We start from the raw sequence: 71,523 nt of genomic DNA, 5'->3' as shown, positions 1-71,523 counted from the left end.
GCAATATGGACACCAGATATACAAGATACATGTAATTGTCACATGTGCCAGATGGCACAGTGGAATGAAATTCCCATACAGCCATACAATAAAAAATAAAGAACACAACACTATAGAATTTAACATAAAACATCCCCACACAGCAGAATCAAAGTTTCCCACTGTGTGGGAAGGCACCAAAGTCAGTCTCTTCCTCCACTGTTCCTCGTGGTCAGGGCCTCCCCGTGCCCTCCGCAGTTGCAGCTACGGGCGGCCCGATGTCCAGGACCGCTCGCCGGGGTGATACAAGTCAGACGTCGGGGCTGCGGGACGTCCTCAGCGGCGTGGACACCAGAGTCGGCCCCCTCCTACCGGAGTCGGTGGCTTCCAAAGTCCGCAGGCCACGCCGGGTGGATACTGCTGCTGGCGACCCTCTGCAAGGCGCCCCAGGACTCCACGATGTTGTTCAGTGCCGCCCGCGTTGGAAGCTCCCCGCACCAGAGCTCCACGATGTTGGAGCAGCGGCCCAGTGCTCCGGTGCTCCCAGCGGTGACCCAGGTAGGCATCGCCCGCTCCGCGGTGACTCCAGCACTGCACCGCCGCTGTAGCAGCCCCGGTCCGGTTCCCGGTCCCCGGCAGGAAGGGCCGCTCCGATCCAGCTGGTAGGCCGCGAGGTGGGGGGCGAGGACGCGACTCGGAGAAATAGTCGCGTCCCCGCCAGGAAGAGACTGGGAGACGATTTCCCCCTTACCCTCCCCCACATAGAAAAGTAGAAGTTCCCCCCCAAAACAGACTTTGGACTAACTGAAAATTAAAAAAAAATGGAAATGACAGACAGACTAGGCAGAGGCTGCTGCCAGTGCAGCGCCCCTAGAGGATTACCTTATATTCCAATTGAATCGCCACATACCAATGTATGTCGAATGAAACCAACTCAAGGCAGCGGCATGGATACATTTCCGCGTATCGAGGTGGGGGGGGGGGGAAACTAATCTTGATGTTCTCCCTTTCTTTCTACCTCATCAATAGGTACTACGGTCTCATCAGTCGGGTACTACGCAAAATACAGTGGACTAAACCCACAGCCATGGTCCCCAATGGTCCTCGACATGGTCATCAAAACCCTATGATTCCCAATAGCCTAGACTTATCAACCCACCCAGTTCAGGCATAAACCATCCATGCCACGATAAACTACTAGGTTGCAGAAAGAAAGGGCCTGGATTACAGAATTGGGAAGACCACTGCTGGGCCTGGATCAGACAGCACTATCAACATGATGACAGCATTCTGTCACATATCCACTAGGGAACATACCTGGGAAGAAACTGCTCAAACTCAGGAACTGCACATTCAACTACAACAAAACCTGTACTGGAGTTCCTGGCAGGCCTTCACCACAATGAAGGACTCAGCTACTGCGCCATCAATATAGCCAGAAGTACTGACAGCCTACTCAACTCAGGCACCACGACAACAGGGCAAGGGTACCACCCCCTGGTGATCAAATTCAGGAGAGGTATATTCAAATTCCCATTCCCCAGAACTAGGTACACCCAAATTGGGAAGTCAGTGAGATCCTGACGTACCTTAGGGGATGATCACCAGCCAGGTCCCTCACCCTGGAACAGCCTACCCTGAAGATGGATATGCTGACGGCCTTACCTCAGCACAAAGACCCAGTTCTTCCATCTACTGCGATTGGACAACATGGTGATAACACCAGATAGTGTCACATTTTCCATTCAGTGGCTGGCCAAACAGAGCAGACCAGGAACATCAGGTCCAGTCATGGAATTCCGGGCATACCCACCTGAACCATGGTTATGTGTCATAACCCACTTAATGAACTACATTGACACAATAAGAAATACCCGAGGGAGAGGAAAAAGCCTTATGGGTCAGCCACAAGAAACCTCATGGTCGGGTGATGAGCTAAACTATCTCTAGTGGCTCAAGCAGGTACAGGGAGTTGCTGGAGTAAATGCTAACGTGTATAAATCTTATTCCACCAGGGCAGCTTCCACGTCAGTGACTAAGAGGATAGACGTGCCTATGGACCACATCCTGGCTACAGCGGGGTGGTCTAGGGAGTATACGTTCCAAACTTTGTAACAAGCCGCTGGCAGAACCTGTATCGGTTGCAGAAATAACATTAGAATCTGCAAATATATAATTTAAGCCCGGGGGAGCATTTTGGTCTTGTTATTGTTGATAACACCATTTTTGTTTTACAAACAGATTCATGGTTGACTACGATAACATACTTCCTCCCTCGAATGACTTCGGCAGCGAGTGAAGTATGAACTGTTACACGGTTTGAAATCACAGAGCTTTAAAATCTTCACGTAGTCACTCATGTGACGCCGAAGTAAAATAGTAAGATTAAACGAGAACTACCAGTTTGAAGTTTGATCTGTATTTTATGAGGAGTTACGATGAGCGATTACGTGCCCTCCGCTCCCACCCTCAATAATAGAGATCAAACTGGTAACTAAGCTCTCCTTTTCTTTACTATATTTATTTCAATTACTGTGTCTGTCTGTGATTCCACACCGCTGCTTTGAAGTATGTCGCGCATGCGTGCTGAGCGGGCTCTTCACGTAATCCCTCATTGTAACTCCCCATAAAATACAGATCAAACTTCAAACTGGTAAATTCTCGTTTAATCTTACTATTTTATATGAGTGAATAAGGTGACCCCTCATTCTTCTAAACTCCAGGGTGGAAAGAGTGCAGAGATTTATGAAGATGCTGCCTGGACATGAATGCCTGGGCTACAGGGAGAGGTTGGTCAGGCTAGGGCTTTATTCCTTGGAGCGTAGGAGGGGTAATTTTACAGAGGTTTATTAAATGATGCGAGATGTAGATGAAGTGGATGGTCAGTCTTTGTCACAATGGCACATGTCCCATTTTTGTGTAAACTGGCAGTTCCTGCTCAAGGGGAGTCGGTGAGGGGAGTTTTTTCCAGAGGGTAGGTTGTCCAGATCGAATCCGGGTTGTGGTGTTCTGCCAGAAAGAAAAAGAAGATTGGGGTCATGGCCTTAAAAGGGACCCAATGAGTGCATTCCATGAGGTGAGTACATCCGTGGTTGGGTCCGGTTTGTGGCGTCAGGTTCTCTGAAAGATTGGGGTCATGGCCTGTTCGGGACCTGACGTGGGATATTCCATGAGGTAAGGCCCTTTGCTTAATTGGGCCTGGGGGCAAGTTGTGAGATAGGCATCTGCCGAGTGCTGTTGTTATTTGGGATAGGCCATTGTAAATCCGGTGAGTGGCTGGTGTCTGCTGTCGCCGTGGACCAAGATAAGATAAGATAAGATAAGATAAGATAAGATAAGATAAGATACATTTATTGTCATTTGGACCCCTTGAGGTCCAAACGAAATGCCGTTTCTGCAGCCATACATACAAACACATAGAACCAAGACACAACATAATTTACATAAACATCCATCACATTGCTGTGATGGAAGGCCAAATAAACTTATCTCTCCACTGCACTCCCCCCCCCCCCGATGTCAGAGTCAAAGTCAAAGGCCCCTTCGGGCGATTCCGATTGGGTCCCATCCGTCCATTGGGTCCGGCCGGGTGGTGCGAGGGTCGCAAGATTGGGGTCATGGTGTTAGAGACCTGACGTGGTGCGCTCGCATGAGGTCCGCGGCCCTTTCCAAGCCGCTGGGGGCAAGTTGTGAGATAGGCATCTGCCGAGTGCTATTGTTATTTGGGACAGGCCATTGTAAATCCAGTGAGTAGCTGGTGTCGTGGACCAAGATCCCAGCATCGGCGGTCAAGACTCACCAGGTCTCACTGTCGAGCGAGCGGTCATGGCCAGACCTCAGTCGGGCCTGGTGGTCGGGTTGACAGCCATGTCCAAAGGCATGCTGACTGTCCCTCATTAACCCATTCTCCTCCAAAATTCTATAAGAATCCTATCTCGAAGTATCCTCTCCAATAAGTTCCCTACCACCGATGTGTGGCTCACTGGCCTATAATTCCCTGGATTCTCTCTACTTCTCTTCTTAAATAAAGGAACAACACTGCCTACTCTCCAGTCCATCGGGATTCCTGTGTCACACCACTTATTACAGGCCTCAAGCCTGTACCTCGACCTTCACCTTCTGAATCCCCCAAGCCAATTGTGTGTCTGAGCTCACCCAGGATTCCATATGATCTATCCTTTCAGACCAACCTGCCATGTGATACCTTGACAAAGGGTCTTGCAGACAATGTCTACTGCATTGCCCCCATCCTTCTTGGTCACTACTTCAAACAACTCGGTCAAATTGGTGAGATATGATTTCCCACGCATGAAGCCATACTGACTATCGCCAATCATTTCCAAATCCATGTAGGTTCTGTCTCTCAGAATCCCTTCCAAAGCAATAGCATATATCGTAAGTTGCATCAATCAGTTGTTCTCAGGTTTAGTAGTAGCCTTTCGTAACTAGAGGCACAGCATTAACCACCCTCCAGTCTACCCACACCTCACCCGCAGTTATACAAATATCTCCACCAGTGCCCTGCAATTTCTTCCCTAGCTTTCCATAATGTCTTAGGATAAACTTGATTAGATCATGTCTTACAGCACAGAAACAGGCCCTTCAGAGCAACTTGTCCATACCGACCAAGATGCCCCATCTAAGCTAATCCCATTTGGCCCATATCTCAGGCGGATAATCCAAAGACCACCAGCACCACCTCTTCAAGCCCAAAGCTGAGCTGCCAGGATAAACCTGGGATTGTGAGGGTAAACCTGTGGAGGCAAGGGTAAATTGGAGGGAGAAGCCCGAGGGAGAGGCATCACCATTCCTCCTCCTCCTTCGAAGACCAGGACTGAGCTGCAGGGATAAGCCCGAGATCACCACATGTGCGCCTTGATGGCGAGGGACAGCGCCCCCATGTGGTCCTGGACTATCATACCACTGTAATTAAAACGTTCACTCTAATATGAGTGTTGGTGTGGTCACTGCTGCACCTGGCATCATCCCCAACGCCACAATACATAGAATCTTTTTGGATTCTCCTTTACCTTATTTGCCAAAGCTATCTCGTGCCCTCCTGATTTCTCTCTTAAGTGTCTAAACATTGATCTTCCAATTTTTATTTCTATTTACTTGTTGTTATTTGTACTGCACACTGATTGGACACTGGTTGAGCAACGTTTTTTTGTTTCCTCTGGGTATGCGAGTACTCAGGAAATGACAATAAAGATATACTGATACTGACTGATACTGATGTTGAAATTACCACAGCCAATTGGAACAAATGTACAATGTCACTGCCTAAAGAGAGACATTAAAACCGGAAACTATTATCAGTAGATGTCCATGAAAAGCTAAAACCCAGTTCTCAGGGCAAGGTAGCATAGAACATGGAAACCTCTACCATGACTGGGTAGAGTCATAGAACAGTATGGCCTACAATGTCCGTGCCCAACATAATGCCAAGACCATCACCTTATCTATCTATACAGAACTCATATTCCCTGCATGTTCATATGCTTACTAAAATGTCCTTAAAATACTACTAACGTATCTACTGCAACTACCAACCCCCACAATGCATTCCAGGCACTCACCACCTTCTGCGTAAAAAAACTTGCCCCACACGTCTTTAAACTTTGCCACTCTCACTTCAAAGCTATGCCCTCAAGTATTTGATTTTTTTTCATCCTGGGAAAAAGATTCTGACTGTCAATGAGTCCCGGTCTGAAATGTGACCTATCCATGTTCTCCAGCGATCCTGCCTGAACCGTTGTGTTCCTCCAGCATTTTATGTCATTTCTATGAGTCGATGTGGTTTTACCAAAATTCCACCTGCCAGAGTTTTTCGGTGAGCGTAATTGGCAGGGTAAGCAGGAGGAACATGTCAACAAGTGAATGTGATACATATGAATTTTCTGAAGGAATATCTCAACACCAACACGGGATCAGATGGTATAGGAGGTTCTGGGGCTTGGATCAGTGGACTCGGGGCTCTTGGAACTGCTCTTGCTTCTTCCTATTTTACTCCCTCCCCAGTGGCTGCATCTACAAAATGCACAGCACTTACTTATCCTGGCTGATTGCACTGCACCGCCCAGAGCAAGGCAGCAGCCACACAGCAGCACCACCACCACGCACACATTCCTTCAACCTTCCTGACTTGGATATATATCGCCAGTCTTCCATCATCAGTGCCTCTAAATCCCGGAACTCCTTCCCCAACTCTAGCGGCACCTTCACCAAAAGGACTACAGCGGTTTCCGCAGAGACCGCTCCCTCCGTAACTCCCTGGTCAATTTGTCTCTTTCCCACCCAAACCACCCCCTCCCCTAGTAGTACTTTCCCTTGCAACCGCAGGAAATGCTACACTTGTCGCTTTACCTCCCCCCTTGACTCCAGCCAAAGGACCCAAGCAGTCTTTCCAGGTGCGGCAGATCAGGAAAAAGGAGGCTTGGGACAGGTACAGGCAGTTTGGATCAAGTGTATCCTTGGAGGAGATCCGAGAGCATATTTAGGAGGGAAATCAGGTCAAAATGGGGGCAGGAGGTAACAGATAATATTAAAGGAAATCTAAAAATATTTTATGTACTTTAAGAGAAAGAAGGCGACTGGAAAGATAATGGGGCCCGTGGCATCGGAGACAACGCCGGGTTCAGCAAGGACTATATCGACGACATGCTTTATTTACACAGGCAATGAAGTCCAGGGGCACTGGGGCTCTGTCCCTCGTCATCAGAGCGCATGTGCAGTGGTGCTGGCGATCTCGGTATTGTCCGGGCAGCTCCATCCTGATTTTCGAAGTAGGCGTGGTAATCTCAGGCTTCTCCCTGCAGTTAACCCTTGCCTCGAGAGGAGGCGTTGCCAATCCCACACTTATCCTGGCACCTCAGCTTTGGGGCTTGAAGAGGTGGAAGTCTCTGGATTATCCTGGCAGCTCAGTGTTTGCCTCTCTGTGTGCGAGCAGTCTGTGGGCAGGAAGAGCCAATTCCCATTTCCCTCCCACCCATTCATCCTTCCTTCCTTCCATCCTTCCGAGGCTGATACTATAACAGCATTTAAAATACATTTGGACAGGTACATGGATAGGAGAGGGATATGGTGTGCAGCAGATTGTGTGGCCCCTTACTGAATATCTTCTTGAAATCTAGCAACTCTACCGCCGAACCACCGTGCCGCTCATATTTTCTAGAAATCCAAATATCCAACGCCCACCTGTTCACCTCGTCCATCCCTTCTGTTTTGAAATGTGAATTTCAGAGATTTGAAAGGAGTTGAAATGGGTGAAGGAATAGTTGAACGAACACCAGCGGGAAAGCTTGGGTTGGGGTGGCTGGGGATGGAGAGGGGTGGCAGGATTCGGGTAAGAAGTTAATGAGCAGCCCAGCGAGGGGCCTTGTGCAACACCGTTCCTCTGAGTAACTATGATTCCAACAGGTCTCTGATTTTATACACAATAAGTTACAAAAGCGGAGAATGAGCAGGTGGGGGGGGGAGGGGCACCGTGGATGATCCACAGAGCTGGTCTGTGGCACAGGTAACAGGACCTCCGTCCTGCCTTCCTTTCTCTCCTGTGTCTTCTCTCATCCTCATCCTTCTCCCCTCTGGCTGGGCTGCTTGGGTTTTATAGAGAGTGGCTGACGAGGTTCAGGTGAACAATCTGGTGTCAGCTACTCGGACCCAGCTTTTACCAATGATGCTGGGGTTCGGCCTCTCCCGGCCTGCCAGCCAGTGATAGGGCTCCAAGCGGCATCCCAGGGAAGGCACGCTATCACAGGCCACATAGAAACCAAAGTGGGTCATCTCTGTATGGAGCCATAGGAGATGGGCAAAGTCGTGGAGATAGACATGAATACTGATGAACTTGGGACAGTTAATGGAAGCGTCTAGAGAACATTCCATATCATGGTTGGCAAGGACGTCCTCAATGTCTGAATGTAGACAAATATCCTGGGCAGGGATCAGATATATCCCAGGACACTGGTGGGAAGCTGGAGAAGAAGTTGCATGTGCCTTGGCTGAGATGTATGGATCATCATTAAATTGGGGTTGAGGTACCGGAACACTGGAGGGTGGCTAATGTTTTGCCTCTATTTAAGAAGGGCTGCAAGGAAAACCCTGAGCCCTATAGACCAGTGACCCTAACATATGTTGCAGGCAAATTACTGGAGAATGTTCCAAGTTCCTTGAAAGTGGCGTCACAGGTATATACGGTGGTCAAGAAAGCTTTCATCACATTGGCCTTCATTAGTTTGAGTATTAAATATGAAAGTTGGGAAGCTATGTTATGGCTGTACAAGACATTTGTAAGACCATGTTTGGGGTATTGTACAGTCTTGATCACCCTGTTATAGACGTTGTTAAGCTGGAAAGGATGCAGAGAGGATTTACAAGGATGTTGCCAGGGCTCGTGGGCCTGAGCTATAGGAAGAGGTCGAGCAGGCTAGGTGTTTATTCTTTGGAGCTCAGGTGGATGAGGGATGATCTTACAGAGGTGCATAAGGTCATGAGAGGAATAGACGGGGTAAATGCACAGAATATTTAACCCAGAGTACGAGAATTAAGAACCAGAGGACATAGGTTTACGGTGAGGAGGGAAAGATTGAATAGGAGGCTGAGGGGCACTTTTTTTCATACACAGTATATGGAATGAGCTGCTAGAGAGGGAAGTTGAGGCTGATACTATTACATTTAAAATACATTTGGACAGGTACATGGTTAGGAGGGATATGGTGTGGAGCAGATTGTGTGGTGCTTTAGTTTAGTTTAGATTTGTTTAAAGATACAGCATGGAAACAGGCCCTTCGGCCCACGCCGACTAGTAATCAGCCGTTCACACTAGTTCTATGTTATCCCACTTTCCCATCCACTCCCTACACACCAGGGGTGATTTTACAGAGGGCCAATTAAACTACAAACTGTATGTCTTTGGAGTGTGGGAGGAAATCTGAGCACCCGGAGAAACCCTACGCGGTCACGGGGAGAACGTACAACTCTGTACAGACGGCGGCAGTAGTCAGGGTCAAATCTGGGTCTCTGGTGCTGTAAGGCAGCAACTCTACCGCTGCACCACCGTGTTTAAATATTTAAATATCCAACACCTGCCTGTTCCCCTCGTTCATCTCCTCCGTTTTGAAATGTGAATTTCAGAGATTTGAAAGGAGAGGTTGGGATGGGTGAAGGGATAGCTGCATACTAGCGGGAGGGAGAGAGGGAGTGAAGGAAGGAGAGGTGGGGGGTGACTAGGGATGGAGAGGGGTGGCAGGTGTCAGGTAAGAAGTTAATGAGCAGCCCAGAGAGGGGCCTAGTGCAACATCTTACACACACCGTTCCTGTGGGGAACAATGAATCCAGTCATGTTCACAGGTCTCTGATTTTATACACGATAACTTACAAAAGCGGAGAATGAGCGGCGGGGGGGGGGGGGCACAGTGGATGATCCATCGAGCCGGTCAGTGGTGCAGGTAACACGAGCTGTGCGAGCACTGTCCCACCACAGTCCAGTCCAGTCCAGTCTGCCGCAGCCTCACCGCGCTCTCCTCCCAGGCAACTTCTGCCGATCCTTCGTGGCATTCCGCTTCCGCTTCCTCCCCAGGAAGCTCTCGAGTTTGCCGTCACGCTTCAGTGCTTGGTATCTGTCTGCAAGCTCCATCGTTTTTAGCTCAGCTGGGGGGGGGGGGGGGGGGGGGGGGGGGGAAGGGGAAGGGGAAGGAAGGAGAGAGATCCATCAGTGTGCTGTGGGTCCCCAACACTGCACGCACAGGAATCCATGCACGCCCATCCCATGAGGGTCACTGTGTGTAGGAACTGTCCCCCCAGCAGGGTTGTGTGTGCGCCCGTGATCCATCCCTAGTGTAGGGTGTGTGTGTGTGTGTGTGTGTGACCCCCTTTCCCCAGATAGTGTGTGTAGTCCCTGTCTCGGTGTGTATGTGTGTGTGTGTGTGTGGGGGCCACGTCCCCCAATGTGCCTGTGTGTGTGTGTGGGACCCATCTTCCAGCGTGTGAACACATGTTCCCCAATGTGTGCACGAATGAGTGTGGGTCGTCTTCCCACAGAGAGTATGTGTGCGAGTGTGGAGCCCGTCCTCCAGTATGAGCGTGTCTTGTACCCCAGTGTATGAGTCGGATCGTGCAATGCGTCCTCCCATTTAAGTGCGTGCGTGTTCCCTGTCCCCGTGTGTGTGTGTGTGTGTGTGTGTGTGTGTGTGTGTGACACGTCCTCAGTGAGGACCAGTGTGTGAGGGTCGGTGCAGTACAGTACATGGCCCTGTCCACCAGTGAGAGCCTGTTTGTGAGGGTTGGTGCAGTACAGTACATGGCCCTGTCCACCAGTGAGGGTCAGTGTGTGTGTGACATGTCCCCAGTGAGGGCTAGTGTGTGTGGGACCCATCCCTGAAGGAGGGTCAGTGCAGTACAGTACATGACTCTGTTCACCAGTGAGAGCCTGTGTGTGAGGGTCGGTGCAGTACAGTACATGGCCCTGTCCACCAGTGAGGGTCAGTGTGTGTGTGACATGTCCCCAGTGAGGGCTAGTGTGTGTGGGACCCATCCCTGAAGGAGGGTCAGTGCAGTACAGTACATGACTCTGTTCACCAGTGAGAGCCTGTGTGTGAGGGTCGGTGCAGTACAGTACATGGCCCTGTCCACCAGTGAGGGCCAGTGTGTGAGGGTCGGTGCAGTACAGTACATGACCCTGTCCACCAGTGAAGGCCAGTGTGTGGGGGTCGGTGCAGTACAGTACATGGCCCTGTCTGTGTTTTGACACAGCCTTGCATCTCTCCACCTTTTCCCCAACGGACTTACATTTCTTGAGGAAGTAGGGCTTGCTCCCTTGCTGAACCCTCTGCCTCTGCTCCTGCTTGAACTGGTTGAGCCTCTCTCGCTGCTGTCGCTTGTGGTCCTGGGCCTTGTCTTGTTCTGTCTGGGAGGGGAAGGTGAGGGACAGTCATTCCGCACCACATCAAACATCCTGCTGGGCCACCCAGGCTGCTGCTAATCGCCACCCTCAGCCTGTCCTGACTCAGGCTCAATGTGGCCAGTCTCACAGGGAAACTACTGGAGAGATTTCTTATGGACATGGATTCTACTCCCATTTGGAAGAGAATGGATTAATTAGGAACAGTTAGCATGGATTTGTCCATGGCAGGTCGTGTGTTAATTACTTGTTCTGTTCCGTTCTATGTTCTGCTTGGACAACAGGTCTTTGCCAGGGCAATGGCCAACCGTAATCGGCTGCCTGCCGTATTCCAGGCCCACGTCCGTGCCGGCGTGTCCCTGGTGAGGGAACACGCGGTGTCCACGGGGACTCTGGAGGCCTTCCGTGAGCGTTGGTCACGGCGGGAGGCCGAGTGTATTGTTGACGAAGTTGATGATATTGTAATTTGACGATTTGTGTTTTGTAAGCTGCCAAGATAGGCAGTCGTTGACCGTGATACTATGTATGTTTGTTGGGTTGCTTGAATAAAAGCATATTGTATATTTTTAAAAAAGGGCATAGGTAGACACAGAGAGAAGCCTCTACACTTGCCTGTCACACATTCGAGGGAGAGACCAGAATTTTATGTGACCCAACTGTGAACCAGTGGTGGACAGAAGCAAGTTGGAAGGGACTCGAATAATTTCTTACTGGATCTGAAGAGCAAAATCCTGGTTCTCTCGCGGTGATGGCTCGAAGGGCCGAATGGCCTCCTCCTGCACCTATTTTCTATGTTTCTCAGCTGTGTGGCGAAAGGCCAGCGCTGCCCCTTGTCAGCTTTAACCAAGCACCCCACGCCTTCACCTACCATCCTCCGTAGCACATACTCCAGCTGCTGCTTGCTCTTCGGCTTCTTCACCTTCCGCAGCTTCCGTTTAATGAGCTGCAGGGGGGGGGGTAGAGAGGAAGTGAGGGAGGCCATCAGAAAAAGGTTTCCTCGTGGAAGTCTTCCCAGCCCCACACACACAAGATGGATTCAACCCCCCCCCCCTTCCCCCCCCCCCCCCCCCCCCCACACCCAGGAAGATCATTGACATCCACCAGTGAAGAGGAACAGGGGAGAATCTGGGTATAACCCTACATGGTGGCTCTTCTTCCCCCCACCCCCCACACTAGGGACCCTCACCGTACACCCTCGTACGGCCATCAGAGGATATGAGGAGAAGGCAGGAGAATTTGGGTTAGGAAAGAGAGATGTATCAACCATGATTGAATGGCAGAGTAGGCGATGGGCCAAATGGCCTAATTCTGCTCCTATCACTTATGAATCTCTCCCCACCTCGGTAAAGCACTGTGGTGCAGCTAATAGAGCCTTTCATCACACAGCCCCAGAGACCGGGTTCGACCCTGACCTCCAGCACTGACTGTGGAGTTTGCATGTTCTCCGTGACCATATGCAGGAATCCTCCGGGTGATCGGGTCTCCACCCGCATCCTAATGGGCTAAATGGCCACAATAAATTGCTCCCAGACTGTGGGTGAAATTCGGAACAAGAAAGGAGGCAATCACTTTGGTGGGGGTAGCAGGAGCTTCAGGAGCAGATGTGCAGACAAATAAGGTTTCAATGGGAGTGGCTTTTAATTTCTCTCATGTAACAAGGTTTGCTTTATGGTGCAGGTTAGAAGGGATGGAATTTTCAAAGGTGCCCAGGTGAGTTTTTAAGGATGGTCTGTAAAGTTCTGAATTGGGGGAAAATTGACTATCTACACTAACCACAGGTAGGCATAAAAAGCTGGAGTAACTCAGCGGGACAGGCAGCATCGCTGGAGAGAAGGAATGGGTGATGTTTCTGGTCGAGACCCTTCTTCAGACTGAAAATGTCACCTATTCCTTCTCTCCAGAGATGCTGCCTGTCCCGCTGAGTTACAACAGCTTCTTGTGTCTATCTTCAGTTTAAACCAGCATCTGCAGTTCCTTCCTACACACTACTCTAACCACCTCTGGTTATTAGACAGGGTCCAACAAAAGTACACTGGGTGCAGCTAGTTACGGGCAGGTCCACATCGGACGGGTGGGAGTCATTCAAAGGTGAAGTCACCAGAGATCAGGAACAATGTTTTCCCTCATGGGGAAAAGGTACAGACTATTTGAGCTACTTCCTTACCGTACTGCTGGATGCCACCTATCTGGGGAGCGCACAGATATTAAGTACAGGAACCCTAGATGTCAATAGACAATACAGTAGACAATAGGTGTAGGAGTAGGCCATTCGGCCCTTTGAGCCAGCACCGCCATTCACTGTGATCATGGCAGATCATCCACAATCAGTACCTCGTTCCTGCCTTCTCCCCTTATCCCTTGAATCTGCTATCCTTATGAGCTCTATCTAACTCTCTCTTGAAAGCATCTAGAGAATTTGCCTCCTGAGGCAGATAATTCCATAGATTCACAACTCTCTGGGTGAAAACGTTTTTCCTCATCTCCGTTCTAAATGACCCACCGCTTATTCTGGGCCCCTGGGACAGTGATCTCAAACGGTGATCAGAAGTTGGGAGCTTGAAGGAACCAATTGTCTCTTTCTGCCTTTGCTGCAGTGTCTGGGATATGCAGTCATCACTCACTTGAGACGTGGACAGACGAAGGAAACATCCTGCACTGAGAAATCAAGTTAAGAGATAAGTGAAGAGAAAATTAAAGACCCTGGGCTGAAGCAACTCTGGATGATGGGACAGCTGTGATGTGATCCGAATGAACCTAAAGTTTGATTGATTGCGAAGAGCCAGACAGCAGGGATATCAAGGGCTACATCGAAAAAATACGTTTAAAAAAATTCCAGTTATAGGCTGCTGGATCAAGCAAACCCTTAAAGTGTGAGTTATGTTGGAGAAAGTGAGGAGAGCACAAAAAGGCCACAAGTTAGCCTTGGCAGATAAGGATGATAAAAGATTATATCATTAGAGGGTGACTAGAGAGAGAATAGGTCCCCAAAGGATCACTGTGTTCATTTAAAACAGGAAGGCATTTATTCTAGTGAAGGTTAAACATTCAAAGACTTCACCTTTTTCTCTCTTTCTTTTATCTCTTTTACTTCTCTCCCTCACTCTCTCTTCGTTTTTTTTTTGTCTTTCTTTACACACACTACACGTTTTTCTACTCTCTATTATCTCGTCTCTTTTTCTCTCTCTCTCATTTCTATAAAAAAATTAAAAATGAAGTTGTACATAGAATGGAACTTGCCAACATATATTTGGCACTTGAAAAAAGGTACCACTGTATTGTACTTACTTCTAATAAATTAAAATAAACAAATAAATAAATCAATTAATTAAGATTAAAGGAAATAAAAAAAGCCTTTCCTTTCTCATGAGAGGAAAATATAGACAACATTCAAAGGGCACCCATGGGGCAGCTTGTTGGTGGGTTGTGGAATGAACTGGCAGAGGTGAAGTGGTAGAGGCTGGCAAAATTACAATATTTAAAGAGACATTTAGACAAATACATGGATAGCAAAGGTTTCAAGCAATATGGGCCAATGACAGGCAAGTGGGGCTGGCTCAGGGAGGCAATATCATCAGCATCGAGGAGTTGAGCCGAAGGGCCGCTAGGATCAAAGTAAATAGTGGGACAGCCATGAGGAGACAAGGTGCCCACTCCTATCTCCTTGCCCACAGTTATGGTCATCCTGCTTGCACTGGAGAAGAGGTAGAGGGGACATCAGCAGGATGAAACATTTGTTACTAGGAGGTTTGTTGGTGGGGTTTGTTTTCCTTGAAGCTAAAGGAGGACAAGCCAAGTGTAAACATCTGTGAGAGGCACAGAGAGTAGATAGAACAGAAGGGTTGGTGGAGACAGAGACCCTCATGCAATTATCTGCACATCAGTTGCCAGGGCATAGAAGGCATCACACTGAGTGATGGTGAATGGGACTACGATGAATAGATATTTGGTAGATAGCATCCACAAGATGGGCTGAAGGGCCCGTTTCCATACATGGACCCCCAATATCCACGCACTTCCAGTAGGACCACCTCTGGACACATAATATATGAACCTCCACCCCACCTCCCCGAGTTGCAGACCCCCCCCACCCCCACTTCCCTCTGGCCCCCGGCTAACCTCTTTCTCCTTGTGCCGGATGTCGTCGAGGAAGGCGTAGGTTTTGTCGAAGATCTCAGGGTTGTAGTCACCGGACAGATCATCAAACCGCGGATCCCGCAACATCTGCCAACAGAAAGAGGCTTGGCATAAAGACCCCGTCCCCAGACCTCCGACAGTCCACTCCCGCTCCTCTGCTGGGCAGCCGAGAGACACAGCAGCCAGATTCACCCAGGGAGGGGGTCTCAACACCACACAGCCGAGGGGGGATGGAGGGAGGGGGGGGAGAGAGTGCGGGCAACAAGGGATCCTGACGGCCGGCCCCTTCCCTGCCAACCGACAGCTCCTCTCTAAGACCTGACTCCGCGCTACCTCACGCAACCCTCATCATCCCACCACACGCCGACATCCTTAGTGCCCCGTTCCACTGACACCCAGCGGCTGCTGTCACGGCACTACCTTCAGGGGGACGTTGACACGAGCCCACCCGTGGCGGTGGGCCGGGTCCCACCAGCCCCAAGGTCCCACTGACTCACCCCCTTCTTCACGGCGACTGGCCTCCGCAGGAACGGCACTGGCTGCTTTGACGACATTTCCATGGGCCTGGCGAAGAGACAGTGGTCAGATGTGGGCAGAGTGAAGGGATGGGTCTGAGTTGTCCAGCACAGAACCAGGTCATGTGGCCCACCATCGCAACGCTGACCACCAATATCCATTTATACCAATTCCAGTTACCACCTTGTGTTGGAAGGATCTGCAGATGCTGGCTTATACTAAAGAGACAAAAAAATGCTGGAGTAACTCAGCGGGTCAGGCAGCATCTCAGGAGCAAAATAATAGATGACTTTTTGCGTGAGAAGAAGGGTTCTCACCCGTAACGTCACCGCTTCTATTTCTCCAGAGATGCTGCCTGACCGGCTGAGTTACTCCAGCATTTTGTGTCCATCTCCAGTTACCACCACCTCTACCCTATATTAGTGCTCATCAATACTGTATAAACGTAGTGAGTCCCCTTAGCTCCCATTAGTCCTCACCTTAAATCTCAGGTCATAAATACCTCTTTCGTGGGGAAATCCTTCTTACTATGCCCCAATTTTGCACACCTCAATCAGTTTCTCTTCTCTCCCCCCCCCCCCCCCAACCCCCCCCCCCCCCCCCCCCCCCCCCCCCCCCCCCCCCCACAGATTGAAGCACACGGGGTCACCCACCTGTCCTTCTTCAGCGACTGGCGTCGCTCCTTGCGTTGTTCTTTCCCAGAGTCACACACCATCCGGTTGTAGGCTTTGAGCCCGACTTTACTCTGCAGCTCCTGCAGCTCCTCGAAGGAGAGGTTGGATAGCTCTGTAGGGGACGGGAGCAACAGAAGAATGAGACCGACCTGGCTGGTCCGAGTTCCGGTCTGCTCCTTGCCATGGCCCAGACTGTGGGGCGGATGGTGGTGAGGGTGACACTGGCTGGAGACAAACAAGGGAGAAGCGTTCCAATGCCACCACTCGCTGGCACCGGGATATCTGCCACAGTGCTGCTACTGTCGAAGGATAAAGAACAGGGTGGCACGGTGGCTGCCTGACAGAGTTGCTGCCTTACAGAGTTAGGCGACAGATAGCACAATGGGCTAAGTGTTCGGCTGGCGACCGGAAGGTAGCCGGTTCAAATCCCGCTTGGAGTGCATACTGTCGTTGTGTCCTTGGGCAAGACACTTCACCCACCTTTGCCTGTGTGCAATGGAATGTAATTACGGCGGCAGGCGCGGGCGGGCACACCTCGACGCCCTGTGTCTCCCTTTCAAGGGAGATGCTAAAAATGCATTTCGTTGTCTCTGTACTGTACACTGACAATGACAATAAATTGAATCATTTCATTTCATTTTTTTTTTTTTTTCATTTCATTTTTATTGCCTAAAAGAGTTGCTGCCTTACAGCGTCAGTAACCCGGGTTCCATCCTGACTACGGGTGCTTTAAATATTTACAGTGTTTGGACATTCTCCCTGTGACCCTTACCCAACTGCTCCGGTTTCCTCCCACACAACAAAGGCGTACACGTTTGCAGGTTAATTGGCTTTGGTGAAGATTATAAATTGTCCGTAGTGAGTAGGATGGTGGTAGTGTACGGGGTGATCGCTGGTCGGCACGGACCCAGTGGGCTGAGGGGCCTGTTTCTGTGCTGTATCTCGAAACTAAACAAAACACTCGAACTAGAAGGAATCGACCAGCTAACAGCAAGTCAGCTCCACCAACAAGATCATGGCTCATCACCTATTCCATTTTCCAGTACTATTCCTCGCCTCCATTCATTCCCAGAGATCTATCCGTCTGATCTGAATGCCTTCCATGACTGAGCCTGGCCAACCACCCATCATTTCTTCAACACTATATATCGTGACGACTACGGGATACCCAATTGTCTTGAATCTTTCCAGGTGTCCTGCTATAAAACATCATCATTATTCGAATATTTTCCCCTTGGTAAATGTCCAGGAAACTGGTAGGTGGTTTTCATCTTTACGTTTCTTTGAGTTACATTTGCTTTTTTCCTTTCCAATGGAATCTTCACGAATCTCTGGGTATTTTTGAAAATTGAAACCAATTAACCAACAGTCTCATGAGCCACTTCTTTCCAGACGTTGGGGTGAAGTCCATGAAAACCCAGACACTGGCCAATTCATAGATCCAACAGTCTGCTCAGGGAGACGCAGGAGGCGTGTCCTGTACGGGCTCCTCCTCCACACCCTGCATTTCCTCGCCCTGATTCACCGCCCGGACACCAAGTGGCGGTCGGTGTTGCCTTCCAGTTGCGAGGGGTACCCCCCTGGTTTACGTCCCTCTACGCAGGGATTCTCCCCCTCTACATCGGGGACCTGGGGTGGAAGTACTGCACCGAGGTGTCCCCTGCAACCTGTTTCTCTCACGGTTCATACTCGCTAGCCTCCTGCCACTGTTGCGGGCTGGAAGTCTGTGTTCCATGTGTACATGGAGTGCATGAGGCTGCAGCCACTGTTTAAACACCCAAAGGGGCTACTCCTTGCCTTCTGGCTGCACTTCTCACCCACCATCCTCATCTTTGGACACCCTGTGCGTAGGTTGGGGAGAGGGGGAGAGGGTAGGGCTGAAGATGTCCTGGTTGTGTTACTCCTGGGCCTGGCCAGGCTGGCCATCCGTGAGTCACGGCACCGGGCGGAAGGGGGCTCTGCCCGAGTCGGCTGCCTGTCCCTTTTCCGGGGTTACGTCCACGCCCGGATGGTACTAGAGAGGGACTCCGCGCTGTCCACGGGCGCCCTGGGTGATTTCCGGGACTGCTGGGCACCGCGGGGGGGGGGGGGGGGGGGGGGGGGGGGGGGGGGGGGGAATGCATCATTGGCAAGGAGTGTAAGATAGTTGTATAATGGTTTATTGTTTCTCGTATATTATGGAGGTGGGTTCTGTTTTTTTTTACTGTACTGTATATATAATTTTAATAATTGAATATATATTTTTGATTATAAAAAAAGTCTGCTCAGTGCTATTGTCCAGGTGACTGGAATGTATCTCCAAATTGTCCACTCCCTTCCAAATCCTGATCAACAGTAGTTCAGGGATGCCATATCCCCTCATGAAGGCTGATACAAAATACCCATTTAGCACACAGAAAATGGCCCTTCAGCCCAACTCGGCCATGCCAACTACCTTAGCTAATACCATTGCCAGCCTTTGACCTATATAGACTTTTTGAATTGAGTCATACAGCACAGAAACATACCCTTTGGCCCATCGAGTGCGTGCTAACCAATGATCACCCCATACATCAGCATAATCCGACATATTAGAAACAATTTACAAGTTTTTACGAAAGCCAATTAACCAACAAACCTGTACGTCTTTGGAGTGTGGGAGGAAACCAGAGCACCCAGAGAAGACACAAGGAGAATGTGTGTGGCTGCCTCTCAGGTCCCCTATACACCATCCCCTCTCACCTGAAATCTGTGCTCTCTAGTTTTAGACATCCCTATCCTAGGGAAAAAGCTGTGACTATCCATCTTATTTATGGCCTTGTGATTTTGTCTAGCTTTTATACAAAGTCTCTCTTCAACCTCTCCTGAAAGCTCAAACCCTCCAGCCTGCCGTGACATTAGTCAAACTTTCTCTGGGAGAAATTCACCTTGTAAAACCAACAAACTCCTGTCAGATTTTATATCCATGCGTCGAGTTCTCGCCTTGTTTGACTTCTTATAACTTTCAGTTAATCATTGCTGCGTTTAATATTCCCCTCAACTCGACCCACTTCTATTATACTCCATTGTAATCATGTTTTGAGCCCCCCCTTACCCTCCCTGTCCCATCTTGTGGAGCCCGCCCTAGGGTGCTCCTTGCCAGATGAGCTTCCCCGGCCCCACCCTAGGGTGCTCAGTGCCAGGGCAGCTTCCCCACCCTCACCCTAGGGTGCTCAGCACCAGGAACTTCCTAAACATAGAAACATAGAAAGTAGGTGCGAGAGTAGACCACCAGGTCCGTCGAGCCCGCACCGCCATTCGCTCATGGCTGAACACTAAACAGACACACTTACCCACAAACAGTAGACACAAGACACAGAACACAAGACACTACCCTCCCTCTTATACCGCTATCTCATTACCACCCTAGGGTGCTTCCTGCCGAGGGAACTTTCCCACCTCCACCCTTGGGTGCTCAACGCCAGCGGAGCTTCCACTCACCCAGCCGAGAGCTCCCCCACCTCCACCCTAGGGTGCTCCCTATTAGGCGCTCCCACACCCTAGGGTGCTCTCTGCCAGAGGAGCCTCCCCATTTACAACCCCAATGTCCACAGACTACAGCGGGCGGCGGTACCGCGGCTCCAGGCCGGGCCTGTCCAGGAGGAGGCGGCGGCGGCTCGATGCGTGAAGGCAAGTGGCCCGGCCCGGCCCTGTCCCCGCGGTACCGCCGCCCGTTGTTGTCGCCGCCTCCCCGGGCAGGACAGGCCCGGCCAGGAGCCGCGGTATCGCCGCCCGCTGTAGTCTGTGGACATTGGGGGTGTAAATGGGGAGGCTCCTCTGGCCCTGTACCGCGGCTCCTGGCCCTGTCCTGTCCTGTCCTGCCCGGGGAGGCGGCAGCAACAGCGGGCGGCAGTACCGCGGGGACAGGACAGGGCCGGGGCTGCGGTGCCGAGTCGGGTCCCACCGGGTCCGGGCCACTTGCCTTCACGCATCGAGCCGCCGCCGCCTCCTCCTCCTCCATCGCTGCTGCTGCCGCCGGCGGCCCCGGCCCCGACCTCGGCCTCCCGTCCCGCCGCCGCCGCCATCACCGCCAGACCCGACCAGGGCCGCAGGAAGCGGATACACGGCGTGAACCCGTTAATGAAGCGGACACCACATGTTGGGGTCACTCACTCCGCGGGACCGGGCAGCATCTGTGGAGAGAAGCAATGGGCGACCATTCCCCTCCACACCCTCCTCACGCCCAGAGTCACAGAGACAAGGAAGGGGAAGGTGTGAAAATGAGGCATCAAAGGGGATGCAGCGGACAGAATCAAGTCAAGTCAAGTTTATTTGTCACATACACATAAGAGATGTGCAGTGAAATGAAAGTGGCAATGCTCGTGGAACAACAAAACAACCAAACAAATTATAAACACAATCATAATAGTGAAAGGCTTGGATGGAGTGGATGTGGAGAGGATGTTTACACCAGTGGGAGAGTCTAGGACTAGAGGGCACAGCCTCAGAATTAAAGTACGTTCCTTTAGGAAGGAGATGAGGAGGAATTTATTTAATCAGCGGGTGGTGAATCTGTGGAATTCTTTGCCACAGAAGACTGTGGAGGCCAAGTCAGTGGATGTTTTTAAGGCAGAGATGGATAGATTCTTGATTAGTGCGGGTGTCAGTGGTTATGGGGAGAAGGCAAGAGAATGGGGTTAGGTCAATACGTGCAGTAGGCCATTCAGCCCTTCGAGCCAGCACCGCCATTCAATGTGATCATGGCTGATCATCCCCAATCATTACCCCGTTCCTGCCTTCTCCCCATATCCCCTGACTCCGCTATCTTTAAGAGCCCTATCTAGCTCTCTCTTGAAAGCATCCAGGGAACCGGCCTCCACCGCCCTCTGAGGCAAAGAATTCCAGACTCACCACTCTCTGTGAGAAAAAGTGTTTCCTCATCTCTGCTCTAAATGGCTTACTCCTCACTCCTGAAGAGGGAGAGATAGATCAGCCATGATTGAATGACAGAGTGGACTTGATGGGCCGAATGGCCTAATTCTGCTCCTCTCATTTATGATCTTATGATGATCTTACTCCCTGAATGCCTTTCCATAGCAGCCATTTTAGCTTATTTGTCCCTTCACCTTGAATGAAATGTTAAAAGTTAGATCAGCCATGATGGGTCGAATGGCCTAATTCTACTCTGATCACTTATGATGCAGTTCAAGGAAAATGTAGAATAGATCATTGTTAGCTATAAGGTGAGAAGGTAACATTGTTAGCTAGGAGAAGCAAACAGATGAAATGTAATCATGAGGACAGTCAGACTGGTCGGAGAACTGGGATGGGGAGAGACATGGAGAGAAAGAGAGGGAAAGCAGGGGTTACTTGAAGTTAGAGAAGTCAATATTCATACATATGCGGTGCTGTATATTTTGCGTGTCTCCTTTTCACACCTTACCCTTTCTTATCTCTGTCTCCCTCACCCCTCAGTCTGAAGAAGGGTATCAACCTGAAACGTCACCCATTCTATATATCTAGAGATGTGTTACTCCAGCATTTTGTGTCTATCTTTGTTATAAACCAGCATCTGCAGTTCCTTTTACACATTTGCATTAATCCAATGTTAGGTGGCTTCTACAAACACCTCCCCTCCATGTTTATCACAGACCTCGTGGGCCAATGGGCTTGTTGTGCAGTTCAGTTCCAGTTTAGAGATAGTTTCGAGCCGACGAGCGATCATGCTGTATGCTAGCACTATCCTACACACTCGGGACAATTTACAATCTTTACCGAAGCCAATTACCTGACCTGCTGAGTTACTGCAACATTTTGTGCCCATCCTCGGTGTAAACCAACATCTGCCATTCCTTGCTACTCAATTCATAGAAACATAGAAATTAGGTGCAGAAGTAGGCCATTCGGCCCTTCGAGCCTGCACCGCCATTCAATATGATCATGGCTGATCATCCAACTCAGTATCCTGTACCTGCCTTCTCTCCATACCCCCTGATCCCTTTAGCCACAAGGGCCACATCTAACTCCCTCTTAAATATAGCCAATGAACTGGCCTCAACTACCTTCTGTGGCAGAGAATTCCAGAGATTCACCACTCTCTGTGTGAAAAATGTATTTCTCATCTCGGTCCTAAAAGATTTCCCCCTTATCCTTAAACTGTGACCCCTTGTTCTGGACTTCCCCAACATCGGGAACAATCTTCCTATATCTGTCCAACCCCTTAAGAATTTTTTAAGTTTCTATAAGATCCCCCCCCAATCTTCTAAATTCTAGCGAGTACAAGCTGAGTCTATCCAGTCTTTCTTCATATGAAAGTCCTGACATTCCAGGAATCAGTCTGGTGAACCATCTCTGTACATGGCAAGAATGGCAAGAATGTATTTTCTATGATTAGGAGACCAAAACTGTACGCAATACTCCAGGTGTGGTCTCACCAAGACCCTGTACAACTGCAGTAGAACCTCCCTGCTCCTATACTCAAATCCTTTTGCTATGAATGCTAACATACCATTCGCCTTCTTCACTGCCTGCTGCACCTGCATGCCTACTTTCAATGACTGGTGTACCATGACAGCCAGGTCTCGTTGCATCTCCCTTTTTCCTAATCGGCCACCATTCAGATAATAGTCTACTTTCCTGTTTTTGCCACCAAAGTGGATAACCTCACATTTATCCACATTATACTGCATCTGCCATGCATTTGCCCACTCAACCAGCCTATCCAAGTCACCTTGCAGCTTCCTAGCATCCTCCTCACAGCTAACGCTGCCCCCCAGCTTCGTGTCATCTGCAAACTTGGAGATGTTGCATTCAATTCCCTTGTCCAAATCATTAATATATATTGTAAGTAGCTGGGGTCCCAGCACTGAGCCTTGTGGTACCCCACTAGTCACTGCCTACCATTGTGAAAATGATCCATTTACTCCTACTCTTTGCTTCCTGTCTGCCAGCCAGTTCTCTATCCACATCAATACTGAACCCCCAATACCGTGTGCTTTAAGTTTCTATACTACTCTTATGCGGGACCTTGTTGAAAGCCTTCTGAAAGTCCAGATCTAACACATCCACTGGTTCTTCCTTATCCACTCTACTAGTTACATCCTCGAAAAATGCTATAAAATTCGTCAGACATGATTTACCTTTCGTAAATCCATGCTGACTTTGTCCAATGATTTCACCACTTTCCAAACTTGTCCCTTCACCTTGAATGAAATGTTAAAGGATAGATCAGCCATGATGGGTCGAATGGCCTAATTCTACTCTGATCACTTCTGACCTTACGATGCAGTTCAAGGAGAATGTAGAATAGATCATTGTTAGCTAGGAGAAGCAAACAGATGAATGTAATCATGGGAACAGTCAGACTGGTCGGAGAACTGGGATGGGGAGAGACATGGAGATAAAGAGAGGGAATGCAGGGGTTACTTGAAGTTAGAGAAGTCAATATTCATACATATGCAGTGCTGTATATTTTGCGTGTCTCTTTTTCACACCTTACCCTTTCTTAATTCTATCTCCCTCTTTGATCTGTCGTTTTCACACCTCATCTTTCCATATCTGTAGCCTCCCTTCCTGTCCCCTGACTCAGTCTGAAGAAGGGTCTCGACCTGAAATGTCACCCATTCCAGAGATGCTGCCTGTCCCACTGAGTTACTCTAGCATTTTGTATATATCTTTGGTGCGAACCAGTATCTGCAGTAACTTCCTAAACCTACGAATCTGTACGTTTCAGGGGTGTGCGCAGAAACTGGAGCACCCAGAGGAAACCCACGCGGTCACCGGGAGAATGCACAAACTCCGTACAGCAGTTACCCGTGGTCGGGATCGAACCCGGGTCTCAGGCGCTGTCAGGCAGCATCCCTACTGCTGCTCCACCGTGCCATGTACTGCTCTATTTTCTGTATACTTTACCAGGGACAAAGAAACAATCTGTTGGATGAACTCAGCAGGTTGAGCAGGGTTTGTCAAATGTGCAAAACACTGAAATTATTTTCGAGTCGCCAGATTTGACAAAATTCCAAAGTCTGGTCAGCACACTAGGTCTTATGGAGCGGCTCCTGATCCAGGTGAGCATTTAGGGTACTAAGGATATCCGTGTATATAGTTTTAGTGAAAGAGTGCGATGGACTTGTACGTGTACAATAAACTTGTGTGTGTGAGTGTATAGTTTAGACTGTGTGTGGGTGTACCATAGATGTGTGTGTGTGGGTGTACCATAGATGTGTATGTGTGTGTACCATAGACTTGTACGCGTACGTGCACCATAGATTTGTATGTGCACCATAGACCTGTGTGTGTGCATGTACGTGTGTGTGCTTGTGTATTATCGACCGATGTGTGTGTACCATAGACATATGTCTACGTTTACTACAGACCTGTATGTATCTATCATAAACCAACGTATGTATGTGCGTGTATGTGCGTACTGTGTGCGCACCACTCTCTTCTTACTTACGACTGTTGGAGGCCTCACACTGTGAGTCCCCTGCCCCTCGGGCCTTTATTACCCCCCCCCCCCCCCCAGCTGGGGGGAATGGGTTGTCGCCAAGGGTCTGAATTTGTTGCTGCTGTCCCCGCATGTCAGGCTCTCAAAGGGAAGAACAGCCTTGGCGGGCTGGCCTCGGTAATTGTAAACCGAGTCTGTCCCGAGTGGAGGAGATGGTCCCGTCGCTGATGACCCAGCCATGGCCGGGCGGACAGGATACCAGGCCCCGCCAGTGACCTACGCACCATTGCTGGGACCACAGGCCGCTCACTGCGAGACTGCTCACTGTACACTCCAACGCACTGGCTCAGAAAATGCCGGTTTTATATTTTTTATACAAGTGCATTGAAATCCGTCCTTACAAAAAGATGAGAAAATAAACAAACTTGCTCACACCCGCGCTGACGTGCAGAGATTACAATGGTCATTCCCAAGAGTGGGCAGAGACCCAATGTCCATGGCCACTCCTACAGTGGGCAATGGCCCGGTGTCCATGGACTGATCATGCCGTTCCAGGACAGGGTGTCATGTCCAGAGTTACATGGCCACTGGTCACTGCAGTCAAGGGCAGGAATTTGGTGTCTAAAGTTTATAGGCAGTGGTCATTCCAATCTTGGGCACTCGTCACTCGACCCAGGGCAGGGCTCCACAGTTCATGGATACTGGTCACTCCAGTCACGGGCAGGGGTCCACAGTTCCTGGTCACTGCAGCCGTGGGTTCATGGACATTGACAGCGGGTCCTTGCTGTGCTCTGAGACAACCTGGCTGAGGGGGCTTCACTGAGCTGGGACGGTGTGTGGGTTTGTGTGGGCCAGTTACCTGCGGCAGATCTGCAGCCCCCAACAGAAGCTTTGGGTAGTGGACCTGGATCGTTTGGGCAGGATAATGGATGACAAGCAGGGTTAATGGCTCTGACCCACCCCAGCACCCACCTCCAGTGCTGGGACCACTGATTCCAACTGGAGGTGCAGAGTATGGGGAACATTCCCTCCTCCCCCCGCACAAAACACTGACAACATAGTCATCTTGCAATTTATCCCAAGTCCGTCCCCCAAAAATAAACAGGCTTGCTTCAATAAAAACTCAACTGGCTCGTGGCCCTCCGTGTGGGAGAGTCCAGGCAGGTCAGCCAGCCGCCGTGAGGTATATCTTGCATCAAGCACCTTTTGGTAAAAACGTCCTGCGTGGCTGCGCAGAGTGGGCTGGGGGGGGGGGGGGGGCAGGAGGGGAGAACGGGCCCGGTGCCACCGAGCGATCTCGCCGTCCCTGTCGCTCCATGGCGACCTCCAGCTTCACGCCCCGTTGACAGGCGTGGCCGCTCCCTCCTCCTTGCCCCTCCGCCCTCTCTCCCACAAAAACAAGGCACCACGCGTCCAGGGGAGGCCACTGTCACCGGACCGTGGAGAGGCGGCTTAGCCGTGGGACGAGAAGATCGGCCGACTGATGTTGCTGTTGGTCGTCATCGCTGTCAGCTCCCACCTGTAGATGGCGGACACGCAGGTACACACGCATTTAGACACGCCCGCACACAAACACACACACACGCAGACACATGCATGTCATCACAACAAATCCCTCATCCACCCATCATCATTGAGGCTGGTTTAAGGTGAGGGGGGTAAAAAATTTAATGGGAACCCGAGTAGCAAATTTTTTTTTTTTTTACACAAAGTGTGATGGGTTTATGGAACAAGGTGCCGGAGGAGGGAGTTGAGGCAGGGACTATCACAATGTTTAAAGAACATTTGGACAGGTACATGGATGGGACAGGTTTAGAGGGATATGGGCCAAACTGAGGCAGGTAGGGCTGGTGCAGATGGAACATGCTGTTCGAGGTGGTCAAGTTGCGACAAATAATAATAATAAATTTTATTTTCGGGCGCCTTTCAAAAGTCTCAAGGACACCTTACAGAATTTAACAAGAGTAAAAAACATATAATCGGAGTAAAATAAATAATAAAGACATCACCAATACACAAATTAAAGACAGAATTCGATCCAAAGACAAAAAAAAATCAAAAACACAATGTGAAGAGAGAGCAGCGGCAGCTAAACCGCGCTAGCGACCACTCTCCCTTCCGACAGCCATCTTGGACACAAACTAAAATAATCACTTACACACAAAAATCATCCCCCCACAATGGTTACCACTGTGGGGGAAGGCACAATGTCCAGTCCCCATCCCCAGTTCTCCCAAAGGGCCTGTTTCCACACTGTAGGACTCTATGGCACTATAATCATTTCCTACCCTAAGGGTTTATGCTAGAAGCATCTGAATCACTCAAATTATTCAGAAAACATTTTTTGACCAACTTTTCTTTTCCTCGGTAATTGTAATTTGAAACCTGTAATTTAGGTTGGCTCAGTGGCTCAGCTGGCTTACAGCTCCAGAGACCCAGGTTCGATTTTGACTACAGGTGCTGTCTATACATAGTTTGTACATTCACCCTGTGTTTTCCCTGGGTGCTCTGGTTTTCTCCCATGACCTAAAGACGTACAGGTTTGTAGGTTACTTGGCTTCTGTAAAAATTGTAAATTGTCCCTATTGTGTAGAATAAACATATATATGGGTGACTATTGTTCACTGGTCACTGAGAATTCAGAAATTGGAGGTACAAAGGGACTTGGGAGTGCTGGTGCAGGATTCCCGAAATGTTAATCTGCAAATCAAATCAATGGTAAAAAAAAGCAAACTCAATGCTAGCATTTATTTCAAGAGGGTTTGTATACAAAAACAGGGATGTAATGCTGAGGCCCTATAAGGCGCTGATAAGGCCGTATTTGGAATATTGTGAGCAATTTTGGGCACCGTATTGGAGGAAGGATGTGTAGGCTCTGGAGAGGGTCCAGAGGAGGTTTACAAGAATGATGAAGGGGACCTCATTGAAACGTACAGAATCGTGAAAGGCCTGGATAGAGTGGATGTGCAGAGGATGTTTCCACTAGTGGGAGAGTCCAGGACTAGACATCATAGCCTTAGAAATAAAGAGCATTCCTTTAGGAAGGAGATGAGGAGAAATTTATTTAGTCAGAGGGTGGTGAATCTGTGGAATTCTTTGCCACGGAAGGCTGTAGAGGCCAAGTCAGTGGATATTTTTAAGGCAGAGATAGATAGATTCTTGATTAGTACAGGTGTCAGAGGTTATGGGAAGAAAGCAGGAGAATGGGGTTCAGAGGGAGAGATAGATCAGCCATAAAGTAGACATGATGGGCCTAATTCTACTCCTATCACATGACATTGTGAGCACAGACTGAGTGGGCGAAGGGCCTGTTTTTATGAAGTATGTCTAAAGTCTATACTCCAAAGAACCTCAGAATAACCACATTAAATTAATTTACAGTCAAGTGAAAATTAAAAAACTACTGCAGGTGCTGGGAGTCTGAGATCAAAACAAAATGCTGGAAACACTCAGCAGGTCAGTCAGCGTCTGTGGAAAGAGCGACAAAGTTAATGTTTTAGGCCCACAGATGCTGCCTGAGCTGAGAAGAGCTCTGGGGAGAGGGGGGGGGGGGGGGGGGGGGGGGGGGAGAAATTGAAAAGACCCAGGAGGGAGAGGGAAGAGATGGTGAAAGAGGGATTCATTCGGCAGAAATTAGGGAGGGAGGAATGCTCTGTCGGATGCAGATCCTGACAGGATGGGTGGGTGGGTGGTCACCTCATGCCCCTGGCACTGATCTCCCGGCTCCCTGAAGCCCCGTCACCTTGCCAGTCCCGAGATCCCCCCCCCCCCCTCTCCCTGCTAGCCAGGGCCCTGCACCCTTGTGGTGGACAACAGTCCTCCTCCCAGCCCACCACCCAGAGTCCAGTGGGCACCAGATGCCCAGTTGGACTGAGACCACCCTGCATAGTGTGAACTTGCCTGATGTCGTGAGGGAGTACGGACTGATCCAAGCTGTACTGAATCACGGCCAGCTTGCACAAGGTCTTCAGACTGGGACCTGTCAGGACATCAAACAAACCATTCACACTGTGTGAGAGAGAGTGAGTGAGTGTGAGAGAGAGTGAGTGAGTGAGATAGAGTGAGAGTGAGCGAGTGAGATAGAGTGAGAGTGAGCGAGTGAGAGAGTCAGTGAGAGTGAGTGAGAGAGTGAGTGTGTGTGAGTGAGTGTGAGTGTGAGGGAGTGTGTGTGAGGGAGTGTGTGGGAGTGAGTGTGAGGGAGTATGTGAATGAGTGCATGATGGAGTGAGTGTGAGAGGGAGTGAGTTAGTGTGAGAGAGTTAGAGTATGAGAGTGCGAGAGCACATGCATGTCTGCGCGTCCCAGCCTATGACGACTGCACAGGGGACTGAGTCTCCTCACACCCCTCACCCCAACCCCAACATCACCCTGCCCCGCTGTGGCTGCTGTGTGCACCATCTACAAATTGCAATGCAGTAACGTGCCCAGGCCACTGCCCAGCGCCTCCCAAGCACACACAAGGGCAGCAGGGGCATTAATCTCCACCACATGCTGGTTCCCCTCTCAGACAAGGCACTAGGAAATCTGACACCGTCCCTTCAAGGTCACTGTGTCTACACCCTGGACCTCCCTCCCTCACTCCCTTCCCTCCCAGCACCGCGGGAGGCCCTTCAATGGAAGGACAGCAGCATCTCCTGCAGTCACCGTCTCACAGACGGCCACTGCATGCTGACCTCACCCAGGATGCCCAAGATGCCCAGCTTGTGTAGGATGGAAGTTCATTCATTAATTCGGCCAACTGGGCCGTTCCCTGGTGCAGTGGGAGGGAAGCTGAGGGGAGGGCCCCTGATTGAGACGGCTGGAAAGTTGTGGCTGAGGTGCAGGTACTCTCCTCGGTCCACAGTGTAGACCCAGAGTGCTGGCCACCGATCTCCGCCCCAGCAATCACACCAGGCATGTCCCCACGTGGGGCTCTCTGGCACAGCCACCGACAGACAGCAGAGAGGCGCAGACAGACTGGCAAAGGAACCGCAGTCAGTGACTGCAAAATGACTCCCCCACAGTCAGTAACTGGGGTAATAGACCCTCCCCCCCCGCACCGTCAGTAACTGGGGTAATAGACCCAACCCCCCTCCCCCCCAGAGTGCATTGCAGCAGACCAAAGTGTCTGTCAGGCAGGACGTGGTGAGGGGGCGTCTGTGACACGGTGAGGCAGCCATACTCACAAAAGTCCAGGATATAGAGGTCAGAGTGATCCATCAGGTTGAACTCATCACCCATTCCTTGCTCCGGGCACGGACTAGAGGACAAAGAGGGAGGAGTCAGGCTGATGGGCACTGCAGAGGGAGGTGCTGTCAAATATGTCCTTGCTGTTGTTTCCCCAACCCAGGCCCCTGGTTACCCTCACAGGACCGAACACAAGCTGCACCGCCAGCCAGGGGCAGCACAGCAGGCTTGCCACGAGGGCCGAAAGGCCAACCCTTGCTCCTATTTCTGTTCTTATTGGTTACCCCGCTGGTTTAGAACATCGCGGCACGCCTCAGAATGCCGGAGACCCAAGTTCGATCCCGACTGCGGGTGCTGTCTGTACGGAGTTTGGACGTTCTCCCAGTGACCACGTGGGTTTTCCCCGGGTGCTCCGGTTTCCTCCCACACTCCAAAGACATGCAGGTTTGTAAGTTAATTGGCTTCCGTAAATTGTCCCTTGTGTGTGTAGGATGGAACTGGAGTACAGATGATGGCTGGTCAGTGCGGACTCAGTGGGCCAAAGGGCACGTTTCACACTGGAGCTCTAGACTAAACCTTAGGAGATCTGAAGATAAGACCCAGGCCCCGGTGGTGCAGTAGTGAAGGAAGACAGCAACATCATCAATGCAGACGCAAAGGTGTATCCTCTAACCCCAACACTCCTTCAGAATTGTCTGACCCACTTTAAATGGAGTCCATCGGGCAGTGGTCAGCACGGAACGTCCTGCAGGCACTGCAGGGAAAGGACTCCATGGATCCGGTGACGTGGTTTCCAGAACAGACTGCCCAGTTGTCTGGCGAAATGCCTCATCGCCAGAACTCACCAACAAGCACCAAGACATAGAAACATAGAAAATAGGTGCAGGAGTAGGCCATTCGGCCCTTCGAGCCTGCACCGCCATTCGATATGATCATGGCTGATCATCCAACTCAGTATCCTGTACCTGTCTTCTCTCCATACCCCCTGATCCCTTTAGCCACAAGGGCCACATCTAACCCCCTCTTAAATATAGCCAATGAACAGGCCTCAACTACCTTCTGTGGCAGAGAATTCCACAGATTCACCACTCTCTGTATGAAAAATGTTTTTCTCATCTCGGTCCTAAAAGACTTCCCCCTTATCCTTAAACTGTGACCCCTTGTTCTGGACTTCCCCAACATCGGGAACAATTTCCTGCATCTAAGTTTCTATAAGATCCCCCCTCAATCTTCTAAATTCCAGCGAGTACAAGCCGAGTCTATCCAGTCTTTCTTCATATGAAAGTCCTGCCATCCCAGGAATCAGTCTGGTGAACCTTCTCTGTACTCCGAAGACCTGGCTTGGCTGCCGGTGAAGTCTCCCAGTCAGATCATTCCTGCACCATCGGAACCTCACTACCAGCGCACGCTGCCCTCGGGACGGCTGCTATGGAGAGGAGACGGTTGCCCACCTCTTTGCAGAGTGTGGATTCGCAAAGAGAGTCTGGAAAGGTTTGCAAGGGTCCCTGTCACATTTTAATCAGAACAGCTCCATCACAGAGGACTCTGTGATTTACGGACTGTTCCCAGGGACGCCTGCAGATCAAGTGCTGCTGGAAGGTCATCAACTCGGTGAAGGACGCTCTTTGGTCTGCCCGAGCGTTGTTCATCTCCCAGCGGAGCGAGATGTCCTTCGGGGAATGTAGCCGACTGGCCCGCTGCAGACTGCAAGAGTACGTGCTGAGGGACGCACTGAAGCTCGGTGCAGCCAACGCAAAGGCTCGGTGGGGGAGGACCACAGTCTAGTGCCCTTCCGCTACTGGACATAGGGGGCACGGTGTGGTGGAGATAAGGGAAGGGATTCCACGCCAGTGGGCCACATGAGTGGCAAGGGTGGGGGACAAATTCGTGAAATATGAGCAATGTATGTAGATTGTATAGAACAATTTGTATAGCCTCCGAAAATGTCGGATGAATTTTTTGCGCGGTTCATGTATTGTATATATTTATTACCTGAATAAAATCTATTTTGAAATAAAAAAAGGCAAAGCAAAGAAGTGCAGGTACTGGTTAACACTCAAAAGGACACAAAGTGCTGGAGTAACTCAGCGGATAAAGCAGCATCCCTGACATAGATGGATAGGTGAGGTTTCAGGTCACGACCCCTTCATCACACTGATTGTGTGTGGGGGAAGAAAGCATGAAAAGGGGAGAGGCAGTTCAGAGCATGGCGGCACAGGCGAGAGGCGGGGGGGGGGGGGGGGGCGGGTTGAAAGGCAGATGTTTGAAATAAAGGCCAGAGATAAGAAAGGAATGAAGGTGTGAGACAGGTTTGAAGAGTTGTGGCAAGAGGGGGGGAAGAAATAGATGGAGTCCAGTGGGGTTTCCTGAATGTGGTGGGACAAGTGGAGAGAGCAGTGAAGTGCACACTTGCTTTCATCGATTAGGACAGTGTCTACAGGAGTTTGAATGTCATGTTACAACTACAGAATACTGGAGCATTGTGTGCAGTTCGGGTTGTCTGGCAATGAGCAGGATGTGATCAACAGCCCCACTTTCGCATCCACGTTTTACACACCAGGGGCAACTTACTTACGGAAGAATAATTAACCTACAAACTTACATAGAAACATAGAAATTAGGTGCAGGAGTAGGCCATTCGGCCCTTTGAGCCTGCACCGCCATTCAATATGATCATGGCTGATCATCCAACTCAGTATCCCGTACCTGCCTTCTCTCCATACCCTCTGATCCCCTTAGCCACAAGGGCCACATCTAACTCCCTCTTAAATATAGCCAATGAACTGGCCTCAACTACCCTCTGTGGCAGAGAGTTCCAGAGATTCACCACTCTCTGTGTGAAAAAAGTTCTTCTCATCTCGTTTTTAAAGGATTTCCCCTTATCCTTAAGCTGTGACCCCTTGTCCTGGACTTCCCTAACATCGGGAACAATCTTCCTGCATCTAGCCTGTCCAACCCCTTAAGAATTTTGTAAGTTTCTATAAGATCCCCTCTCAATCTTCTAAATTCTAGAGAGTATAAACCAAGTCTATCCAGTCTTTCTTCATAAGACAGTCCTGACATCCCAGGAATCAGTCTGGTGAACCGTCTCTGCACTCCCTCTATGGCAATAATGTCCTTCCTCAGATTTGGAGACCAAAACTGTACGCAATACTCCAGGTGTGGTCTCACCAAGACCCTGTACAACTGCAGTAGAACCTCCCTGCTCCTATACTCAAATCCTTTTGCAATGAAAGCTAACATACCATTCGCTTTCTTTACTGCCTGCTGCACCTGCATGCCTACCTTCAATGACTGGTGTACCAATGCACCCAGGTCTCGCTGCATCTCCCCCTTTCCCAATCGGCCACCATTTAGATAATAGTCTGCTTTCCCGTTTTTGCCACCAAAATGGATAACCTCGCAACTTGCACGTCTCTGGAATGTGGGAGGAAACCGGAGCACCCGGAGAAACCCACGTGGTCAAAGGGAGAAAGTACAAACACCACGCAGACGACACCCGCGGCCAAGATCATACCCAGGTCTTTAGCACCCTGAGGCAGCAGCTATGCCCGCAGCACCACCGTGCCAAGTAGGGCCCCACCCTTGCGCCCACCTCAAGCCCACCCTCTACCCTCTTCATCGTCTACCCCTATATCAACCTTCCCTCACTCCACTTCGTCCTCTTACTTCCCACCTCATGCAAGTAGATCCACCCTCCCTTCTCTTGCCCCCCCCTCCCTCAATGGGGAGGGGAAGGATGCCTGCACTGACCTGGTGCCTCCGAAGAGGATGACTTTGTCTCCCACCATGCAGCAGCACTGCCTCCTGCGGGGACAGGGCCCCTTCCCCTTGGGCTCCACCTTCCGCCACATCGCTGTCTCTGAAATGGAGGCATCTCGTCAGCCCTGACACAGCCAGCACCGGCCACTGATGCACGTACACACGGACACAGACACGTGTGCACACATGGGCAGGTTTCTCCCCTCTCCCCCCCCCCCACCTGTCACAGACACACACACACACAAACACGCATGCACATGTACAGACTCACATACACACAGGCTCCAACACGCACAGACTCACACACGCACACGTACAGACCAGCAGGCACAGCCCGGCATGCACAAACCAGCACACGCACACGCAGACACACACGCAGACACACACACAGACGTGCACAGACACGCGCGCAGACCCATGCGCACAGACTCACTCGCTCGCGGACTAACACGCGGCCACTTACACGCACATACACGCACTCACACGCACACACTCACACGCACACGAGAAATGAGGAGACCACTACTGTGCATTGTAATTCAGGAGCCTCACCAGCAGTGGCACAACCTTTCTATTTAAAATCCTGAACTCTACAGCACAGAAACAGGCACTTCAGCTCAATTTGCCGTGCTAGCCAAAGTGCCTTCTCCAACTAGTCCCATCTGTCTGCCTTTGGCCCATAAACCCACCAAACCTTTCCTATCCATAAACCTGTCCAAACGTCTTTAGACTTTAGAGTTACAGCGCAGAAACAAGTCCTTCGGCTCATCCAGTCAGCGCCGACCAGCGATCACCCCGTACACGAGCATTATACTATACACTAGGGACAATTCACAATTCTACCGAAGCCAATTCATCTACAAACCTGTGCGTCTTTGGAATGTAGGAGGAAACCAGACCACTCGGGGAAAACTCAGGGAGAACGTACAAACAGACAGCGCCCGTAGTCAGGATTGAACCAGGGTCTCCAGCGCTGTAAGGCAGCAACTCTAATGCTGCGCCACCATGCTGCTCCTCAATGAACTTTAAGCATCGTAATTGTACTCGCTTCTCCTTCCTCTGGCAGCTCATTCCATGTATTCACTACCCTCCTTGTGAAAAAGTTATTCCTCAGATCCCCTTTAAATAGAGTCATAGAGTGATAGTGTGGAAACTGACCCTTCAGCCCAACTTGCCCACACCGGCCAACATGTCCCAGCTACACTAATCCCACCTGCCCGCGCTTGGCCCATATCCCTTCAAACCTGTCCTATCCATGTACCCGTCTAACTGCTTCTTACCCCTCAGATTCCTATTAAATCTTTTCTCCTTCACCTTGAACCTATGTCCTCGATTCCCCTACTTTTGGCAAGAGACTCTGTGCATCTACCCAATCTATTCCTCTCATGATTTTGTACACCTCGATAAGATCACCCCTCATCTTCCTGCGCTCCAAGGAATAGAGACCCAGCCTCCTCAACCTCTCCCTATAGCTCACACCCTCTAGTCCTGGCAACGTCCTCGTAAATCTTTTCTGAACCCTTTCAAGCTTGACAATATCTTTCCAATACATGGTGACCAGAACGGAACACAATATTCTAAATGCGGCCTCACCAACGTCTTATACAACTGCAACATGACCTCCCAACTTCTATCTTGTACTCAATACTCTGACTGATCAAGGCAAAGTGCCAAAAGCCTTTTTAACCACCTTATCTACCTGTGACTCGACCATCAAGGAACCATGCACCTGTACTCCTGGACCCCACTGCTCTACAGCACCACCCAGAGGACTACCATTTACGGTGCAGGTCCTGCCCTCGTTCAACGTCCCAAAATTCAACACCTCATACCTCTCTGTATTAAATTCCATCAACCACTCCTCCGCCCACCTGGCCAATCGATCCAGATCCTGCTGCAATCTTTCACAACCAGCTTCACTATCTGCAAAACCGCTCACGTTTGTATCATCAGCAAACTTGTTCATCTTTCCTCTCTCACCTCAAAATCTGTGCCCTCTAGTTTTAGACTCCACTACCCTGGGGAAGAAAGACTACGACCATTCACCTTATCAACGCCCCTCATGATTTTGTAACATTTTACAAGGTCACCCCCTCTGCCTTGTGGAATGAAAGCGAGCATACCATATATTTCTGCACCATTAGACAACCTTCACTGTCCACTACATCACCAATGTGTAAAGGAACTGCAGATGCTGGTTTAAACCGTTGACACAAAAAGCTGGAGTAACTCAGCGGGTCAGACAGCATCACTGGAGCGAAGGAATAGATGACTTTTCGGATTGAGGTCCTACTTCAGATGCAGAGTCCCGACCCAAAACTTCACCTATTCCTTTCCTCCAGAGATGCTGTCTGACCCGCTGAGTTACTCCAGCTTTTGTGCCTATCCGCATTACGTCCCCAATGTAGGTGTCATCTGAAATATCTACTAATCGTGCCTTCCATATTCTCAACAAATCATGTAAACATGACAAATATTAGGAGATCCAGCACCTATCCATGTGGCACACCGCTTGTCACAGGCCTCCAGTCTGTATAGCAGTCAACTGCAAAGGTGGGCCAAGGATCTGGGGTGTACTCACCGGGATTGTACTTCCACAGGTCATTAAAGTGCCGGTCGAGCCGTGCATTGTACCCTCCGAAGATGTACAGCTCACTGTTGTAGGCAACTGCAAGGAGGCAGAGAGCAGAATTGAAGTCAGTCAGAGGGCCTTCGCACCCCCACAAGCACACCATGTGAGTGGGGGTTAGGGGGAGACTCCCCCCCCCCCCACTCCGGGCAGCAGCAGAAGCTGTCTGAACGGGTAACTGCCCCAAGCAATCACTGCCCAATCCGCACTGCAACAGGGGAAATAGGAACTCTGGCCACTTGCCCAGCACGTGGTGGTGGGTTTGTTTGGTATTGTTTTGTGTTGCATATATTATTCTTGTAATAATTGATTCACTTAATTTTTGTAAAAAAAATAACAAAAGAAACGGTGCGGCACTCCCTTCACCTACGACTGCACACCTGTACATGGTACTAACACCATCATCAAGTATGCAGATGATACAACGGTGATTGGCCTCATCAGCAACAATGATGAGTCGGCCTATAGGGAGGACTTCCAGCTCCTAGCAGCATGATGCGCTGACAACAACCTGGCCCTTAACTCCAAGAAGACCAAGGAGCTCATTGTGGACTTCAGAAGGTCTAGGGACGGCACGCACACCCCCATCCACATTAACGGGACGGAGGTGGAACGTGTTTCCAGCTTCAGGTTCCTGGGGGTCAACATCTCTGATGACCTGTCTTGGACCCACAATACCTCAACTCTGGTCAAGAAGGCTCACCAGCGTCTCCTCTTCCTGAGGAGGCTGAAGAAGGTCCATCTGTCTCCTCAGATCCTGGTGAACTTCTACCGCTGCACCATCGAGAGCATCCTTACCAACTGTATCACAGTATGGTATGGCAACTGCTCTGTCTCCGACCGGAAAGCACTGCAGAGGGTGGTGAAAACTGCCCAATGCATCACCAGTTCCTCACTCCCCTCCATTGAGTCTGTCCAAAGCAAGCGTTGTCTGCGAAGGGCACTCAGCATCGCCAATGACTGCTCTCACCACAGCCACAGACTGTTTACCCTCCTACCATCCGGGAGGCGCTACAGGTCTCTCCGTTGCCGGACCAGCAAGTTCAGGAACAGCTTCTTCCCTGCGGCTGTTACACTACTTAACTCTGCACCTTGGTGATTGCCAGTCACCCCCCCCCCCCGGACACTCCTTCCCCCAGAAAAATTGCACTACTACTACTGTTTGTACATATATATATTTTATTGCTCATTATTCTATGTTCGCTCTTCTGGGTGAGACGCTAGCTGCATTTCGTTGTCTCTGTACTGTACACTGCACAATGACAATAAAGATTGAATATGAATATGAATCTGAATCTGAATCACCACCCCTCCTTCCACAGTGCTACACTCCCTCCTCTTGTAACTGCCACCGATTCCCTTGCACCCTTTAACCGGTACGGGGCCAGTCCCGTGAAGCCCCCCCGTCCCATCCCCTGCACGGGAGTAGGGGTGACCAGTCCACCCGCCCCAGGGCACAGACTCACAGGCAGAATGGCTGCGCCGTCCCTCCGGCAGTAGCTGGGCGGTGGGCAACTCCAGCCAGTGGTTGGTCTCCATGTCGAACACCTCGATGCGGTTGCAGTAGATCTCGTTGTTGGAGTGGAAAGGTCCAAAGCGATCGGCCCTGCCCCCAAACACGTACATCCGGCTGCCCAACACTGTGGCTGAGTGGAAGTCTCTCCACCTGGCCGCGATTCCCTGCAAGTGGGGTGGGTGGGGTCAGGAGGGGAGAGTGTGTGAGGCGGGTGGGATGGAGGCGGGGGGAGGGGAGGAGGTGTGTGGGGGCGGGTGGGATGGAGGCGGGGAGGGGAGAGGTGTGTGGGGGCGGGTGGGATGGAGGCGGGGAGGGGAGAGGTGTGTGCGGGCGGGTGGGATGGAGGCGGGGAGAGGAGAGAGTCAGGGACAAGAAGTTACCGGGCTGCTGATAAACAGAGTCATTAACAAACCAGGTGCGTGGAGAGCTGGTGTAGAGAGATCATCTGCCCTTGGCTCTGGGGAAGTCCTTACCACTCACAACTCAATGCCACAGATGGCTGTGGAGGCCTAGTGATTGGGTAGTGTTAAAGCGGAGATTGGCAGGGTGTCAAAGGTTACGGGGGAAGAAGGCAGGAGAATGCGGTTGAGAGGGAAAGATAGGTCAGTCATGATAGGATGGAGGAGTAACTCACTGGGCCGAATGGCCTAATTGATCTATATGAGCCACCACAGCTCCACTTCAAGGGGGGGGGCGCGGGTTGGCCCTGATTTTCCAGCAGGAGTTCTTGAAGGTCCAGGGACTTGGTGCCAGGCCATTTGCTCCACCTGGCTGTGAACCTTGTGAATATGCCCGTCCTCCGCTTGGCATGATGTTTTTATCCACTCCTTGAGCTCCTTGGGCCTGCAGCTGTTGCCTCATCCTCGGAGGGAGGGAGGGAAAGATTTAATCAGAGCCCTGCCCTTTGGTCAGCCCCAGTGTGCATCCTGGTAGAAGGCATGGATTGCACGCACTCCTCTGTAGCCTGACGGAGGGGAAGCCCTCTCCAAACTGCCCAGATCTGTCAGAATGAACCGCAGAACCGGCTTCTGTGCCAGTGCTCGCAGTGAGCGCTAACTGTCGGTTCAAGCATGGCATTGGCCTTGTGGTGGGAAAATAGAATGATCATAGCGCAGAGCAGTCATGGTTCCGCTACTCAAGACAAGCGATCTCTGCTGTTCTAGAAACTGCACACGGTCTCCCTCCTCAGCACAAACTACAAAGTCGTAGCATGGACGATAACAAAGTCTGTGCCCCGTGAAGTCGTAACATGGACGATAGCAGACGGTTTGTACCCCGTGTTGTCCAAAGTGATCCATCCCGCACAGTCCCAGACGAGTCCATTCAGGAGACATCCAACTGGCCCGCGACCTGGTTCACCTATCTCAGAGGGTTGGTTGGTTGGTCGGTCACCTTTCTCTCCCTTGATCAGAAGGTATTGGACATGGTTGATCATGTCTATCTTCTTGGACTCAGCAGAAATTCGGACAACATTTTGTATCCCTGTTCCAACCCGTTATTCACGCTGCTGTGGAGTGCCTCGTGAAGATCAATGGATCTTAGATGGGACCTCACTTTGGGAGGGCAGTGTGTCAGGGATGGTCCACGTCTGGATCGTTATATTCGGACTGTGTGGGGCCATTCTTGTGTCGTCTGCAGAGGTGTCTTCTGCCTGAGCTGGGTGCAGAGGTGGTCCTCTTGCCTGCGTGGATGATGGGCGCCTCATGGTCACCGACCCTGTTGACCTGCAGATGATGTTCCCTGCCAGAACTAACTGGGAAAAGCATTCTGGTAGTTTGGCGATGGGCGGACTCTCTGCTGTTGGAGACGAGACCATTTGCGTGGAGCACCAGGTACTTCCTCTACCTGAGAGTCCATCTGGGCCCCTCTGAAGACAACTGGCGAGCGAGCCGGCAGAACCAGCAGATCACGGTCCTTACCCGGCTGGGGCCTGGATTGACCGGCACCCCGTCCAGAGAGCGGTCAGTTGCACCTATAGAGCTTTCCTACAGGGGCAAAGCATTGGTCATCAAACAGCTGTTGGCCTTTATGCTTAAGTACGGTTGATCAACTTGGTCCCACCATCTTTCTTCGTCACCATGATCCAGAGGAAGTTTGTGGATTTCGTCATATGAGCAGAATTAGGCCATTCGGCCCTTTGAGGCTACTCCGCCATTCAATCATGACTAATCTATTTCCTTCTCAGCCCTGTTCTCCTGCCATCACTCTGTAACGTTTGACACCCTTGTGGATTTCTGCAGGGGCAATAGGAAACGCTGGATCGCTGCTGCGGCTTTGAGTCACCTGATCGGAGAGGGCGGTCTGTTGCTGGTGTGCGTACGTACCCAGGTGGTGGCTGTCTACGTCAGGACCCTGCGAGATACCTGCCTACTGGGCACCCTCGGGGCTGACGGGCATTGCTGATGTACCCTCTCTGCCAGGAGCATGTTCATCAGGTCACACAGCTCCCGGCAATGGGCATCAGCCACGCTGCTCTGCAGGTGTACCTCGTTTTTACTGGGAATATTATGAGTACAAAATATTTCCACCTTTCGTCAAGAGCGCCGAATCTCTGATGGAGGGGGGGGGGGGGGGGCGTATTGACTGTGGCAGTGGCCGGCCCCTATCCTGTCCCGCTAGGTATCAAACGTGCAGTAATTCTGACCAGGCTTGCTCCCGCTCAGCTGGAACTGCTCATCGGACCCAAGCCACTGGATCTTTCCTGCGAGCCAGTTACTGAGTCATACAGCATGGAAAATGTCCATCGGCCCATGCCGACCAAGATCCCCCATCCAAGCTAGTCCCATTTAAAGAATATAGTACAGTAGAGTACAGGAACATCGGCACATAGTGTCTGTACCAAGCGATGACCAGGCCTTCACGTATCTAGCTCTATAATCCATATCCATTCCCTGCATATCCCTATCTAAAATCTCTTGAACGTCACTATCATGCCTGCTTCAACCACCAACCTCAGCAGATAGTCACCACCCTCTGTAAAAAAACACATCTCCTTTAAACTTTGCCTCTCTCACCTTAAAGCTGTGCCCTCTAGTATTTGATGTTTCCATCCCGGGGAAAAGAATTCTACTGTCCACCCTATCTATGTCTCTCATCATTTTATATATCTCTATCAGGTCTCCACACAACCTCCAACATTCAAGAGAAAACAATCCAAATCTGTCTAACTTCTCCCTGGAGTTAATACCCTCTAATCCAGGCATCGTTCTGGTAAACCGCCACTGCCCTTCCAAAGTTTCCGCATCCTTCTGGCAACGGGGTGACCAGAACTGCATGCAATACTCCAAGCGTATCCTAGTCAAAGTCTTACAAAGTTGTATCATGAATTCCTGACTGTTTTACCATATTCCATCTTTACCACTCTATCTGCTTGTGTTGCCACTTTCAGGTGGTTATGGATTTGTACCCCCAAGATCCCTCTGTTGTTCAGGGTCATACAATTAATTGCATATTTTCCTTCTTCTATTTGATCTCTGAAATGCAACACCTTACACTTGTTTGGTTGAAACTCCATCTGTCATTTCTCCGCCTATTTCTGTAGCTGCTTTATATCCCACTGTAAGGTAGCAACTCTACTGCTGTGGCCCAGTGGTGCAGCGGTAGAGTTGCTGCTTTACAGCACCAGAGGCCTGGGTTTGATCCTGACTACAGGTGCTGTCTGAACAGAGTTTGTCTGTTACATTAGAAGATTGAGGGGGGATCTTATAGAAACTTACAAAATGCTTAAGGGGTTGGACAGGCTAGATGCAGGAAGATTGTTCCCGATATTGGGGAAGTCCAGAACAAGGGGTCACAGCTTAAGGATAAGGGGGAAATCCTTTAGGACCGAGATGAGAAAAACCTTTTTCACACAGAGAGTGGTGAATCTCTGGAATTCTCTGCCACAGAAGGTAGTTGAGGCCAGTTCATTGGCTATATTTAAGAGGGAGTTAGATGTGGCCCTTGTGGCTAAAGGGATCAGGGGGTATGGAGAGAAGGCAGGTACAGGATACTGAGTTGGATGATCAGCCATGATCATATTGAATGGCGGTGCAGGCTTGAAGGGCCGAATGGCCTACTCCTGCACCTATTTTCTATGTTTCTATGTTTCTATGTTCTCACTGTGACAACGGGGCTTTTCTCTGACTGCTCCGGTTTCCTGCCACATCCCAAAGGCGCACAGGTTTGTCTGTTGGCTTCTATCAATTGCCCCTCGTGTGTAGGATAGATGTAGTGTGCGGGTGATCAATGGTCACTGGTTGGCGTGGGCTGAAGGGACTGTTTTCACGCTGTATCTCTAAACTAAATTAGACTTTGACAGCCTTCCTCACAGTCTGTGACCCCAGCAATCTTGGTGCCGTCTGCAAACTTATGGCCCTGTCCTACGAGGCGAGTTCATTCAAGAGCTCTCCCGAGTTTTAAAAAAAAAATCAAACCCGTGGTAAGCACGGAGAATGAACGTAGCGGGTACGTCGGAGCTCGGGGACGTCTCTTAGCGGCTCGAAATGCTAACGGGAAGATTCGTGAAGATTTTTCAACATGTTAAAAAATGAAAAATGTTTCAACATGTTGAAAAATGTCCACGAGAGCCCCGAGTACTGACGAGCGGCCATTACCGTAAATCTCCGAGTTCGAATCAGGGCAAACTCGGGAGAACTCTTTGAATGAATTCGCACAGTGGGACAGGGCTTTTACTAATCAACCTGTTTACATCCAGATCATTTATGTATATCACAAATAGCAGAGAGCCTAATGCAGATCCCTAGGAAACTCCACTGGTCACGGACCTCCAGCTGAATATTGTCCTTCCACCACAACCCCTCTGTCTCTATCAGTAAGCCAGTTGTGAATCTACATGACCAAGTTTTGAGAACTGTGGGCATCGAGGAGGGCCCAGCTCGTCCTGCTTGTTGTTTGCAAACTGCATGAACAGCAGATTGGAAAATATAAATGTGATTATGGAAATAAGAGCACATTTGAAAAGGAAAGGAACAGTGTTAGACAGAGAGTGAATCTCAGCGCTGTAATATCACACACTCGGGTTCAGGTACAGAATAAAACTCCCTCTCTCACAGTCCGTGGTACGGGTTGGGCATTTTAGGGAAGTACTGACATCTGGTGGCAGTCAGCAGTACTGTAGGCGATCGCTGAGGGCAGCGAAGGATGGGGCTACACAAAGCAGCCACAAGGAACTGCAGATGCTGGTTTACAAAAAAAACAAGTGCTGGAGTAATGCAGCTGTTCTGGAGGACATGGACAGGTGACGTTTCGGATCCGGGCCCTTCTTCAGACGGATTTAGTCAGGGGAGAAAGCTGCAAAAGAGGTGGAGGTAGGACATGGCCTGGAAAATAGACCCAGAATGCTGGAGTAACTCAGCGGGACAGGCAGTATCGCTGGATATATAGAATGGGTGACGTTTCGGGTCGAGACACTTCTTCAGACTTGAGAGTCGGAGAGAGGTGGTGGAATCACGGTGGACAAATACGGGGCCTGACACGGCAACAATTCAACAACAGTTTGCGTTCAGAAGTTCCGTTCAGCAGCTAAAATCAGAGGGTGCTGGGAAGACAGAGCCTGATGTGATTATCCCAAGATGCTCTTTGAAAGGAGGAGATGGCTGGGGCTGCAAAAGGAGATTTTTGTATTTTCTTTAGCTCTGGGTGATGTACCAGAGTGTGGAGGATAGCTAATGCTGCTCTCTTATTTAAAATGGGGCAATAGGCAGAAGCCAGTCGGTGAGCTATACATCAATAGTCAGAAAATGATTGGAAAAAAAAACTCTGAAGGACTGGATTTATGTTCACTTGGAAAGACAGGGATTGATTAGGAGTCAGCACGTTTTGTGCATGTGAGATCATGTCTCACAAATCTGATTTATCTGAGGTAACTGAAAGTGTATATAGAAACATAGAAACATATAAATTAGGTGCAGGAGTAGGCCATTCGGCCCTTCGAGCCTGCACCGCCATTCAATATGATCATGGCTGATCATCCAACTCAGTATCCCGTACCTGCCTTCTCTCCATACCCTCTGATCCCCTTGGCCACAAGGGCCACATCTAACTCCCTCTTAAATATAGCCAATGAACTGGCCTCAACTACCCTCTGTGGCAGAGAGTTCCAGAGATTCACCACTCTCTGTGTGAAAAAAGTTCTCCTCATCTCGGTTCTAAAGGATTTCCCCCTTATCCTTAAGCTGTGACCCCTTGTCCTGGACTTCCCCAACATCGGGAACAATCTTCCTGCATCTAGCCTGTCCAACCCCTTAAGAATTTTGTAAGTTTCTATAAGATCCCCTCTCAATCTCCTAAATTCTAGAGAGTACAAACCAAGTCTATCCAGTCTTTCTTCATAAGACAGTCAAGATATAAGATAGGACTACAATCAAGTTGTAAAAAGTGCACAGATACAGGATAATGGGAATAATGTTTAGTGCAAGATAAAGAGGAAGCAACAAGACACACAACCACATAAAAGTTAACATAAACATCCACCACAGTGGATCCCACATTTCTCACTGAGATGGAAGGCAGTGAAGTTCAATCTTCGAAGTGGGGCCTGTCCCACTTGGCAATTTTTCCGGTGACTGCCGGCGTCATTGACTGACGCATCAGGGTCGCCGAAAGATTTTGAAGATTTCAAACTCCAGCGGCGACACTTGAGGAAACACCATGCATCGATACATCGTCACGCCTCATCACGCCATGACTTTTTCGGTGAGCTGATATGTCAGTCAATGATGCCGACAGTCGCCGAAGAAATCGCCAAGTGGGACAGGCCCCGAAGATTAAACTTTATCGCCTTCCATCTCAGTGAGAAATGCGGAATCCACTGTGGTGGATGTTTATGTTAACTTCTATGTGGTTGTGTGTCTTGTTGCTTCCTCTTTATCTTGCACTAAACATTACTCCCGTTATCTTCCTCACCCAGCCGGGAGAAACACCCTTGCTCTGTCCACTCCATAAGAATTGAGCATACTCCTGTTTTCATTCTTCTCAATTCCAGAGATTACAGACGCAGTCTGGTTAATCACTTTCTAAAGGATCATCTCCCACTCAGGAACCAATTCCTTGCATTGCATGCGTTGCACATAGAGCAGTGCAGCACAGGAACAGGCTCTTGGTCCCACAGTGTCTGTGCCAGACATTAGTGCCAAGTTAAACTAATCCCTCTGCCTTAACACGATCCATATCCCTCCATTCCTTGTGCCTGTCTAAAAGCCATGCCTGTCTTAAATTACATGATAGTTCTGCATCCCCCTTGACATTTCCACCCTGGGGAAAACGGTTCTGACCATCTACTCCATCTACATCTATCATCATTTTATTAACTTCTTTCAGGTCTCCCCGCAACTGTGCAGAGAAAATAATCCAAGTTTGTCCAACGTCGCCTTATAGCCAATAGTCTCTAATCCCGGCAGCATCATGGCACTCTTTCCAAAGCCTCCACACCTTTCCTGTTGTGGGGTGACCAGAGATGTACATAATGCCCCAGATGCAGCCTAACCACAGTTTTATACAGCTGCAACATGAGACCATGACTCTTGTTACTAAATGCCTCAACGTACACCCTTCCTTGAGGAGGGACATCAGAAATGAGTGCAATCTTCCAGTGGCTGTCTCACCAGGGTGCTGTATAATTACAGAGGCAATGTATCATTTGCCTTCCTAATTACATGCTGTACCAGCGCATTAACTTTCAGTAACTGGTGTTCAAGGTCTCTTGTTCTCTGGGAGCACCAGAACGTTGAGTCTCTCTCCAATAATCTGTTCTATTTATTTCTACCAATGTGAAAGGCATCATGACACATTCTTGCCCATTCGCTTCATCTATCCATAACTCCCCAAAACCTCTCTGCATCTTCCTGACACCCAACATTGCCACCAGCTTTGTATCATGAGGAAACTCAGATGCATTATACTGATCCCCTCATCCAGATCACGGTTATAGACTGAACGAGTAGGCCCAACACCAAGCACTGTGACACCTCACTAGTTACACTCTCACAGTCAAATAACTTCCTTCTGCTGTTTTCTGTCTAAACTAGCTACAGTGCACACCAGTACATATCCAATTCCCATAAATCCATTATGCACCTCCTTACTGAAGCCTTCTCAAAGTTCAAATGCAACACATCTCTCCTCATTGATGCAAAACTTAGATCAGTCTGAAGAAGGGTCTCGACCCGAAACTTCGCCTATTTCCTTCTCTCCATAGATGCTGCCTCACCCGCTGAGTTTCTCCAGCGTTTTTTGTCTCCCTTAGTCAAACATGATTTCCTTTATCCCAATTCCAAGTTGACCCTGTTCCAGTCCCATTATTATTTTCTAACTAAGTCATAAAATGCTGCAACCACTCAGCGGGTTAGGCAGCATTTTTAGACTCTTAGACTTTAAAGCTTCACCTTGCCCGCGCCCACCAGCAGTCACCTCGTACACTCGTACTATCCTTACACACTAGGGACACTTTTTTACCGAAGCCAATTAACCCAAAAACCTGCACGTCTTTGGAGTGTAGGAGTAAACCGGACCGGCCCCAAAGAAAACCCAAGCAGTCACAGGGAAAATGTACAAACTGGTACAGACAGCACCTGTAGTCAAGATCAAACCAGTGTCTTAGGCGCTATGAGGCAGCAACTCTCTGTAGAGATTAACAAGGATGGACTGTGGAAAGGGTAACAATAAATGCTGGCCTTGATCTCAAAAATGATTATTAAAAAGGGGAGACACAAGGCATTACAGGCGCTGGGAACTTGAGCAAAATACAAAGTGCTGGAGGATTTCGGAGGGTCAGGCAGAGTCTGTGGAGAGAAATGCACTGACAATGTATTGGGTCAGTGCCTTTCTTCAGAAACCGAACCCCAAATGTCATCTGGCCATTTAAACCAGCATCTGCAGTTCCTTCCTACACATGTCATCTGGCCATTTCCCTCATACAGATACTGCCTGGCCTGCTGAGTTCCTCCAGCAATTTGTTATGAAAAGGGGCCTTGGGATCTTCGAAAGTCCAAGCGAACAGACGTGACAATGCAGCCCACCCTCGTCCTCCAACCCCTCTCCCACCGACATTGCAGGGTTGAAGTGTCAGCCTGAATGAGCCCAGCCTGCTATGGGCCGGGTGAAAGCTGGACAACTCTGCCCCGTTTAGATTGACTTACTGTGACCTGGGAATCACAGATGAGGCCAGCATTGATCACCTGTCCCTAATTGCCCTTGAGAAGAGGGTGTTAAGATGCTTTCTTGAGTCACTACAGTCCTGCTCGGGAGGCATTAATGTCTCCGCTTGAATGCAGCGGCAATGAATGGCTTCCTCAGCGCTCTGCCCATGTTTACATGATCAACCAAGTAAGGGCAGCAAGGTCCCCCTCCCTGAAATACATCACCGCACCACGAGCTGCCCCACCACCTGGGTGCTTCTGACGGTTCCTGGTTTGGTTTCAGTTCTCCAGCTATTTTTGTTTACTTCAATCGCTAAAACTGTGTCTTGTTCCAAACTCCCAATTGTTAACTGATTGGAGACTGCACAGTTGGCAGGGTTCGATTCGAACCAGCTTTCCGCTTGCTAATCTGGTCGCCCGAGCCAACACGTCCAATGGTAACTGGAAAACAATAATCTAGCCACTAGCGTCACAAAAACGCTGCACAGATAACGCGGGACAATGTTTCTCCTGAGATCGAGATGGTGGTTAATAGAGATCACTTGGGTAGGTTCAACAACACAAGCCGCTCTCAGGATAAAAACTCACCTTTGCATTCACCAGGGTCCATGTCATTGTCACGGTGTCGAGACGGTGGATATCATTGGAAAAGCAGTCAGCCTGCACAGACACACGGCATGGGTCAGACACTGAGTGTGGGCAAGACATTTCTATATCCAACTTTACCCACAACTCTGATAGATAGCCCTGGCCTCCATGATACAAAGAAATACAGTGATACTGGTGAGAGCAGAACCAAGATCTGGATGGAGACCGACAGGAGTTATTCTCATCAGGAAAGGACGGCTAGTTTGCCCCTTAGTCAGGAATTACCTTGGCGATCTTCGAGGTCACAGAGTTATTAATGCACAGCAGAGAAACCTACATGTCCCTGCTGGCATTTTAGACATCTACACTATTTCCATTCGGACTCCATCCTGCTCTCCTTTTCCCATTAGGGCATCTGCCTAAATGCCTCAGCAACACAGTGATTATATCTGATTCCACCACCTCCTCAGGTAGCAAGTTGCTAGTATTATCCACAGTAAAAGATTTGCCCCTCAAATTTTCTTTAAAGCTCCTTCCTTATATCGATGCCCATTTCCTTTTCAAAGCAACTTTGACTCTGCCACCGATAATCTTAAAATCTGTCAGGTCATGAGCATGAGGCTGATCTGAGCTGAAGGCTGGCAGGTCACAGCATTGCAGAGGACTAAACGATGACAGTGGGACAGGGTGGTGCATCCCATAGCCTGCCCATCGAGCCAACTGAGGGAGCAACACAAAACCTCTTCACTTTGAAGGGTTTCGGCCCGAAACGTCAACTATCCATGATCTCCAGAGATGCTGCCCCCACTCGCTCAGTTACTCCAGCACTTTGTGTCTTTTTGTTTTGCAGACCAGCAACTGCAGTTTCTTGTTCCTACAAGATTAAGAACGATTCTGCAGGTTTTTGTCTGCAGAATCACGGAGCAGGTTGCGGGATAGGGGAGCTTCATGCAACTGGGCAGCAGTTCCAGAGAGAGCCTGGTATCGCTTACTGATGAAGACAAGAATTTAATGAGAGGCATGAATAAATAAACTGACCAGAGTGATTGAAAGCTTGACATCCTGAGACAACGTGAACAAATAGTGCAGCTTGCTGCCTGGCAGTGCTCGAATCACACTTAGTTTGGGGATACAGTGCGGACACACCGAGCCCTGAACCGACCAGCGATCCCCGTACATTATCACTAACCTATACACACTAGGGACAATTTACATTTGTACCAAGCCAATTAGCTTACAAACTTGTATGTCTTTGGAGTGTGGGAGGAAACCGGAGCATCCGGAGGAAACCCACGCAGGTCACGGGGAGAACGTGCAAACTCCGTACAGACAAGCACCCGTAGTCAGGACCAAACCCGAGTCTTTGGCGCCGTGGGGGCAGCAACTCTACCGCTGCTCCACCGTGCCGCCCTCGCCTCGACAACCAGGAACAAGCAAATGGGCAACTAGACAGCTCCTTCCAGGAATTGCCTCAAGCCGAAGGGCCTTCCACAGGCTTGAGCCAAGTCCTGCTGAGCACCGTACCATGGCGATCCTTACCAGCTGTTCGTAGCCCCCAAAGATGAACATGGATTTGCCCAGAGCACAGGCAGAGTGCCCATCCCGAGCTCCAGGAATCGAGCCGTGGACCTTCGGTGTGGACCAGCTGTGAGAGTCTGCAAAAGAGCAACAAGTTAGCAGCTAACACACACCCACCCACCCCCCCCCCCCCCCCCCCCCCCCCTCATCCAACATCTGGGTCTCTATTCCAGGGAGCGTAGGAGGATGAGGGAAGATCTTATAGTTCACAAAATCATGAGAGGATTAGGTCACCTAGGTCTTTTACCCAGAGTAGGGGAATCGAGGGCTGGAGGACATAGGTTGAAGGTGAAGGGGAAAAGATTCAATAGGAATCTCAGGGGTAACTTTTTCACACTAAGGGTGGGGGGTGTATGGAACAAGCTGCCAGAGGAGGTAGTTGAGGCTGGGATTATACCATCATTTAAGAAAACGTTGGACAGGTACATGGATAGGACAGGTTTGGAGGGTATGGACCAAGCGCAGGCAAGGGGGACTAGTGTAACTGGGGCAATGTTGGCCGGTGTGGGCGAGTTGGGCCGAAGGGCCTGTTTCCACACTGTATCACTCTATGCCTCTATCAGTCCTCCCTCCCCGGCAAACACCACAGACAAGTACATTTCCCACATCTATTCTCTACCCATTCCCCTGGCAAACCCACAGGCTGGACTGCACTGGCATCCCCACCTCCTGGGCAGGCAAGGGCAGCACCTGTGGAGCCTCGTTCACCAGCCCAACAAACCCTACAGCCCATTAAATGCTCTGGAAATGGTTGCTGCCAAAAGCAATCCCTTTGTTCAGCGGCTTCTGCCCACAGTTGGGGATGGAAGGACAAGTTGGTGCCAAGGGTGTGTTGGCTTTGAGGGCATTCTTCTGCTTTGAGGGCATTCAACGGCCCCATTGGAACGAGAGCAGGGGAGCACCCACCAACGTCCCGGCCTTTGCATTTTCTCCAAACAATGTATTTCATCCATTTCATGTACGTCCGGTCTCACCTCCCCTTCACAACCCCAGCTCTAGAGACATAAAAGGGATAGTCTTCAGGAACGTTTTCCTCTCTCTGCCTTCTACCATCCACAGGGACCACTCTCTACACGACTCTCTGGTTCACTCACTCTTCCCCATTCCCTGCCGCTTTCCCCAGCATCTGCAGGAGGTGCAACACCAGCCCTTCACCTCACCCTTCACCCTTCACCCCTCCAGGGATGTAAATGGACCTTCCAGATCGGGGAGAGGGTCACCTGCCCCTCTTACAAGCTGGCCCACTGCGTTTATTGCTCACGACGTGGCCTTCTCTACACTGGAAGAACCATTCATGGACAAGCCAACATTACTACACAGAACCTGCTCCCTGTCCCAACAACACTGTGGGAGAAGCTTCACCATAGAGTCATGGAGTGATACAGTGTGGAAGCAGGCCCTTCAGCCCAACTTGCCCACACTGGCCAACATGCCCCAGCTACACTAGTCCCACCTGCCTGTGTTTGGTCCATAGCCCTCCAAACCTGTGCTATCCATAAACTATCCATCCATCTAGCTGCTTCTCAAATGTTGGGATAGTTCCAGCAGCTTGTTCCATACACGGCAGCTTGTTCCATGCACGGCAGCTTGTTCCATGCACGGCAGCTTGTTCCATGCACGGCAGCTTGTTCCATGCACGGCAGCTTGTTCCATGCACGGCAGCTTGTTCCATGCACGGCAGCTTGTTCCATGCACGGCAGCTTGTTCCATGCACGGCAGCTTGCTCCATGCACGGCAGCTTGTTCCATGCACGGCAGCTTGTTCCATGCACGGCAGCTTGTTCCATGCACGGCAGCTTGTTCCATGCACGGCAGCTTGCTCCATGCACGGCAGTTTGTTCCATGCACGGCAGCTTGTTCCATGCACGGCAGCTTGTTCCATGCACGGCAGCTTGTTCCATGCACTATGCACCAGGTTCCATGCATGGCAACGGTTCAATGGTGCTAACTCATCATGCTAACGGCAGCAATTTGCACGGATCGCCATGCAAGGCAAGCACGGCATGGGCTTTGTTCGCGATGCCCAGATTATAAAATGCACGGCAGCTTGGCGGCTGGCCAGTGCATGCACGGACTTTCTTTGCAACTTTAAAGAGATTCACGGCAGCTTGTTCCAAACACACTAACAAAATTCCATGCACGGCATGCACTGCAGGAAATTCCCTGCACAGCAGTTGTTCCATGCATGGCAGCTTGGGGACAGCAATTCTAAGACACAGGAATGCAAGAGGCTGCAGAGAGTTGTGGACTCAGCCCCGGTGCATCACAGGCACAGCCCTCCCCAACATCAAACGCATCCAAAGCAGTGCTGCCTCCATGCACGGCATCTGCCATCAAACATGTCCAACATGGCAGGTTCCATGCACACACCATCTACTCGCTGCTGCCGGCCATCGTGCGGCAGGTACAGAGCTTCTCACACAAAAGGTTCACACGGCAACAGCTACATCCATCACGGATCTTGAACTGTTCCCTGCACACAGCCTAATCCAACACTCAGCAACTCAACACTGTGCTCCATGCACGGCAGCTTGTTCCATCAGCTCCTGCAATACCACCAGGACTATGGCAACGGTCTAATTGTGTAACTCATTGCTGGAGACATTTGGGATACATGAAAGACAAGCTTTTTCGCGATTGAGAATAGGGAAGATTCAAGGCAAGAGTGCTTGGACTTCTTTGAATTAAAGGGATTCAGCATGTCACCAAAGTTTACAAAATTCCACAGATGCAGGGGGAAATTCTTTACTCAAGCTCTGGGGACAGCAATGTAAGACACAGGAATGCAAGAGCTTCAGAGAGTTGTGGAAGTGGTGGAGGCACAGTTCCTTGGTATCATTCAAAAGCATCCAAAAGGTTGCCTCCAGACACGGTATCTGGATCAAAAGTCCAACATGGAGGGTTACTCGCTGCTGCCATTGTGCGGCAGGTACAGAAGTCTCACACCAAAAGGTTCAAAAACAGCTACATCCATCAGGGTCTTGAACTGACCTGCACAACCCTATTCCAACCTCAGCAACTCAACACTGTGGATCAACTCCTGAAATACAATGGGCTCCTTTTCTAATTGTGTACGTTTGTACTAATATCCTGTTTTTTTTTTTTGCACTCTTTTTCTTTTCGCTGTCTTGTAGAATTTCCCTGCAATTTGTGTATGATTTACATTTTGTGTGTGATCTGAGTCTATACATGACTGTGATGCTGCCTCAAGGAAAATTTTCTTTGCACTTGTAGCTCATCATACTTGTGTTCCGGGGAGGGGCGCCCGCGGCGGCAGTATCCCAGGGAGCGGAGGCACCAAGACTCAGCAGGAAGGTCCAGCTCGCCCATCGGGGACCGGGGATGGTGGATCCGCCCGGAAGCCCCAGCTGGACAACAGGCCTTCATGGTCATGTCACGAACCCTCCACTCGCAACAACTACGACTTAAAATGGCACCAAACTGGCGACTCTGTATATTGTCCTCGTGTACTCAGTGGACAGTGTACAGTCTGAAGAAGGGTCTCAACCCGAAACATCACCCATCCTGCTCTCCAGAGATGCTGCCTGTCCCGCAGAGTTACTCCAGCATTTTGTGTCTATCTTCGGTGTAAACCAGCATCTGCAGTTCCTTCCTACACACTACTATTACTACACACTTGTACTGTATCTGAGATGCTTATCTAAGATATATCTAAGTGCTTAGTGATACTTGCACTGAACTATATACAAAAATGAATTTCACTGTACCTCGGTACATGTGACAAATAAAGGGCCAAACCATGCCAATGTCAATAATCTCAACTTTGCTTGAGACCACCCCTCTATCAGCAAGACACCCCTCAATGCCACCTCTTCAATATGCTGGTGCTCTCCTGCTACTGTTACTCTTCTCCCCACTTTCCATCGGTCAGTCATGGAGTGATACAGTGTGGAAACAGGCTCTTCAGCCCAACTTGCCCACACCGGCCAACATGTCCCAGCTACATTAGTCCCACCTGCCTGCGACTTGGTCTATATCCCTCCAAACCTGTCCTATCCATGTACCTGTCTAACTGTCGGGATAGTCCCAGCCTCAACTACCTCTTCTGGCAGCTTGTTCCATACACCCACCACCTTTTGTGTGAAACAGTCACCCCTCGGATTCCTATTAAATCTTTCCCCTTCGCCTTGAACCTATGTCCTCTGGTCCTCAATTCCATTCTCTGGGCAAGAGACTGTGAGCGTCTACCCGATCTATTCCTCTCATGATTTAATACACCTCCATAAGATCGCCCCGCAACCTCCTGCGCTCCAAGGAATAGAGACCCAGCATACTCAACCTCTCCCGATAGTTCACACCCTCTCAACCTGACAGACAGGAAAATACGGGACAAGGTAACTTCCAGGAATGCACTTACGGATGTCGAATTCGTACAAGACGTTGCACGCTCCTTCAGTGTCATTCCTTCCGCCCCAGATGTAGATGGCATCATCGACCAGTACGGCAGTGTGGCCGTACCTCATGTACGGCAGCTGAGGCGACTGATCTTTCCGCTCCGATCGGAAAGGCGGGAGCTTCATCCAGCGAAGTGAAACTGTGGCAGGGGAGGAAAGATTGCATTCAAGTTCAGCTTGAGTTTAGGTTTTTGTCACGTGTACAATACAGTAAAAAGCTTTTGTTGGGTGCTAACCAGTCAACAGAAGGGCAATACATGATTACAATTAAGCCATCCACAGTGTACAGAAACATGAGGGAGGGAATAACGTGGATAATGTTTACTGCAAGGTAAAGTCCGATCAAAGATAGTCCAAGGGTCTCCAATGAGGTAGATAGTAGCTCAGGACTGCTCTCGAGTAGTTGGTAGGATGGTTCAGTTGTCTTATGACATCTGGGAAGAAACTCACACTGTATGGGGACGAGGGCAGCAGACCTGGGACCCCTCTATGTTAATACAGGTGACAAGCAATATGCTCTTCAGCACTGGACACGGGTTTCTTATAGAAACTTACAGAAATCTTAAGGGGTTGGACAGGCCAGATGCAGGAAGATTGTTCCCGATGTTGGGGAAGTCCAGAACAAGGGGGTCACAGTTTAAGGATAAGGGGGAAATCTTTTAGGACCGAGATGAGGAAAATAAATTTCACACAGAGAATGGACAGAAGGTAGTTGAGGCCAATTCATTGGCTATAATTAAGAGGGATTTAGATGTGACCCTTGTGGCTAAAGGGATCAGGGGTTATGGAGAGAAGGCAGGTATAGGATACTGAGTTGGATGATCAGCCATGATCATATTGAATGGAGGTGCAGGCTCGAAGGGCCGAATGGCCTACTCCTGCACCTATTTTCTATGTTTCTATGTCCACAGGTCATGACCGAGTGTCATTCCCGAGAACCGAACGTGATAGAAACATTAACAATGATAGCGTGGGGGAGAGCGTGACAGAAACATAATTGACAGCACAGTGAGCAGGCGCTGGTAGAGTGGCTGCCAGCTGGACTCACTGACTCGGAGACAGCAACTCACTCCCAGCTCTGCACGAATTGACCCAACTCATGGAAGTTGGGGAGGGGGGTAAATCGGGAGAGAAAAGGCACATAGAAATAGCCTCTCCCATCTGACAGAAGATGCCTGCAGTCCCACAACCGGTCTCCCAGACGTTCAAGCTGTTCATAACTGGGGCACCCGTAAGCCGGGGAGGGCCAGCAGTCCACTGTGCAATAGCGGGGTACATAGAAACATAGAACATAGGTGCAGGAGTAGGCCATTCAGCCCTTCGAGCCTGCACCGCCATTCAATATGATCATGGCTGATCATCCAACTCAGTATCCCGTACCTGCCTTCTCTCCATACCCTCTGATCCCCTTGGCCACAAGGGCCACATCTAACTCCCTCTTAAATACAGCCAATGAACTGGCCTCAACTACCCTCTGTAGCAGAGAATTCCAGAGATTCACCACTCTCTGTGTGAAAAAAGTTCTCCTCATCTCGGTTTTAAAGGATTTCCCCCTTATCCTTAAGCTGTGACCCTTTGTCCTGGACTTCCCCAACATCGGGAACAATCTTCCTGCATCTAGCCTGTCCAACCCCTTAAGAATTTTGTAAGTTTCTACAAGATCCCCTCTCAATCAAGCAGTGGGCGATGCCAGCAATTATCGCCTGTCCTTTCCCGGTGCAGAACTGCAACATTCCTGAAAACAGGCCAGAGCCAGCCACGCATCCTGGCTCTGAAGTTGCACAGGAATAACGGAGGCACCTCTCCTTCCGGGAACGACTCGGGAGAAGGCTTTCCGACATTCCAATCAACTTTAACAAAACTAAGTTATGGAGGAGCCGATTCTGTTGGAAGAAGGGCCCCGACCCAAAACGTCATCTGTCCACTCCCCCCTCCCCTCGTGCTGTCTGATCCACTGGGTTCCTCCAACACTGTGTGTTTTGCCCAAGATTTTAGCAGCTGAGGTTTGTTATCACAGCTTTAAATTAAGATCCACAACAGCCGCTGTTGGACTGAACGCAGATCCCAGCACCAGCATCGCCCCTGTATCGAAGAGGCAGGGGCATTATACCAACAGCCGAGCCAGGAGGCAGCAATTGTCTGTACACCCCAGCCGCCAGAATCTTAGGATAACACGGCAACATTGCAGAAAAGATACAATTACTCTAGAGCGTGCGGCAGCAGAAGAGATACACAAGAATGTCACCCAGAAAGAAACAAAATAAAAATAAACAAAGACGTACAGGTTTGTAGGTTAATTGGCTCCTGTAAATTGTGAACTGTCCTTGGTGTGTAGGATAGTGCTAATGTAAGGGGTGAATGCTGGTCAGCACGGATTTAATATAATAATAATAATAACTTTATTTATAAAGCGCTTTTAGACAACATCAGTTACCACAAAGTGCTGTACATGGGAAGTCAACAAAAAGTTATTACAAACTACTAAAATCATTAAGACGACAGGACTATAAAAACAGTAAAAATTAAAAGACATTAAAAGCACTAAAACAGGAACAATGTCTCAGCCAGTGTCGAAAGCCAGTGCATAAAATTGAGTTTTTAGGCAGGATTTAAAGATGGACAGTGAAGGGGCCTGTCTGATCTGCAGCGGCAAGGTGTTCCAGAGTGCCGGGGCAGCAACAGAAAAGGCTCTATCCCCTCTGAGCTTCCGCTTAGACCTTGGTACATTGGTACACAATGCATTTGGTTGTCTCTGTACTGTACACTGACAATGACAATTAAATTGAATCTGAATCTGAATCTGTACCTCAAGGAGCAGCTGATCCGCTGACCTGAGGCACCGGGCAGGAGCATATAGGTGGAGCAGCTCAGAGAGGTAAGGCGGGGCGAGGCCATTCAATGATTTAAAAACAAATAAAATAATTTTAAAATGAACTCGAAAGTGCACTGGGAGCCAGTGAAGGGAGGCCAAAATTGGCGTAATGTGCTCCCTCTTTCGAGTTCCGGTTAAAAGGCGAGCGGCAGCATTTTGGACTTGGTGGGGCGAAGGGCCTGTTTCCACACCGTGTCTCTAAAGTCTAAAGTTTTGCCTGGAGCTTCGGAGGTTGAGGAATGACCTAATGGGGGTATACACAATTATGAGTGGGAATTAGACCAGACATAGTTAGAATGAAAGCACAGTGAACTGCAGGTGCTGGAATCATGGGCAAAAACACAAAGCTCTGGCATAAATCAATGGGTCAGATGGTAAGAATCTTTATCCCACAGTGGACGTGTCTAAGACAGGAGGGCATAAATAAGGTAAGAACGTCATTGTTTTGGTTAAGTACGTATGACAATAAAACACTTGCGTGTTTAGAGAGGACCCGAGGGGGGAAGTTTCTCACACAGAGGTACAGTGGCACAGCGGTAGAGTTGCTGCCATTACAATGCTTGCACCCGCAGAGACCCGGGTTCGATCCCGACTACGGGTCTGTACGGAGTTTGTACATTCTCCCCGTGACCGCGTGGGTTTTCCCCGAGATCTTCGGTTTACTCCCGCACTCCAAAGACGTGCAGGTTTGTAGGTTAATTGGCTTGGTGTATGCAAATTATCCCTAGTGGGTGTTGGACAGTGTTAATGTGCGGGGATTGCTGGTCGGCACAGACTCGGTGGGCCGAAGGGCCTGTTTCCGCGCTGTACCTCTAAACTAAAGTAAACTAGACAGATGATGGTTGGAGGATTATTCGAGACTGGCAGCTCAGTTTCCATTCCGGCATCATTGTCCTCTGTTGCCGTGAGCAAGGAGAACCAGAGGATGGTGGCCGCATTTATTTGGAGTCTTTTCTCATCCTATAAAGAGCGGCAGTGTCAGATGTTGGTGTGCTCGAGGGATCTGTTAGCTCATTGGTACGAGACACATCCCCCCACCGCCCATCCGCAGTTGCGGAGTGCCTGCTGCCTGCCTCGTCAATGAGGTTCAGAGGCAAAGGTGTGGAATGCAAGAGCTGTCAACGGCTGGTGATTGCTGTCTGGTTAAGTGGTGCATACAGCAGTCAGCGTGACATCCTCGGGGAGGCAGGCTCTCTCAGTGGCGGCTCAGGTGGAGTTGCTGGCTCACAGCGCCAGAGACCCGGGTGGATCATGAGGACGGATGCCGAGTTGGTAGTTTTCCTTGTGACCGCGTGGGTTTTCTCCTGGTATGCCGGTCTCCCCCACACTCCACAGATGTACGTAATGTACGTTTGCACGTTAATTGGCTTTGGCAAAGTTTTAAAATTGTCCTCGCGCGTGCATCGGATAATGTTAGTGTGCAAGGTGAGTGTAGTGTAGACACACGGAGAACCCTGTCCAAGGTCAACCCGTGGAAAGCAGTCGGACCCGACAACATCCCAGGACTTGTGCTCAAGGAATGTGCTGAGGAGTTAGCAGATGTGCTAACAGATATCTTTAGCATGTCCCCACATGCCTCAAAACTTCCACGATAATCCCCATAGCGAAGAAACCAGTGGTTGCCTGCCTAAATGACTACCGCCCTGTCGCCCTGACCCCAATAATAATGAGGGTTACACAAAAAAAGCTGGAGAAACTCAGCGGGTGCAGCAGCATCTATGGAGTGAAGGAAATAGGCAACGTTTTGGGCCAAAACCCTTTTATGGTTGGGTTTCGGCCCGAAACGTTGCCTATTTCCTTCGCTCCATAGATGCTGCTGCACCCGCTGAGTTTCTCCAGCTTTTTTTTGTGTAACCTTCGATTCTCCAGCATCTGCAGTTCCCTCTTAAACCCAATAATAATGAAGTGTTTTGAACGCCTGGTGAAACCCCACATTACTGCCAGCCTCCCCTCATCGTTAGACCCCCTCCAGTTTGCCTATCGCCCCAACCGTTCTACAGAGGATGCCATCTCTACCACGCTGCACACAGTACTCACGCATCTGGAAAACAAAAACACATACGCCAGAATCCTGTACATTGACTTCAGCTCAGCGTTTAACACCATCATCCCACAGAGACTTGTGGAGAAACTAACCCTGCTGGGCCTCAACACCACCCTGTGTCACTGGATCTTGGACTTTCTGACAGAGAGACCGCAGTCAGTCCGTGTTGGCAAGAACACTTCAGGCTCGATCACGCTGAGCACCGGCTCCCCTCAAGGCTGTGTGCTCAGCCCGCTGTTGTTCACACTGCTCACACATGACTGTGCTGCCAGATTCAGGGACAATAAGATCATTAAATTCGCGGATGACACAACAGTGGTGGGACTCATCAGCGGAGATGACGAATCAATGTACAGGGAGGAAGTAAAACAACTAGTGGACTGGTGCAGCAAAAATAATCTAGAATTAAATGTTGACAAGACAAAGGAGGTGGTTGCCGACTTCAGGAGGGCGCAGCCAAAACATACACCGCTCAACATCAGTGGCACCACAGTGGACAGAGTGGAGAGCATAAAGTTCCTCGGTGTGCAAATTACGGACAGCCTCACCTGGTCCAGGAACACCACTGGGACCGTCAAACGGGCCCATCAGCGACTGCACTTCCTGAGGAAACTAAAACAGGCCTCACTCCCCACCAACGTCCTCAGGACTTTCTACAGGGGCACGGTGGAGTCTGTACTCACGTACTGCATAAATACGTGGTACTCCACCTGCAACTGCTCGGACAGGAAGGCTCTGCAGAGGGTAGTGAGGGGAGCAGAGAGGATCATTGGCGTCTCCCTACCCTCGGTACAAGAACTGTTCCAGAGCCGCTGTCTGAAAAAAGCTCAGAGAATTGCTAAGGACAAACTGCACCCCCTCCACACACACCTGGATCTCCTGCCATCAGGCAAGAGATATCGCAGCATCAAAGCCCGGACTACAAGACTGCTAAACAGCTTCCTACCACAGGCTGTGAGGCTGCTAAACAGTCACTCTGTACTCACAGTCACTTGATTCTGCGGCTTGGCACGGACACTTTAATAACTGGCACTGGCCACTCAAATCAGCTGCCCCGGACATTTTTATAATTGTTTTACTGTATTTTAACGTTGCTGTTTTACCTGCTTTTAACTATTTATACTGTTCCATCAGGGACTGGATTGTTTTTAGTGTTATTATGTGTGAAATGTTTTAAATTTCATGTGCGATGCTCCGGTATTCCCTGGGAAATGTCTTTTCATTTTGCACTGTACAACTGTTGCTTGCAAGATGACAATAAAGGTTGATTGATTGATTGATCCCATGAGGTTTGCTGTCTGCTCCAGCTAGCCTTGCCTCACACTAGCCTCTGATCAGCAGGACCACTGAGATCTAATCCACATTAACGGGACGGAGGTGGAACGTGTTTCTAGCTTCAGGTTCCTGGGAGTCAACATCTCCGATGACCTCTCTTGGACCCACAATACCTCTACTCTGATCAAGAAGGCTCATCAGCGTCTCTTCATCCTGAGCAGACTGAAGAGGTCCATCTGTCTCCTCAGATCCTGGTGAACTTCTACCGAAAAAACTCGAGAGACACTTACCAACTGCATCCTGGGACTGCTCTGTCTCCGACCGGAAGTGCCAGGGTGGTGGTGCGACGCATCAGACGCTCCCCTCCATTGAGTCTGTCCCATGGAGGGGCTCAGCATTGTGTGGACTGTACCATCCGGGAGGCGCTACAGGTGGTCTCTCCGTTGCCTGCAGGTCCAGCTTCTTAGCCTTGTCACTCACTAAACAACACCTCTGACTGATCAGCAGGACCTATGTCGCTCTGAGATCTAACTGTACACTGACAATCGAATCGAACTGAATCCCAACTAACGCCAAGTGCAACTCCTGGGTTTGGGGGTACAATAAGCGGGGGCAAAAGGGTGGCCGGGCAGGGACAGTGTTAGTCCCTCTGAACGGAACAGGATCGGTTGGTGCTTACCGAAGATAGACACAAAAAGCTGGAGTAACCCAGTGGGTCAGCCAACTTCTCTGTAGAGAAGGGAAAGGTGACGTCACCTATTACTTTTCTCCAGTGATGCTGCCTGACCCGCTGAGTTACTCCAACTTTTATCTTCGATTTAAACCAGCTTCTTAATTTAGTTTAGTTTGGAGAAACAGCGCGGAAACAGGGCCTTCGGCCCAACGTTTCCACACCGACCAGTGATCCCTGCACATTAACGCTATCCTACACACAGTGGGGACAATTTACACTTATAACAAGCCAATTGACCTACAAATCTGTAAATCTTTGGAGTGTGGGAGGAAACCGAAGATCTCGGAGAAAACCCATGTGGTCACGGGGAGAATGTACAAACTCCGTACAGACAGCACCCGTAGTTGGGATTGAACCCGGGTCTCCGGCGCTGCAAGGCAGCAACTCTACCGCTGCGCCACTGTCTGCAGTTCCTTCCCTCACATTTCGGTTGGTGCTTACCCGCATTAAAGATGTGCACGTCAATCTGTCGGAGTGTCTCGTAGTCCTCGCCTGAGCAGTACCCCCCGAAGGAGTAGACCTTGTGCCCCACAGCCACCGCTGCATGGTTCACCCTCCGCGGACCACCTTCCAGGTGCACCGCCCACCGCAACATCGCCTTCAGCTGGCCGGCAGCTTCCCCGGGAGCAGCCCGCAAGCTGCCCCGTCCAGGTGGCTCAGGCCCGGGGCATCCTGAACATAGCTGTGGGCAGAGAACAGGGTACCGTCACTGCTCCTGGGTCAGCACGCCAAGCCAACATGCACCGGGCCAATGGAGCGCCCACACGTACCATCCCCGCACATCACGTGTGACATCAACACTCTTTAAAGAATTTACATCAAGGATGATAATACACTGCAGGGGATATATATATATATATATATATATATATATAGGCCAGCAGAATGGCTGGCAAATGGCAATTGAAACTTAAAACTGAGAAGTTGCAAAGTGACACACTTTGGCAGGGCAGAGACGTTGCCAGTTTAGTGGAAGATATCCAGAGCGCATGTTGGAACAGAGGGAGTCGTTTGTGCACGTATTCACAGCCCAGTAAGTGACAGGACATTTGAGAAAGTGGTGAGTGAGACGCGGGGTATCCTGGGATTCATAAATAGACGCCCGGGGGACAAAGCAAGGGGGCGACGTTGAACCGTTATGCTACAGGAACAAGAGAAGTTTGCAGGGCTGCAGGGAAACAGAACATATTTGAAAGCAAAACATTGGCAAGGGATAGAACAGTGGAACCTGGGCTGACTGGACTAATCTGCAGAGAGCTGGCACACCCACCAGGACACAATACAATACAATTTATTTGTTGTCATTTGAACCCAGAGGTTCAAACGAAATTTGGTTTAATACCAATCAATACAATACAAATACAAATACCAATCAATATTTAGATTAAAGATAAGACACAAAATGCTGCATTAACTCAGCGGGACAGGCAACATCTCTGGGAATAGGTGATGTTTTGGGTCGAGACCCTTCTTCAGACAAAATATATTTAGATTAAATTCTCCTGTGGTTGTGGTTCCTTCAAACACTTGCTATTTTCCCATTTTCCCTGCTTTGTTTAGTAGCCCCATTTCAGGAGGTTGATAAACCATCCCAACTGTATCTTCTTTACCCGGCTCTTCATGATTTCAACCCAAACTGACGCCACCTCACTGTTCACTCAGAGTCCTACCGTGTGGAAACAGGCCCCTCGGCCCAACTTGCCACGCTGACCAACATGCCCCATCTACTATAGTCCTCATTGCCTGCGTTTGACCCATATCCCTCTAAAACTCTGTCCATGTACCTCTCCACATGTTTTAAAAACCTCTATTCAACCCCCCAACAACCTCAGATGGCAGCTCAAAGAACACCCAGCCCCCTTTGTGTAACAAGGTTTCCCCTCAGGTTCCTCTGGGAATTTAGGTGATGTTTCGGTGATTCTTGATTCTCCCAGACTGGGTAATAGACTGTGCATTTACAATCTTCCTGCATCTCCTTTCAAACACTTGCTATTTTTCCCCTGTTCCTGCTTTGTTTCTAGCCCCATCAGGGGGTTGATAAACCATCCCAACTGTATCTTCTTTACCCGGCTCTTCATGATTTCAACCCAAACTGATGCCACCTCACTGTTCACTCAGAGTCCTACCGTGTGGAAACAGGCCACTCGGCCCAACTTGCCACGCTGACCAACATGCCCCATCTACTATAGTCCCATTGCCTGCGTTTGACCCATATCCCTCTAAACCTCTCCTATCCATGTACTTGTCCACATGTGTTTCAAATGTTGTGATTGTACCTGCCCCAACAACCTCAGATGGCAGCTCATTCCATACACCCACCACCCTTTGTGTAACAAGGTTGCCCCTCAGGTTCCTATTAAATATTTCCCCCCTTACTCGTGATTCTTGATTCTCCCACCCTGGGTAAAAGACTGTTCTATTTATTCGATCTATCGTTCACTTGATCTTATACACCTGTATAAGATCACCCCTCATCTTCCTGCGCTCCAAGGATTAAAGTACTCTGAATCGCAACTCAGCACTGCTCTGGTATCTTCCTTGATATAACCACCCCACCTCAGGACAGTGATGGAACCCACTACTTGCACGGATATGTGCACCCCAGGTCTCCCAGCAACAGGGGGTAACAGCAGCCTCCGCGATTGGTATTCTAATGACTCACATCCATCACCATCAGCCAACAGTGGTTGTACTGTGCACCATCTACAAAATCCGCTGCAATTACTTGTCCAGGCCACTCGGACAACACCTACCAAAAATGTCACCTGTACCACCAGGGAGGTCGAGGACATTAGTTGCTGGGGAATACCACCACCTGCAGGTTCCAATTCCAGCCCCATAATAGCCCTGTCCCACGGTACGAGTTCATTCCAAGAGCTCTCCCGAGTTTGCCCTGATTCGAACTCAGAGATTTACGGTAATTCTCCACTCGTCGGTACTCGGGGCTCTCGTGGACATTTTTCAACATGTTGAAAAATCTTCACGAGTCTTCCCGTGCTTACCTGCCGTTAGCGAGTCTTCCCGAGTACCTGCCGTTAGCGCTAAGAGACGTCCCCGAGCTCCGACGTACCCGCTATGTTCATTCTCCGTGCTTACCACGAGTTTGATTTTTTTTTAAACTCAGGAGAGCCCTTGGAATGAACTCGTACTGTGGGACAGGGCTTTAAGGGGCTTACTTTGGAAATCTCTTGCCGTTCCTTCGTTGCCACTGGGTCCAAATCGTCGGACTGCTTCCCCCCCACTCTATCCTATCAAAACTCTATCTTTGTTCCGTCTGGGGAGAGGGGGAACGAGAGCAGAACTACGGGACACAGGAGAGACACGGGTGAGGGACCTATGCCATCTATGACAGCAAGGGGGAAACCACATTTACTAAAAAAACGAGGACATCTCGGATGTCCTGAAATGGAAAATCCTCACTTTGGGAGTAGATGCGGGGGAGATGGAGAAATTGAGAATAGGGTTCGTGTCTTTACAAAAGGCAGGGTGGAAGCAACTGTAGTCCAGATAACTGTACAGAACTTGCTGATTTCATTAACATTACCACTAACTTCGACATAGCCCTCAAATTCACTTGGACTATTTCTAAAACCTCTCTCCCCTTTCTTGATCTCTCTGTCTCCATCTTCACTGGTCATTCACTATAAACTTGCCAGTTCAGTCACACAGCGTGGAAACAAGTTCTTCAGCCCACCTTATCCACGCCGGCCAACATGCCCCATCTACACTAGTCCCACCTGCCTGCATTTGGTCCATATCCTTCTCAACCTATCCCATCCAACAGTCCAAATGTGGTTTAAATGTGATAGTACCAGCCTCAACCACCTCCTCTGGCAGCTCGTTCCATAAACCCACCGCCCTTTGTGCAACAACATTGTCCCACATGTTCCCCCACCCCCCCACCCATTTCTCCCCTTTCCCTTCCCCCTACATTCCTTCATTTAGCTTCACAACTTTTCAATCCTTTCATCTCAGGCCATTGTCCAACCATCTGCTTTTGAAAACCTTACTTACCAGTATCAACCTATTACCGAGAATGCTAGGCTTGGTCCTGTCTCTCTTCTCTTCTAGATTTCTTCTCTCCCCCCCACAAATTGTCTGAAGAGTCTCGAACCAAACTGTCACCGATCAATGTTCTCCAGAGATTCTGCCCACTGATTTATTCTGGCACTCTGTGTTGAATTTTGTTTAGTTTAGCTTAGAGATGCAGCACGGAAATGGGCCCTTCAGCCCACGCCGACCAGTGATCACTTCGTACACTAGCACTATCCTACGCACCAGGGACAATTTACAGTCTTTACCGAAGAAAATGAACCTACAAACCTGTAGGTCTTTGCCGTGTGGGAGGAAACTGAAGCACTCGGAGAAAACCCACACGGTCACAGGGAGAATGTACAAACTCCATACAGACAGCACCCGCAGTCAGGATCGAACCGGGGTCTCTGGCACTGTAAAGGCAGCGACTCTACCGCTGCACCACCGTGCCGTCCCAAGTTAAACCAGCATCTGCCGTTCCTCGTTTCAACCTCTTCCTGCTGCAGATTAGCCGACATTAACAAATTATAACCTCAGGAGCTCATAGACAGACTCAATTGTCCCAAGGGGAACAGTCCCCGACAGCTGCGGCCATGGCTCTCAAGGGAGAGGAGGGTTTAGTATAAGCCATCAATGGTTACTCACGGGGTGCGATGGAACAGCGAGCAGCAGTCTCTGAAATCTCTTCCCCGGATAAAGGAGAACAAACGGGAAATGAGTCTCCCGCACTCGCCCGAGACACTACCGAACCTGCAATATATTCGGTAGTTCTCCTCACTTGGCAGGGTGCCGCCCTACACTCAAAATAGCCCCTGGATTCCTTGTATTTCATACACGCCATGCTATTTCCAGCCAGCTACTACACGAACTGTCCAATGGAGAACAGCCGACCTGCAAGGTTATCAACTGACAGTTATCAACAACTTTCATTTCAAAATATAATTAGAGTCTGCCCTGTCCTTCGAAGTCCCATTGGCTATTCAGTGTCAAAGTTCACTCTATTTTTAAATCAAGAGCGGCTGTGAGGGACGGGCGGACCTGAAAACCATTTGCTGCTTTTGCTTGATCACAGTTCACAAAACGCCGGGGGGGATTACGAGGTAGAAAGTCACGTCTGACTTGCAGCAAGTGTGGGAGGAAAGTCCACACCAGTGAGGGTGGCACAGCGGTAGAGTTGCTGCCTCACAGCGCCAGAGAGCCGGGCTCCATCCTGACTACAGGTGCTGTCTGTATGTAGTTTGTACATTCTTCCTGTGACCTCGTGGGGTTTCTCCCACGCTCCACAGATGTACAGGATGGTGGGTCAATTTGGCTTCAGTTTTAAAAAATGGTAAATTGTCCCTAGTGTTTAGCATAGTGCTGGCGTGCAGGGTTTGCTGGTCGGTGCGGACTCAGGGGGGGAGGGCCAAAGGGCCTGTTTCCGCGCTGTATCTCTAAATTAAACTAAACCACAAAAATACCAGGTAACATCTCCCATGTCCAGTCACAGGCGAAGTCCCGGAGGATTGGAGAAATCGTCGCCAGTGTTATTCCTTTATTTAAAGAGGAAAGTATGAAAAACAGGAGATCGTAGGTCGCTGGGCTTCACGCCGGTGGTAGGGAAGCTGCTGGAAAGGATTCATTCGCTTTTGTTAGAGAATAGGCTAATTAGGGAGAGTTAGCATGGGTTTGCCCACGGCAGGTCACATCTACCAGCTTGACCAGTTAAATGTTTTGAGGAGATGACCAAGGTGATCAATGAGGGCAGGGCAGTGATCGCGTCGACATGGATTTTATTAAGGCCTTTGCAGCAGGATCTTGACCAGCAGGGTGGCACAGCGGTAGAATCGCTACCTTACAGCACAAGAGACCCAGGTTCGATCCTGCCTACGGGTGCTGTCTGTACAGAGTTTGTACATTCTTTCCCGTGACCGCGTGGGTTTTCTCCGGGTTCTCCGGTTTCCTACCGCACTCCAAAGTTGTACTGATTTGTAGGTTAATTGGCTTTGGTAAAAATTGTTCATTGTCCCTAGTGTGTAGGATAGCACTACTGTATGGGGATATCTGGTCGGTGCAAATTAGGTGGGCCGAAGGGCTCTGTGTCCCAGAACCAAACTAAGCTGGGCTGAGGAATGGCAAATGGTGTTCAATGCAGAAAAGTGTGAGGTGTTGCACTGTGGTGGTGGTGGTACCAGGGCAGAATCTTCAGTCAGTGGTAGAGACTTGTGGGGAGCCACAGAGCAATACAGTGTGGAAACAGGCCCTTCGGCCCAACATGTCCCAGCTACACTAGTCCAACCTGCCAGCGTTTGGTCCATATTATGCCAAACCCGTCCTATCCATGTACCACCCGTCTAATTGTTTCTGAAACTTTGGGATAGTCCCTGCCTCAACTCCCTCCTCTGGCAGCTCGTTCCATACACCCACCACCCTTTGTGTAAAACATTTACCCCTCAGATTCCCATCAAATCTTTTCCCCTTCACCTTAAATGTATGTCGTCTGGTCCTCGATTCACCTACTGTGGCCAAGAGACTCTGTGCATCTATCTACCCAATCTATTTCTCTCATGATTTTATACACCTCTACAAGATCACCCCTCATCCTCCAGCGCTCCAAGGAATAGTCCCAGCCTACTCAACCTCTCCCTATAGCTCAGACCCACTAGTCCTGGCAACATCCTTGTAAATCTTCTCTTTCCAGCTTGTTGCTTCCAGCTTCCAGGGAGTTGTAGAGCAGAGGGATCTAAGGATACAGGTTGGTAGTTTAGTAACAGTGACATCACAGGCAGATAAGGTGATAAAGAAGGCATTTGATACATTGGCCATCAGCCAGGGTATTGAGCATCGAAGGTGGTATGTTATGTTACAGTTGAACGGCATTGGTGGGGTCACATTTGGTGCATGTGGCCCTCTTGCACTCCACCACATTTCCATCTCTACCCTCTGTCATCTATTCCTCAGCCAGTTCTGCGTCCAAACAACCACGTCTCTGTGGATCCCATGCATCTTAATCTTCTAGATCAGCCAACAATGAGGAACGTTATCAAATAGAGTGATACAACACATCCGGAGAAACTCATCCATGCTGACCAACGTGCCCCATCTACACTAGTCCCATCTGCCTGCATTTGGCCCATATCCCTCAAAACCTGTCCTGTCCATGTACCTATAAAAATGTTGTTATAGTACCTGCCCCAACTACTGCCTGTGGCAGCTCATTCCATATACCCATCACCCTTTTGTGAAAAGGTTGCCGCTCAGGCTCCTATTAAATCTTCTCATCCTAAACCCGTTTCCTCTTGTTTTTGATTCCCCTACCCTGGGTAAAAGACTGTGCATCTACCCTATATATTCCCCTCATGATCTTATACACCTCTGTAGGATCACCCCTCATCCTCCTGCGCTCCAAGGAATAAAGTCCTAGCCCGCCCAAACTTTCCCTTTAGCTCTGGCCCTCAAGTCCTGGCAACATCCTCGTAAATCTTCTTTGCACTCTTTCCAGCTGAACAGCATCTTTCCCATAGCAGGGTGACCAAAACTGAAAACAATATTCCAGATTAGTTTAGTTTAGAGATACAGTGCGGAAACAGGCCCTTTGGCCCACCGAGTCCACCTCCGCACACTAACACTACTCTACACACACTAGGGACAATTTACAATTGACTGAACCCAATTAACCTACAAACCTGTACGTCTTTGGAGTATGGCAGGAAACTGGAGCATCTGGAGAAAACTCACAAAGGTCACAGGGAGAACGTACAAGCTCCGTACAGACAGTACTCGTGGTCAGGACCTAACCCGGGTCTAAGGCGCTGTACGACAGCAACTCTACCAAGGCACCACCCCAAATGTGGACCCACTGATGTCTTGTACAACTGCAACATAATGTCCCAACTTCAATACTCAATACCTTGACTGATGAAGCCAATGTGTCAAAAGACTTCTTGACTACCCTAGCTACCTTTCTATGTACGTGATATGCACCTGTACTCCTAGATCCTTCTGCTCTACAGCACTGACATCACTGTGAAGGTCTTTGCCTGGCTTGACGTCTCTCATTTATTGACACCTCACATTTGTTCTCGAATGCTTGGCAGTAAAGCCTCACTTGGCAGCTGGATGCACTCTGGGCATCTCTACCCTTTCTGCTCTTGGAGAATTTATTCCTGGTGCTGCTCCATCAGTCGCACAGTGTTATAGTACATGGCACACCCGTCATTTCAAAGGCTGTAGTACAACACTGAATACTGCTCCATCAATCTGAACTGGGACGGTGGCCAAGCTAAACAGCTGCAGAGTGAGATGATACATATCAAAATATGGAAAGGTACACACACTCCCGAAGCCGGGCCATAATTTATCAGCCTGAAGCATTTACAACTGGCTTCAGACAATATCCAAAAATAATCCAAGGTGGACAAAAATGCTGGAGAAACTCAGCGGGTGAGGCAGTATCTATGGAGTGAAGGAAATAGGCAACGTTTCGGGTCGAAGCCCTCTTCAGGGTTTCGACCCGAAACGTTGCCTATTTCCTTCGCTCCATATTTTCAATTTTCTACCTTCAATTTTCCAGCATCTGCAGTTCCTTCTTAAACCCACTGGATAATCCATCCTGGTTTCATTCCCAAATCCCCACCATCACACAAGCTCATCTCCAGCCAACATATCGGAAACTGTCGAGAGCACAGGGTAGGTACATCAATGCCTATACGACTGGCACTGAAAACCTGTGAACCAGAACTAATTGCACCACTAAGCCAAGCAGGTCCAATATAGTTACAACACTGGCATCTACAGCACAGCGTGGAAAATTGTTCGTTCAGAGGTACAGCATGGCCTTTCGGCCCACAGAGTCGGCGCCATCCATTGGTCACCTGTACACTCGTTCTATGTTATTCCAGTTTCACATCCCACACTAGGAGCAATTTACAGAAGCCAATTCATCTGCATGTCTTTGGAATGGGGGAGGAAACCGGAGCTCCCGGTAAAAAATCCACGTGGTCACAGGGAGAACATGCAAACTTCGTACAGACAGCACCCGCAGTCAAGATCGAACCCAGGACTCTGGCGCTGTCAGGCAGCAACTCTACAACTGCACCGCCCCTAAAGACATTTGGACAAGTTTGTGGGTAGAAAAGATTTAGAGGGATGTGGGCCACAAGCAGGTAATTGGGACTAGCTCGGAGAGATATGCCCCTGTCCCACTTAGGAAACCTGAACGGAAACCTCTAGAGACTTTGTGCCCCACCCAAGGTTTCCGTGCGGTTCCCGGAGGTTTTTGTCAGTCTCCCAACCTGCAACCTCCGGCAACCACCTGCAACCTCCGGGAACCGCACGGAAACCTTGGGTGGGGCGCAAAGTCTCCAGATGTTTACGTTCAGGTTTCCTAAGTGAGACAGGGGCAATACTTTGGTTGCATGGTCATTGGGCCGAAGGGCCAGCATCCGTACTATCTATGAAGAAGGGTCTCGACCCAAAACATCACCCACTCCTTTTCTCCAGAGATGCTGTCTGACCCGCTGAGTTACTCCAGCCTTTTGTGTCTATCTTCGGTTTAAACCAGCATCTGCTGGAGTTCCTTGTTTAAGAAACAAATGCAGACGCTGGTAAAATTGAAGGTAGACACGAAATGCTGGAGAAACTCAGCGGGTGAGGCAGCATCTATGGACCCGAAACGTCGGCAATTCCTTCTCTCCACAGATGCTGCCTCACCCGCTGAGTTTCTCCAGCCATTTGTGTGTATCTGCAGTACCTTCCTACACACTACCTATGACTATGTCCATGACCAACATTCCAGCATATATCAAACATTACCAGTCTGACAGCAGGAAGCAGGAATGCAGAAGTCAAACTCTAACGCAGGTGACTTTAAAGTCCACCATCAAGGGGAAGGGTGAGAGTGAATTTCAAAGCTTTGGCAGCCACAAGTGGTGAACGCCAGCATGGTACGCTGCCCTGAATCACAGATGAGAGATGTCAGTGCTTACAGGGACAGGGAAGGCAAGGTTCTGAAAGCAAAGACAAGACTGCTAAAATGTTATTCAACCAGGAGCTGGGCGAGTCTGTCCTGCACTGTTAAAAGCACTAGCTAAAGCAAGGTTAGTGCTGCAACAACAAATGTGTGAACGCAACTCGAGATGTTTGATTTTCAGTTCTTGATCAGGTTTGTTTGCTGGTCAAAGCACACAGTCTGCCCTGTGTAGCAATGTCAACAAACAGTGTCACACTAGAGGGGCAATAACCCCAAAGCTCCACATTGCCGTCAATTACGGGAGATCTCAGCCCATTAGATCGGAAAAGCTGAGATAACGGTAAACAGGAACCTGTGCCGGGAGCTCACCTGGCACTGGGCTGGCATGAAGGCTGGGCATTGGGGGGGGTCGGGGGAGGGGGGGAGGGTGGGTCGGTAGAGGCTGGGCATTCAGTAGGGGGGAGGAGTTTAGTTCAGTTTAGAGATACAGCATAGGGGTGGGAGATTGCAACCTTGGTCCACCCTGTTTCAACGAATGCAATCAAACTGCCGTGCACAAACGGAAGATCAAACAGAACAAGTTTAGGATGTTCACGCCATACGCAAGAAGGGACAGCACGGAAACAGGCCCTTTCGGCCCGCTGTGCCGACCAGCGATCCCCGCACAGTAACACCATCCTACACCCACTCGGGACAATTTTTTACATTTACCAAGCCAATTAACCTACAAACCTGTACGTCCTTAGAGTGTGGGAGGAAACCGAAGATCTTGGAGAAAACGCACGCGATCACGGGGAGAACGTACAAACTCCGTACAGACGGCGCCCGTAGTCGGGATCGAACCTGGGTTTCCGGTGCTGCATTCACTGTAAGGCAGCAACTCTACCGCTGCGCCAGCGAGCAGCATTGAACATGGGGGGGAGGGGGTGAAGACTGGGCATTGAGAAGAGTGGCAACGAGGCTGGGCATTGAGAGGGTGCAAAGGCCGGGCATTGAGTATGGGGCTTCACAGTGGCACAGCGGTAGAGTTGCTGCCTTGCAGCGCCAGAGACCCGGGTTCGATCCTGACTACGGGTGCTATCTGTTCGAAGTTTGTACATTATCCGGGTACTCCTGTTTCCTGCCACACTCCAAAGACGTAAAGGTTTGTAGGTTAATTGACTTTGGTAAAGATTGTAAATTGTCTTTAGTATGTAGTACAGTGGTCGTGTATGGAGATC

At 49.8% G+C, this 71,523-nt stretch overlaps 2 protein-coding genes across 5 annotated transcripts; both read right to left on the bottom strand.

The window, feature by feature from the left end:
- Positions 1–9,320: 9,320 nt before the first annotated feature.
- Positions 9,321–20,291, bottom strand: rrp36 (ribosomal RNA processing 36). Of its 2 annotated transcripts, none has more exons than XM_055636285.1 (7): positions 20,141–20,291; positions 16,180–16,312; positions 15,508–15,574; positions 14,993–15,097; positions 11,745–11,819; positions 10,765–10,882; positions 9,321–9,627 (listed from the first exon to the last, which is right to left on the bottom strand). In XM_055636285.1, the coding sequence occupies exons 1-7, from the start codon at positions 20,241–20,243 to the stop codon at positions 9,488–9,490; spliced, it is 741 nt and encodes a 246-aa protein (XP_055492260.1). In that variant the 5' UTR covers positions 20,244–20,291; the 3' UTR covers positions 9,321–9,487. The 2 variants fall into 2 exon arrangements, with proteins under 2 accessions (XP_055492260.1, XP_055492261.1); XM_055636286.1 differs by lacking the exon at positions 20,141–20,291 and adding an exon at positions 19,107–19,161.
- A 4,658-nt stretch (positions 20,292–24,949) lies between these two features.
- On the bottom strand, positions 24,950–65,091 carry klhdc3 (kelch domain containing 3). 3 transcript variants are annotated; one of them, XM_055636282.1, is made up of 11 exons: positions 64,999–65,090; positions 60,760–61,000; positions 53,358–53,534; positions 48,942–49,057; positions 47,403–47,474; positions 37,628–37,841; positions 36,114–36,200; positions 33,524–33,632; positions 29,770–29,843; positions 28,505–28,583; positions 24,950–26,123 (listed from the first exon to the last, which is right to left on the bottom strand). In XM_055636282.1, exons 2-11 carry the CDS (start codon positions 60,911–60,913, stop codon positions 26,057–26,059), a joined length of 1,149 nt encoding a protein of 382 aa, XP_055492257.1. In that variant the 5' UTR covers positions 60,914–61,000; positions 64,999–65,090; the 3' UTR covers positions 24,950–26,056. The 3 variants fall into 3 exon arrangements, with proteins under 3 accessions (XP_055492257.1, XP_055492259.1, XP_055492258.1); XM_055636283.1 differs by lacking the exon at positions 24,950–26,123 and adding an exon at positions 26,489–28,072; XM_055636284.1 differs by lacking the exons at positions 28,505–28,583; positions 29,770–29,843 and having other exon boundaries at positions 64,999–65,091.
- Positions 65,092–71,523: the final 6,432 nt, after the last annotated feature.

Source organism: Leucoraja erinacea, chromosome 5 (genome assembly GCF_028641065.1).
Source record: "Leucoraja erinacea ecotype New England chromosome 5, Leri_hhj_1, whole genome shotgun sequence".
In the NCBI taxonomy this organism is placed as follows: Eukaryota; Metazoa; Chordata; class Chondrichthyes; order Rajiformes; family Rajidae; genus Leucoraja; species Leucoraja erinaceus.
Note: the sequence above shows the minus strand (reverse complement) of the source record. Positions and strands in the feature narration are given on the sequence as shown.

Coding starts and splice junctions, on each gene's coding strand:
- klhdc3 (XM_055636282.1), bottom strand. CDS start 60,913: ATGTTGCGGTGGGCGGTGCACCTGGAAGGTGGTCCGCGGAGGGTGAAC. Junction 47,475..48,941: donor TTGGGGGCTACGAACAGCTG/GTAAGGATCGCC, acceptor GTGTCTGTGCAG/GCTGACTGCTTTTCCAATGA. Junction 36,201..37,627: donor ACGGCGCAGCCATTCTGCCT/GTGAGTCTGTGC, acceptor GCCTCCTTGCAG/TTGCCTACAACAGTGAGCTG.
- rrp36 (XM_055636285.1), bottom strand. CDS start 20,243: ATGGCGGCGGCGGCGGGACGGGAGGCCGAGGTCGGGGCCGGGGCCGCC. Junction 11,820..14,992: donor TCCGGCACAAGGAGAAAGAG/GTTAGCCGGGGG, acceptor CCCCCCCTGCAG/CTCATTAAACGGAAGCTGCG. Junction 10,883..11,744: donor AGTATGTGCTACGGAGGATG/GTAGGTGAAGGC, acceptor TTCCCCTCCCAG/ACAGAACAAGACAAGGCCCA.